Source organism: Marmota monax, unplaced genomic scaffold (genome assembly GCF_021218885.2).
Source record: "Marmota monax isolate L192 unplaced genomic scaffold, Marmota_monax_Labrador192_F-V1.1 WCK01_AAM20220418_F8-fsc00160, whole genome shotgun sequence".
Lineage (NCBI taxonomy): Eukaryota > Metazoa > Chordata > Mammalia > Rodentia > Sciuridae > Marmota > Marmota monax.
The window spans coordinates 1,633,412-1,694,359 of NW_026694183.1; the positions used below are offsets into that span (position 1 = coordinate 1,633,412).

Here is a 60,948-nt window from a genome sequence, read left to right on the forward strand (position 1 = left end):
CTCCTCCAATCTTCCCCAACGCGGCCCAAAAAATAAAGTCTCAGAGAAAAGCTATGTTCTACACGTGGCGGTCTTCCATTCAATGTCACACTCTCACGCTCGGGTCTCACACATTCATGTTCTCTCCCTGAGCCTCGATTTCTCCATCTGTAAAACAGGGTTCTTGATAAAGGGGGTTCAGGGATTCTGAGAAAAGGGCCACCCCAGGAGATCAAGAAACAAAGTTCCCTTCAGTCCTGGATCTGCTGCTGCCAACTGTCACCTGAGAAGGACCCCCTCATTCCCTGTAATCCCAGCTTCCCAGGAGGCTGAGCCAGGAGGATAGCAAGTTCAAGGCCAGCCTGTTCAAGGTGAAACTTTGTGTCAAAATAAAAAAGAGCTGGAGATATATTTCAGTGAGAGAGCACCCCTGGGTTCAATCCCCACCATTAAAAAAAAAAAAGGGTTTAGAGTTACCCTGCACTGATATCACATCAGGCCTTCATGTCTCCTCTACAGAGGAGGAAGAGGCAATCGCCACTCCCACTTAATAGGCAGCCAAGGCACCGAGAGGCCCGGAAATGTGCCCAAGGGCACACAGCACTGGGTGGCAGAGACAGGATTAACACCCAGCCCAGCTTGTTCCAGAGCCCATGTCTGAATTAGGTGTTGTGTTAACCGGTGTTTCAGACTCAGCCTGATTTTACAATTCACACACCTGTTCCATGGGTATTATCTCATCCAACCCAGGAAGGCCCCACCCCCTCTGCCCACCCCAACCTAAGACCCCCCCAAGCACCCAAGCAATAGATAGGTGATGCTTCTCACCCAAGGGGCCACCCAGGACCCTAGTCTCTTGACCCCCCAACTTTAGCAGCCTGTGTGGTCTTGAACAATTCCACCTCCAGGAGTGGACTTAGCAGACATCATGGACAGGGCAAGCTATCTCCTTGTACACATTAACGTGACTCTCCTAGAAAAGCTCTCTGGGGTGGTCCTCTGAAGATCAGGTTTATAGGGAGCCACTTCAGGGGAGGCTGTGAGCAGGGGAGGGGAGCGGTGAGCTCTGGGTATGCAAAGACCCTCTGTGGCCATGTGGTGGCTGCCACCACCAAGGGGACAGACTGCCAGATGAGGGCAAGAAGACTGCTGGGGCCTGGGGCCAGGAGCCAGGGAGAGAGAATGACTGAGCTGGAGCCGGGCCAAGGGGACAGAGAGGAGGGAAAGAGGTGTTGGCGGGGAGGCTGGGGCCGAAGGTCAAGTACTGGGGATGGATGGAGGGCAGGGAATGTGGGGAGGGGAGGGTGGACAGGTTTCTGGTGTCTGGTGATATGAATGGGTGGACGTGGAGGTGGGATGGTCCCATAGGGGGTCTGGAGATTGAAATGAGTTAGGGCCCTGCCAGTGAGAGGGCCCTGAGGGCACTGGGGAGGGGCTGCGCGGGAGCAGAGCTGCCGGAGGCTGGAGTTCGGTCTGAAGGAGGAGAGAACGCACTTGGTGGGTTAATTCCTCGAAGGAGGAGAGGGGGTCAGAAGGCTCAGGCCGCAGCTGGGCAGGTGAAGGGCATCTGCGGAGAAAGCCGAGAGCACTGCTCGGGTCTGAGCCGGCCAGAGCCGGCAGGAGGCGGGTTGCTGAAGTCGCCGGGCAGGGGAGGTCGTGCTCCAGATCTGGTGTCAAGGTTGGTCGGTGTCACGCGGACGATGTCAGTACCTGCCTGCGTGGGCTGCAAGGAAGAGCACGTGGGGCCGGCCGTGATGGAAGGCCCTCAACACAGGCCTGGCACGGGAGACCTGTGGCTCATCTGTCACCACCACCGCTTGCCAACAGCCGCAGGCGGCCAGGGGGCCGCAGGCCAGCCAGCGGTGCCTGGGGTCAGAACGCTGGATTCCTGCCCGTTGCCTCTTGTCCTCTGTATGACTTATGGCTGTGCCGCCCCTTTGTGGAGGTTGTTAAGGAGGAAGCCATCATAACCAGATGGGTAACTGAGCACAGGGGCACGGCCCAGAGCCTGCAACTGAAGCTGTGGCCGAGAGCATGAACTTGGGGGAGACAAAGGGGCGAAGGAGCTCTAGAATAGCTCTCAGCCTAGGGATCCAGAATGTCCGCAGCTCTGGAGTTCTCATGGCTGGAGACCTGAAGTTCTAGTATGCCCGAAGGTCTGGGGCTCCTGCACACTGGAAGCTCCAGAGTTTCAGGGTGTCTGGAGATCTGTGGTTTTAGAGTATTCTAAAAGCCTGGGTTCCACAGTGTCTGAGGACCTAGACTGTCTGAATGCCTTGGGGCCTAGAATCTGAAAGTCTGATATTCTAGAGATTTGGAAGGCCTTTGGTTCTGGAGGGGCCGAGTCCCAACCATACAGCAGTTTCCCATAAAGGAGATGCCTTCCCAGACAGAAGAGGGATGGTGTGTAGAACAGGTCCCAACCTTTGCTGGTTGACTTGAGGTAAGTCCCTCCTGCTCTCTGAACTTACTCATTAGTGAGACTCTAGACAATTGCTCAGAGCCCTCTGGGGTTCTGAGACACCAGAAGCCAGCCCCAAATACCTGAAGCCTTGGGTCATCTTAGTGTTGATCTCTGGCCTCCAGAATGCAAATTTCATGCTCCAGAACCCAAAATTAAGACCACAGAATCCACAATACAGACCTAGGTTCCCAGTCTCTAAATTCATACTTTACAGTCAAGATCCTAGCGATCTCAGACTTGTGGAAGCCAAGTCTGTCTCCCAGTCCAGCCTTTTACATGTGCAATGTAGATCTGGAACCCCAGACTTCATATTCCAAATCTGAGTCTGGAGCAGACTCTAGAACAAGGCATCAAAATCCAAAATCTACCATTTGTACTCTAGGCCCCAGGCTTCACACAGCATGTGTAAAGTTCTCTGACCTCAAGTCCAGATTCCTAATCTGGATTCTAGATCCAAATACCTGGGGTCTAGAATCCAAGTCTGAGACCTCAAAGAGCATTCAAAACCTTGACCCCAGGATCCAGATTCCAGACCTGAGATCACAGAACTCAGACTTGAGAATTCACACTCCAGACTTCCAGTTGTGAATGACAAATTCAGGACCCCAAAGTCTAGAACTCAAGCTCCAGATCCAGAATCCAAGCTCCAACTCCAGAATCCAAGATCCAGAATCCTGCCCCAGGAACAAGACGTATGACTCTAGAATCCAGTTTCCACACTCCACACCCCAAATTCCAAGCTCTGTATTTTGAGGTCCTCCAAATTTTCTTGCACTTGCCTTCCTGTCCCCTGCCCCTGGAGGAAAATTCCTTCTCACAGACTCAGACAATAACTTCAGCCCATAAATGCTCATTAAACCTAGTCCCCCACCCCACCAGCCACCAAGGCGTCCAGCCTGTAAACGTGGCTCTCAGACACCTCTCACCCCACCCTACACCACCCAACCCAAGACCCAGGTGGGGCTGGGACCTTATAAATTCAGGCATTCCGGTGCCTGCTTCCCTTCTGCGGCCACCCAAGCTGCCCTAGATGCTCCTGGAGATCTGGAGGGGGTGAGATCTTTAAGAAAGAACTTGGGAAGCCGGAGTGGGCGAGGGGCAACACAGACCACCCTGGGGGAATCGAGTGTCAAGGGTACTGGATAGGTCCATGTGTCCGTTACTGAGGGCCCAAGCTGAATCTGAGCCAAGACAATGTCCTGAAGCTTCTAGAAAAGCCCCTATGGGAGGAGGGGAGATAGAGTGTGCCAGAGGATGTCACTGAAAGCATCTGAGCCAGAACCCAGGAGAACAACCTTCCAGAGCTCTCTCCTGCATGCCAGGCCCCAAGCTGTCTGGGGACACAGACCCAAGCTGACCTGAGCCCCCTCTTCAGAGCCCCCAAGATGGGGGACAGGGAAAGGCCAGGCAGCATTTGTGAGTGGGTGTCTGTGCTACATGGAGGCAGGAGTCCAGAAGACAAGCGCTAGGCACTGGGCCGCCCGGAGAAGACCGGGCTGAGCCTTGAAGGACAGGTAGGGAAGGACTGTAACTCACTCCCAAAGCTTCCCCAAATCCCCCGTTGGCCAGACCCAGCAGCCGCAGAGCTGGGAATCCAGAACCAAGTCGGCCGGGGCCTGCTCTCAAGGAGTTCCCAGTCTGGTGGGGGAGGGAGACGCCACCGAGGGCCAGGGAGGTCAGAAAAGGCCTGCGGGGGTGAAGTGGACCTTGAAGAGAAGGGCATACCTGATGGGGCACAGCCTGAGCAAAGGTGTGAGGCCATGGGACTGCAGAAGGGGGAACAGCAGCACTAGAAGGACAAGGTCACGGAGACCCAGCCAGACAGGCTGGAGGGCAAGGGCGCGCTCACGTCCTCTAAGGTGGGGCTGAGGGGCTGGGACTGTATCCCGGGATCACTAAGGGGTCTGTGGGGGCTGTGAGCAGGGAGGGGCATGGACGGCCAGCTCTGGGAGTGGACGAGCCCAGGGGGACCTTGGTTTGGAGACAGGCTGGGGAAGTGCTAGACTGAAGGGGACCCCAGAGGCCACAGGGGAGGCTGGGATTGGGTCCTGAGCCAGGACCTTGGGGATGGAGAGATCAGGAGCTGTTGGCATGGTGCGGGGGCACCTGGGGTCTGTCCTGGTGCCTAGAGGAACAGTAGACCCTCCAGAGATGGGGACCCAGCAGGAAGAGCAGGTGGTGGGGGGCTAGGGGAGAAGGTGGGGAGAATGAGGTTTTAAGCAGTAGGGGGTTGGGGGGAGGAATGAGCTGGTGCCTGGAGGCATCCTGGGGGTGGGGTCCAGACACAGCCCGGTTCTGGTTCTCCTCTCCACAGACATCACTGAGCCCTGGCCTTTCTCCACAATGTGGCTTCTGCTCATCTTCTCCATCCTGGTGACATCTGCAGGTGAGGGGGCCGAGGGTGGGTCCCACTGCCTGGGAGCATGGTGCCCTCCACAGAACGCATAGGTCCCGAGACCCCAAAGCACCTACCTCACAGAGACCACCAATGACCCTGCCCCCACCCTCATCCCACCTGAGCCACCTGCCAAAGCTCCTGAGTCCTTGTGCCAGCCTAAAAGCCACTGGGACTCTGGAAACTGCTGTCTGGAACCTCTCCCTGCCCATGACAGTGTCCAAAGTTCTGGCATCTCACAAATCTGAGTTTGAGTCTTGGGCCTGCCCCTTCCTTGCTGGGTGACCTTGAGAAATGTGTTTCACCTCTCTGGACCTCAAGTACTTTCCGGATAAGACAGCAGGTACCTGTGACAATAATGGTGAGGCCTCAGCAACATAATGTGGGTAATGCATGTAATAAACATTGAACAGGGTGGAGAAGCCAAGAATTCAGACTCTGGGTTCAAATCCCACCTCTGCCACCTTCCAGTTCCCCAGTGCATGATGGAGATGGCAGTCCTCCCCACGGGTGGTGGTTGAGAATGAAACATGGGGCCCTCGAGGGCCCATATGAAGTGAGCACCACATCCCTCAACTGCCAGAGGGATGGCCACTAGGTCAAGGTCACCTGGGTGGCAGTTTAGCTCCAGCCCAAGCTCTGCCACTACCCCTGGATAAATCACATGTAACCTGATGCCTCCCTGGAGAAATTCTCAAGTAGATCTGTTCCTTAACCCCCTCCTGCCCCTCACCCCTCAGGCCTCCCCATGCTGCCAGCCTCCCTTGGGGCTTTCCCTGTGCCCCCCTCCTTGCCTCCCACCTGCCTGCTGCACCCAGCTGGGGCCTCCACCCTCCTCCAGCTCGGACTGGCCAGGTGCAGCCCGGTGCCCAGCTGTTCAGCCAGTGCCCTCACACCCTTCTCCGTAGAGGACCTCACCCTTCCTCAGTTAAGCCCCTCATGTACCACATCCGCATTCCCGGCCTCACCCTCAACTTGGTGGGAAGAGTAGGGGCATTTGGTCCAATTATGCAAATCCAGCCCCAGTGAGGGTGTCTGTGTACACGGCTGTGACCTTGGGGGTATACACCCTGCCCACATGCACACTGCCCATTGTAGGAGGCTGTGGTCCTGTGACCTGGAAATGTCCTGATGTCCTTGTGCATGCCGCCATTGTGTGTGTGTGTGTGTGCACGTGACAGAGGTAGGATTTGAACCCAGAGTTTGTGCACTTAGTTTTTCAATCCTTATTGAGTGCTTATTATATAAATTACCTACATTATGCTACCGAGACTTCACTGTTATTGTCATAGGTGTATGCCCCTGTGTGTGTGTGTGTGTGTGTGTATTGGGGGGTTTCCACATCCTGCCCATATGCATGAACCAGGTCCCTGTAGGTGAAACCTGATGAGTGACCTTGAACACCATGGATTTTGCTTGGGGGTTGATCTGGAAATGGATAAACATGACCTATCCCAGTCGTCTGATAAGTCTTTGACTTTGAATGCCTGGCCCTATGTCTGGGTGTTGCCCTGGAGTCTGATCTGGTGGGTCCACGTCTGAGTGTTGGTTCTCTAGTTTGTTGTCTGCAACTTTGATTCTACAAAATGACTTGTGGTTGAATCACGGTTTTGACCTTGGCCATGGAGGTCGATGCAGATGTCTACCTTAGTACGTCCATATGTGTGCCCACAAATAAATCTCTGGGTCCTTTGTTGAGAATAACTAGCATTTACTAAGCAGTTCCCAGTTACAATGTTGCAGGTATGATTCAACACACACACACACACACACACACACACCCTCCTATTTCATCTTTACAAACATCCCCATCTTACAGATGAGGAAAGAGAGGCACAGTGATCAAATAACTTGCTCTAAGTCTCACACCTTGTATATTTGAACCCAGGGTTAAGGACCCCACCTTCTTTGCCTAGACCTGTTATGCACATGTGCTTATCTGTGACACTGGGAGCCAAGACCACACTGGAGACTAAATTTAGGTCTGACCTGTATCCAATGTTGAGTGTGTGTGTGTGTGTGTGTGTGTGTGTACACAACCAGGTGTTAACTGTTCATATTCATACACAGTGTCTTTTCTCTGATTCTCGAAGCTCTAACCCATGCACCTGCAGTTAATTTTTAGGTTAAAATGCTCTCCCTGTCTGTGCCTGTGCTTGCAAACCTGGTGGAGTATATTTGTGTGTTCAGGACCCTATGGGGCCAATTGGTGAATGTGACTGACATATACAGACCCTGGAGCCAGGACTGTGTGTCAAACCTATTGAGTGGCTATATTCACTTGATATCATGACACTTTGGGACCCTGAATCACTAGTTCCAAGTGATCACCTGTCTGAGCCTCACCCCCAATCCCAGAGAACTCCTTGCCCTCTGATCCTTTCTCTGTCCTCCCTCTCCGGGGTTCCTTAGCAAGTGGGGCTAGACTAGAATTGCACAAAAGGCATTCGTTATAAAAGTCAGAGAGGACAGTGCTTCACAATAAACAGCAGGGACCCTTAAGAAATTGGGACCAAGTGTGGTGGTGCGTGCCTGTAATCCCAGGGACTTGGGACGCTGAGGCAGGAGGATCACAAGTTCGAGGCCAGCCTTGGCAACTTAGTGAGACCTAAGCAACTTAGTGAAACCCTGTATCAAAATAGAAAATACAAAGGGCTGGGGAAGCGGCTCAGTGGTTAAGCACCCCTGGGTTAAATCCCCAATACAAAAAAAAAAAAAAAGAAAGAAAAAAGAAAAGAAATTGACGTGGATGAAAAGGATGGAAGAAAGGCGTCGGGATGCGGAAGAGGCCAGGTCTCAAGGATCTTCTGCCCCTCCCCCACCAGCCCAGGATAGAGACAAGGCGCTGGAAGGGGAGGAGTGTGTGCCCCACTCCCAGCCATGGCAAGTGGCCCTCTTCGAGCGTGGGCGCTTCAACTGCGGGGCTTCCCTCATCTCCCCACGCTGGGTGCTCTCTGCTGCACACTGCCTCACCCGGTATGAAGGCGGGGCGTGGGGGCCTGCCGGGGCTCGGGGACAGGCGTGGGGGCTAGTTCTGGGGGAAGTACGCGCTGGTGCCTGGAGCTTTGGGTGGAACGGGGAAGAGGGTCCATATTCCTGGGTCCTGAAGGAGGAAGAAGCTGGAGGTCAGGGCTCTTAGGTCCCTGAAGGAGGAAAGAGGCTGGTAAGGCCCCATCTTTCTCTCGGGGGAAGAGTCTGGGGATCTGAGAATTCTAGATTCTGAGGAGGGAAGGTCTGAAAGCATGGAGGCTGAGTTCCAGGTGCGCCCAGGCTTTCAGACTCCCGGATCCCCGAGGGGCAGGAGCTGGAACCTTTTGGCCTCAGGCATATAGGTTCATAATGGCACCTGGAGATTCCCAAAGGGTCAGAGGATTCCAGGTTGCACACTCTTTGACCTCTCTATCTACTCCTTGCTGCACTTGCGGGTAACGACTCGCTGCACAGCTTCATGAGAGTGCGCCTGGGCGAGCACAATCTGCGCAAGCGTGATGGCCCCGAGCAACTGCGGATGGTTTCTCGCGTCATCCCCCACCCGCAGTACGAAGCACGCAGCCACCGCCATGACGTCATGTTGGTGCGGCTAGCCAGACCTGCGCGTCTGACCCCCCAGGTGCGCCCAGCGGCTCTGCCCACCCGTTGCCCCGACCCAGGAGAGGCCTGCAGGGTGTCTGGCTGGGGTCTGGTGTCCAACGAGGAGTCCGGGACCACAGGAAGCCCTGAGTCTCAAGGTGTGTGAAAGGATGGACCTATCCTCCAGGGCTCCTGGTAGAGGGGAGAGGAGCCAAAATGCACTGTATGCTCCAAGTCTGCTGTCCTCCCCAGTGAGCCTCCCAGACACGCTGCATTGTGCCAACATCAGCATCATCTCGGACGCCTCTTGTAACAAGGACTACCCTGGACGCCTGACAAGCGCCATGGTGTGTGCAGGAGTGGAGGGCGGAGGAACCGACTCCTGCGAGGTCAGAGCACAGAGGGGCTAGGAGGTGGGAGAAAGCGGGTGGGTACGGGCTGGAAAGTTGGGACATCTTGGATTTTGTGTGATTGGAGCCATGAAGATGCTAGAGTTAAGTCTAGATGTGTGATAGTAAGAGTGGTTATAATACTGGTTAGGTTGGAGTTAGAGCTAAAGATGGAAATAGGGTTAGCTTGGGATAGCATGATTGGTGTGAGGATGGGGAAGAGTTTGGTTTGATTTGGATGGGAAATATGTTGGGGGCGAAGTGGGCTGGGATGGATTTGGAGAGGAAACATTAGATGTGGAGACTGGGAGTGAGTTGTGTTAGATGTGAGGATGGGCATGGGTTTGCTTTGATGGGTTGAGTTTCTTCAGGTTTAGCTGAGCAAGTGGGGCTGGGGGTACCTGGGATGGAGTGGGTTGGATTGAGATTGCGAATGGTGATTAGGATGGGGATGGGGTGGCTCTGAATCCAGGAAGTTCCCTCTCAACTTGAGACACCCCCTTCTACCCACAGGGTGACTCCGGGGGACCCCTGATCTGTAGAGGTGCTCTTCAGGGCATTGTGTCCTGGGGTGATGTCCCTTGTGACACCACTACCAAGCCTGGTGTCTATACCAAAGTCTGCCACTACCTGGAGTGGATCAGGGAAACCATGAAGAGGAACTGACTAATTGGCCTACCTGACTGAGCGGAAGCCTCCAGTGCTGGCCAGCGGTCCCGTCCTGCCCTACTAGGCTACTATGTCCCTGTCCTCCCCTGCACCTACTATGTCCCTGTCTAAATCCCAGATGGTAGCCAAGGACTTGTCATGCCTGAAGCCAAAGCTGGTGTTCAAGGTCACCTGTTTAACACCAAGATTAGAGGTTGATTCACATTTATCTGTAGGAGTTTCTGTCACTTTCTTCTGGAGATGAAGGGAAATGGGAGCCAGAAGCTGGGGGGTGGGGGACTCATAGAACACGGTTCCATCTCCAACCTGTCCCTCCAGTAGGTGAGAGGACATGGCTTCGAGCAGGGCTGTGTCCACTCAGCACTTGTGAGCAGGTGCATGCTGTTGAACAGGGTCTCAACCTCACTCACCCTGGTCCTCCCATCTGTAAAATTCTGATCCTGATATCACTTGCCTCCTGGGGTGGTCATGAGGATAAATTGAGGTCCTACTTATGAACTGATTAGAATAGTGTCTGGCATTGAGTAAATACTCTGTATCACTGAATCCCAGAGAGGGACCCCCACACACTAGGTCACCCAAAATGACTTCTTTATCTTAAAGATTTAGTTCAAGGTTTCCTGATGGTCTTGACAAAAAAAGGCAAACACCTCCTTTCCTTAATCAGATTCCTAGGGAGCAGAGGCTGGGACCCTGTGAGCTGTTTTGATTTTACCAAAGAGTCAAGATAACACTTTGGAAGCCTGTGGGTTTACCATTGAGGCCTCAGGAATCTCGTTCCTGGTTCTCTTCAGAGATCTCAAAATGTGATTTTTCAAGATCACGGGATGTGGAAGCACATGAACCTGGTTCTTGAGATCTAACTATTCTATTGGTGGAATGGGAGTGGAAGTTGGAATTTGTGGTGATAATCATGACCCAGGAGGGTGGGTGGTTAATCCACATCTCTGGGGCTTCAGAGGACATGACCTTCAGGAGTGAAAGGGTCATTGTGATCCCAACACTGGGGATACACTGAACTTGGGAATGCTAGAGATCTTGCCCTGGGAGACCCTGGAAACTGTCCCTGTAACATGTACAAGTCCCCCTAATTTTTATTAAGGACCAAGTCTCAGGTCTAGGAGTGCAAGCCTCAGGGCAGTGTGAATGCCAAGACTTATATTTAAGGGAGAGCTAGCAGCTGAGAAGCTGCTCTCTGGGCTCTGAGTAGTGCCCTGTACCCCTGAGCAAGTCGCCCCCCCCCCCCTGAGCTCCAGGGCCTGCCCCTCCTGGCCTCAGCCTGGGACTGCATCCAGTGTGATCCAGGACACACAGGAGAACAGGTGCAGGTTCTCCCTCCCCTTCCACAGGGGTGGGAAAGGGTAGCCCAGCCCGCCGCCAGGGGCAGGGCCTTGGCCAGCATCTGGGTGCCAGCAGGGCAGGGGCGGGGCTCTGGGGGCATTAGGGCTTTTAAAGGCTCCCCAAGGAGGTTCTTCGGCTCCTGCCTGCCTCTGGACACCTCTGTCATCATGTGGTTCCTGGTTCTGAGCCTCGCCCTATCTCTGGGGGGGACTGGTGAGACAGTGGGGGGCTGTGGAGGGGACCAGGGCCCTGACTCTCATGCTTCCCTCACCACTGTAAGTCCTTCCTCTCCTGCCCAGCACCCCAGCCTTGACCCTGCAGGCCACAGTCACCCTACACCAGGGATCAGGCGCTTCCTTTCTCTCCCACTCCTCCACACTGTCACCTCCCTCACAGTTCCCTTCCCTCGAGGGGGAGGTCCCTGCTCCTTGCCACTTCCCCAGATCTTTCTCCTCTTCCCAAGTCCACAGCACATCTCTCTCTCTCTCTTTGGGGTTCTCCAACTCTTCCAGGGGATCTCTAGTCCCATACAGACCCTGGGACCCTGATTATCCCCTCTGACCCTCTCTCTCTCTCTCTCTCTCTCTCTGCAGTCCGATGGTCTGACTCCTGAATCCCCAGATCCCACCTCACCCAGTGACCCTCCCACCCAGCTGTCAGCAATCCATCTTGTCCTCCAGACCCTGACATCCCATCTCCTTTCCTCCCAAGTCTCCCAGATCCCACCAGACAACCTCGCTTCCCCAGAACCCCACACAACAGCCCAGTCTTCCCTCCCAGCATGGAAATCCAAGCCCTCCACCAGGGGCTCCTTTCCCTAAGAATTCCCATCGCTCCCCAAGCTCCAGCCTTTCCCCCCCAGGAGCAAAGCTCTGCTTCCTGGGACTCCACCCCCAGCTCCACACTACCTCCCTAGTCCCGCCATCCTGCCCTGACCTCCCCAAAGGACCACAATAACCACGATCCGTGATTCTGAAACCCTACACTGGCCGAGTCCTCCATCTCCACTTCACAGCCGTGTGGCCTTCTCCATGCCTGTCCCGGATGCCTCCAGATCCCCCAGCACCCTCAGCCCAGGAGAAGCAGAGCCCACCTCTCACCTCATCCCAGAACAACTGTCACCACTCCCTCCAGGGTCCCCATCCCAGTCCTGATGCAGCCTGTTCTCAGGACCATCAGAGGCCATTCTGCAACACAGGAAGGACCCTGAAACCTCACAGGAGCCTCCTCCAGCTTTAACCCTGCCCCTTCTTTTATCCTTCAACTTGGAAACCCCAAATTCTAACTCTTCAGCCCAGCTGGCCCCTTCCAGCCTGAGCTGGTTCCCCATATCAGCCCCAGATTCCCCTGCCCAGATACACTGTCCTCTCAGACCTGGTTCCCTAACGCCTTCTCCTCTCCTGAACCTCAAAAGCCCAACGCAGGCCCTGCTTCCCCAGCCTAGGAGCCCCTAAACACCTCAAGTTCTTCTTCCAGCTTCTGATTCTCCTGGGACTCCTTTATGGAATCCCTCCCCTGGACACTCTCCTCCCACCCCTCAGCCCAAGACCCCAAGTGGCCTGACCTCCAGACCCACGCCTGCCTCTTGTCTTGCTGCCTTCTCCTTCACTCCTGGGGCCAGCTCTGCTCTCAGAGAATGAGGACTAGCCATCCACTCACAAGCTCAGGGGTGACTCTTGAATTTGGGTCCTTTCCCCAAAGCACTTGGCTGCGTCCCCAGGTCCCCAGTCCTGACCCTCTACCCCCATGTCCCTTCCAACCTTCAGCACAGTTCCCTCTAAGCCTCGTCCCCCAATCCTTCCAACAGGCGCTGCGCCCCCCGTGCAGTCTCGGATCATCGGTGGCTGGAAGTGTGAGAAGCATTCCCAGCCCTGGCAGGTGGCCGTGTACCACTACAGCAGCTTCCAGTGCGGGGGCGTCCTGGTGCACCCCCAGTGGGTGCTCACAGCTGCCCACTGCATCAGCAAGTGGGTACCAGCAGGGGCTGGGGAAAAGGAGTCTCGCCCCCCAGAACTGGGCAGCCAGGGCCATTCCCAGGGTGACCTCAGGCAAAGTTGGGCCAGGAGAGTGCTGGCTTTGCAAGGAGGAGCAGAGCTGGGCCTGAAGACCCTGTCCCCTCTGTGGCTCTCTCAGTACTTGGCTCTGTGTGTGTCTCTTTCTCTCCGTGTGGGGCTGGGGTCTGGCCTCTGTCTTCCTTTCTTCTCTGTCTCTGAGTCTCTGCCACCTTCTCAGGCACTGCATGTCTCCATCCCTCTCTCTTTCTCTGGGTCTCTGGCTCACTCCTCTCCCCCATCACTACTGGCCCCATTCCCAGGGGGACCCTGAGAAAAAGCAGGCATGCACCCCAACCTGTGTGCCTGGGAGGGGGCTTCCCGCTCTGCCCTGCCTCTCCTGTGTGATCGTCAGTCCCCTCTGGGGGAGACACAGGGAAGGGCTGAACTGGAGCTGGGGGGGGGCAACTGAGGGAGGAGGAAGAGCGGGGAGGGCGGGGACAGGGGTGACCTTGGGCTCTGTGCCCAGCTGCCTGCCCTGCTGGGGACCCTGGCCAGCTGCTGCAGCTGAGCCGCTCCCAGGCCTCCCCCCTCTCTCTCAGCTCACCCACTTCCTCTCTGCTCCCTGTTTCTCTTTAACCCTGCACCCGTCTCCCACCTTCTCAATTCGCTCTCCTTCCTCTTCCCTTTGGCTGCCCCTGTCCCCGGCTTTTCTCCTCACTTTCTCTCTTTGGGAACCCTCCCCGTGCTCCCGCCCCTCCTCTCCTCACTCCCTCCATCCTTTCCCCCAGCAATTACCAGCTGTGGTTGGGTCGCCCCAACCTGTTTGACGATGAAGACTTGGCTCAGTATGCCCAAGTCAGTGACAGCTTCCCACACCCGCAATTCAACCTGAGCCTCCTGAAGAACCACACCCGCCTCCCTGATGAGGATTACAGCCACGACCTGATGCTGCTCCGCCTGTCGGAGCCCGTGCAGATCACCGATGCTGTGAAGGTCCTGGAGCTGCCCACCCAGGAGCCAGAAGTGGGGAGCACCTGCCTTGCCTCGGGCTGGGGCAGCATAGAACCAGACAAGTGTGCGTTTGGCTAGACGGTGCAGCCCGGAGCTGGACGCCTGTGGGAGGGAGAGGGTGAGGAGCCAGCTGGGATCCGGCCACAGCCCTTTCTCTCCTTGGCCTGCAGATGTGTACCCAGATGATCTCCAGTGCGTGGACCTTGAAATCCTGTCTAATGAAGAGTGTGACAAAGCCCATTCCCAGAAGGTGACAGACACCATGCTGTGCGCTGGGCACTTGAAAGGTGGCAAAGACACCTGTGTGGTGAGCCAGCCCCTCCCCCGGGGTGTGGGAGGGCTGGGGTCTGAGCTCTTCCCATTCTGAACTGGGGTCTGATAGCTAAGTGTGCATCGCTCCTCTGCTGCCCAGCTGCAGCCCCTGCTCCAGAGCCTCAGCCTCCCCCACACCCGCTGCAGGCCCCGCCCTCACCTTGCCCTCCGCACGGAGTCCACCCTGGTCCTCTGCAGGTGTGGATGTCTAGTTAGAAAGTTCCCTGGAGAGCGAGCTCCAGGACACACACCCCCAGTGTCTCCTAGCTGCACCTACTGCTTCCTTGCCGCCAGGTCTGCAGGCACTGTCCTCCTGGACCATGCGCATGCCCCCCCCCACCCCTGTGCAGGAGACAGACTCTATGTCCCCTTGGCCAGCAGTCTGTCCCTCTGTTGGAGCCCCTGCCCGCCTTCTTCCACGAGTAGGCTCTGGAATCCCCAGGTCTGAGAGCTGGCTTGTAGCTGGAACCCAGGCCCTGGAGACCCTTCTCACCCCCTCTCCCTCTCATATTCCCAGGGTGACTCGGGAGGCCCACTGGTCTGCAATGGTGAGCTCCAGGGTGTCACGTCATGGGGCCATGTCCCATGTGGCAGTCCCAATATGCCTGGTATCTACACCAAAATATTTTCGCATATGACTTGGATAAATGACACCATAGAGAACAACCCTTGAATGTCCCACGTTGTGTCCTAGTCTCAGTAAAACTGAATATGCATCAAATGAGCATAAAGTTCTGGCATGATTTGGCCTTCCAGATGTTGGGTGGGCACCTCCACGCTCAGGAGCCATAGAGCAAAAGTTAGAACTTCCCCATGGGTCCCAGTCTTTCAAGCAGTCATGAGCAGGCAGGGGACAGAAAGGGGCCCTGACCAAGGTACACCAACAGGCAGGGGAAGGCTCAGACCCCAAAGGGCAAATCAGGAGCACAGCCATTAGTTAGTTCATGCTGGGCCTGACCCTAACCTGGGAGGGCAGGTGCGGCCACGGAGAGTCAGACAGGGAGAGGCTGGAGAGCCTCAGATTTTATTGTGGCAAGAATCCAGGAGGGGCAGTGGGATGCGCTCCTAGGGAGGGACCTGTTGCGCAGAAGGGTGAGGCTATACCAAATGCAGGGCAGTGGGTGTCCCTGGGAGCAAGAGCGGACATCCACATATCAGGTGGAGCTGGACCTCTGGGAGGGGAGTTCCGATGTGTACTGCCAGGGCTGGGAGGATGGCCAGAGCAGGCTGGGCACCAGGGGCGGGGCTACTCAAATGGCCACACTTCTGGGGCTTGGCAGGACAAGGTGGACCAATCAGAGCGGCAAAACCCCAGGACTTCCACGGCGGGGGGCCTTAAGAAGACCCAGCGGGTGGAGACAGAGCCGCAAAGGGTGGACCCTAGAACAGGGGGCAGGGCTTGCCCTTGTCTTCGGAGGGCAGGTGGCCTGCGGTCATCGAGCGAGGCCTCCTGGGAGGTCTCATCTCTGGAAAGTGGCCACGCTGCACAGGCCGGCCTGGCACCCAACAGCCGTTACCAGTGACCTGAGAAGCTTGGGTGTTACTCCTTGGAGGAACGTAGGCAACTGTCCTTGCTGGCGCTTAGGCGGGGCAGGTCCAGGACCTGGCACGAGCGCCTCAGCGGACACTGCTGCGAGGCCCACCGGCGACTGCTGACCGGCCGCTCCAAGGAGGACGTGTAGCTGCTCCATACGCCCACTTGGTTTAAGTAGGACAAGATTCCTGGGAGAGGGGGCTGGGTGGGTGCTGGACTCTGGGCTCCATCCTAGGCCCGCCACCTCCCTCGAGGCCAGCTGCCTCTGGTTCTCCCTGGGCTCCACCCTCTGCCCTGCCAACGCCCTGCACTTCTTTCAGAGCCTTGCGCTTACCTGCCCACAGCATCAGGGCGCTGGCACACCAGCACAGGTAGAAGGTCACCATGTAGGATACCTGTGGCCTTGGGCGCAATATCTGGCAGTTGACTACAAAAAGCGTCAGGCTGAGGAAAATCAGGAGCCCTGCACTGGGGTGGGGCCAGAGATGGCAGGAGGCTGGACAGTGACCCCCAGGAATCACGGTGGGAGAAGAGAGAGGGACTTCCTCTCCCACCCTCTAGGACAAGCAAAGAAACGGGCATGCTTGCACACAGGACAGACTGACGCCTGGAGGGAGGGGAAGGGAGGAAAAGAGAAAGACAGTGGCAAAGAAGGAATTCACACACGCGGCTGACAGAAAGAACAGGCTGAAATACATACAAGGTTTGGGCCCAAGAGACACCCCAAGGCCAGCAGACAGCGAGCCTCGTCAAGGCAGGAGGCTGGGGGGCACCCTCTACCCTGCCACTCACCAATGCTGATGCTGAGGGAGCTGAAGACCAAGTCCAGCTTGCTCAGGCGGCGGAAGAGCGGTCGGAAGGAGAGGCTCATGGAGAGGAGGAGGAGGAGGCACAGGGCCATGGCCAGCATCATGAGGCCCTTACTCATGTGAATGAGAACTAGAGAAGTGGTGACAAGTACCCACAGTCACCCCCAGACACTCAGGCCACCTTCCAAAGCATCACACTGACACCCATAAGCAGCCCAATAGGCACCCTAGGTCTGATCACAGATAGCCTCAAAATCACCCCTAGAAACTCCAGAATAACTCCACTCTCAAAATTCACCTTCAGAGAATCTCCAGAGACACCCCCAATCCTAAGATCCTCCCCCAGAAACTCCCGGGAGACCTCCACCCTCAGTCACTTCCAGGATACATCTGGAGGCCCTGTAGCCCATGCAGGGTAACTGACCGGTGACCTGGCCCATGTCAGGACACTTGTGCCTCCTGCAGTTGGTCCAGAAGCCCAGGTAACCAGTGTAGGAGCCCTGCAAGTAGGCCATCTGCCCATCCACCACGCTGAACACCATCAGGGCAGAGAGAACGATGAAGACGAGAGACCAGCCCCGCAGGATGAACTTGCGGTCCTCCTCCCAGGAGAGCTGGGCTGCTGGGGCAGAAGAGAGTTCTGGGGGCTGGATCTTCTCCATCACTTTCTTGTATCCTAGTCTCCATTCCCAACCCAAACCAAGCTCACCTTTCATCCCAGTCTGAATCCCCTCCCGTCCCCCCGACCCACAACCACCCCCGCCACTTAACCCATACCACAACCACAGCCTCATCGCCGACTGTTCCTGTCCCATCCCCATCTCTACACTACCAGCAGCCTATCCCACTCACATTATCCTCCCCTTCCTAACCCCTAGCGTAGCCCCATCCCCACCTCCAGTTCCAGACACATCCCCATCGCTAACTCTGATGCCAATCCCATAACCCCATCCTAAGCTCCAGCCTGCTTGTGTCCAACCCCATTCTCAGGTCCCTGTTCCCCAAACTCCAGCTCCGACTCTGCTCTCAATCGCATCCACTTATCTCCATCCCTCCCCCAAACCCCAGGCCAGGGCACTATGATACCAGTTTCAAGGTGTGTTCCTGAGGGCAAGAACCATGGGGTCCAAAAGGGACCCAGATGCTGTACTGCTCCTGCCCCAGATGCTTTTGATCCTACCAACCTTCCCTTTGCCATTCAAGTCCCACCTCCCATGAGTGGGCAGTCCTGGTGAGAAGCTGGTGGGAGGCAGGGTGGGCTTGGCACTACTAGGCTGAGATGGGAGCACTAGCAGTGCCGCTTCTATGATTCCACTTCAGAATCACAAACTGGGGCAGAGAGCAGAGAAATAACAGCTGTAATGGAAGCAGACTGCTGTTGACCTTCACAGATCCACACCCAAAGACCTGGAATTGTCAGGGGCAAAACTGCCTGACTGGACTTTCCACTAGCTGAGGTCTCACAGCAGTGTGCCTAAGGAAAGGAAGACAGATCACCGTGTGTGTGTGTGTGTGTGTGTGTGTGTGTGTGTGTGTGTGAGAGAGAGAGAGAGAGAGAGAGAGAGGTTAAATAATGGTTGTATGGATGGAGACACAGATATAAAGACAGAGATATATCTGCAGATTTTTTCTTCTTATCTCCCCTTGTATAAATTGTATTTTGCCTTTTCTAAATGAAATCAATTCTTACTTTCCCTTTTGTACGAAGAAAAAGTCTATACTAGAATTATGAAAATACTGCTGGCAGTATTTTCTGAAAATAAACATCAATATCCTTTTTAAAAAGTCATTTCTACTTAGTTCAGAATTTCTAATAAATTACCAAATGAATATTATAAAAAAGAACTAGAAACAAACAAACATAAAAGTCACTGCAACGTGATGTTTGGCCTAGGCAAAATAATCATACTAATAGTTTATTCTCTCAACAAACACTTATTGAACAACGCCATGTGTTAAAACTTGTGCCAAATGCTAGAAATAGAACTGAAAGTCAGACAGTTTAACCCCAGCCCTTAGGGAGCTCACGAGGAATCAGAAAGGCAGGCATTACACCAAAAATCACACAAGTATATCAAGACCAAATGTGATAAATGCTGACAGCTGAACTAATCTAAATGTCCAACAGCAGGGGATTGGTTGAGAACACAACAGTCCAGCAGTGGGCAGCAAAGTCTGATGGTCCTCTACTTATGCTCTGGAACAAAAGCTGGATAGAGCAGAAGGTGAACCCTAACTGAGCAAGAGCAGGCCTAGAGTGAAGGCTTTATTACCAGGTTCCCTCACTTCTCAGTGGCCATATGACTGAGTGCTGACGAATGGGGTATGAATGCAAGTGTTTCAAGCTCTAAAAGGGAAGGTCTTATAATTTCCCTTCTCTCTTTCCCTGGATGGAATGTGAACAGGATAAAGGGTTAAGCAGACATATGGAGGGTAAAGTAAAAAACACAGAAGGAACCCTGCACCAGGACCCACAGGGGAAAGAAAGAATTCTTCATAATATAAACCACTGTTACTTCATTTGAGACCCTGTTCCAGATGCCAAACAAATCTCTCAACAATCCACAACAGAAGACCACATTTCACTGATTGCAAAATGCACATTTTTTTGACATTTTTTAACCCTCCTGAAATTGGAATGCATCATATATCATCAATAGTATCTCAAAATCACCTTTGGTTATTTTTTTATTACAATATCGAATAATGCCACCTAGATGCTCTGTGAAACACAATGTTATATAGTCATCAAAATCTACTAACAGGCCGGGCGTGGTGGTGCACGCCTGTAATCCCAGTGGCTCAGGAGGCTGAGGCAGGAGGATTGCAAGTTCAAAGCCAGCCTCAGCAACTTAGCAAGGCTGTAAGCAACTCAATGAGACACCATCTCTAAATAAAATATAAAAAAGAGCTGTGGTGTGGCTCAGTGGTTAAGAGCCCCTGGGTTCAATCCCTGGTTAAAAAAAAAGAAAAAAGAAAAAGAAAAGAAAGAAAGAAAAGAAAAAGAAAAAAAAATCTACTATCTAATAACAGGGGGCTGGAGAGGTGGCTCAGTGGGAGAGCACTTGCCTTGCATGCATGATTCCCTGGATTCCATCCTCAGCACCTCAAAGAGGGGGAAAAAATCTAATGACATGGATATTCATGTAAATAAAGACATTTAAAAGTTTGTGGTTCTTTTTTTTTTTTTTTCTTTTCCTCAGAAGATTATCACAAAGCCAAAGAAAAGAATGGAGGACAGGGATTGGAAAAGTCCCCACCCCTCACCAGTAGGAGAGGTCACACATACAGCTTGGGGCACCTGTACCCCTAGTGACCCTCTTGATCCCCAAGCCTTGGCTGAGTCTTCCTCCTCTCCCCAACCCTAAATTGCAGGTCTTTGAGAGCAAGCAGCGGGCCTTCTCTGCAAGCTCAGGGAGGGTGCAGTGGGCAGAGACAGAAGGAGCAAGAGAGGAGAGCTATGGGCAGTGGAGAAGGCCACCAAGGGAGGCTGACGCAGAAGCCCTGGGAGGGGTGAGGAAAGAGGCTGGACCAAGAGGGATTACAGAGGCAGGTCTCAGGCCCTCTAGAAATTGTCAGAATTCATGGGCTCTGACCAGCCCCGACGCCAGCCTCCGCCATCCCTGCCGCCTCCACCCCGACCCCACCCTCTCACTGACCCAGCCTACCCCTTCCTGATCCAATCGCGACTCCACTCAGACCCCATACTGAGCCCAATCTGACCCAGCCCAGCCTCCAAGTCACTCAGAAAGGGTGGGGTAAAGTCTGAGGCCTTGGCCAACGACCTAACCTCCTGGAACCCCTCCAACTGTCATAGAACCTACCCCCAACACAATCTGTCCCCAGCTGTGGGCCAGACTGAATCCCTGAGCCCTACCTGCGGGAGAGCAGGAGAGACCAGGAAACAGACAAAAAGACAGAGATGCAAATGCCAAAGGGCCGCTCTTGAACCCCAGGGAGAAACCAACCGGCTTCCGGGGGCCATGGAGGTGCCCAGAAGGAGGGGCTGAGGCAGTTCGGGCAGCTGAATGCACTGGGACTGGCCTGATGCGGCGCCTCCACGTGTCCCAGAAGCCTCCACCCGACCAGCAGAGCACTCAGCCAGCAGCTCCCAATAGCACCCACGATGAAACCCAAAGCTCTTTGTCAATTGCCCTTGATCCCCAAGTCCATACTCAAGAGTCTCCGCTCGCCGTCAGCACTCTAAGGGTCAGAAGCCAAGAGCCTTCTCACACCACTGGCATTCTCAAGGTCCACCACCAAGAGCCTTCGTCCACCCCCAGCGGTCGCCGGGTCAGCATCCAAGAGCCTCCGCCTTCCCTCAGTGTGCGCCGGGTCAGCATCCAAGAACCCCTGTCAATTTTGCAGAGTCACCGGATCAGTAGCCACGAGTCTTACCCAGATCGCAGCCATCGCCGGTTTAGTATCCAAGACAAACCATCCATTACCTACAATGGCTGGGTTGGTGCCCGAGATGGTCAACCAAATCAGCACTTGAGCACCTCCCTGACTGAAATCCAATCAGTTAGCAACTATAGTCAAACCGATTTTGAAAATTTCCAGACAGTAGAGAGAACCGGCCAAACATTCAAACAAAACCGGCTCAGTGTTGATGTCCCCCCATCCATTACCCACAGCCCTGAGGCCAGTATCAAAAGTATTGAATCAATTGTCTGGGGTTCCCAGGAGAGTTTCAAACAATATGTGCACAGCCCCCAACTCAGCCAAATCACTCTGGACAACATTCACAACTATATGCCCCGGTACTCCACCGGAATTGGTTCCTCCAGGTGAGAGGCAGGGACCCCAGCAGACCAGTCTGGGCTAGAATTTTGAGGGGCAGGCAGCAGTCAAAGGTCAGGGACCAGCAGCATAGCTGGTGCATTAGAAATTGGAGGGTGTGACAGACCTTGGAAGTCTTACCTCCAGGCTGGTCCTGAATGGGACTCTGCATCCAGTGAGATCTGGAATGGACACATGATAGAGAGGGTCTGAAGGCTGGGTCTGGGATGCCTGGGCAGGGTGGCTGGACTCAGTGCTGACGATGATGGTGTATGATCTGATTCAGGTTTCAGGACAAATGGAGCCGCCAATCACTGCTGCCCTTAGGCTGGCGACTGCTGCACGAGGCCAGGAAGATCAGCCGCCAGCTGAGCCTGGTGCTGAGCCTGGCTGGCATGGTGATCATTGGTCTCATTTCTCTGGGCCAACCCTGGATGCACTTCCAGGTGCCACTGAAGCCACCAGGGGACCCCGATGGCCCGCAGACCATCCCCGTCAACACCATCTTCTTTATGCAGTGCCCCGACGTTGTCTGCATGTATGAGTACGACCAGAATGCTTGTAAGGCCCGCCCCTCCTCACCACCCTAGGACTCATCTCTCCCAGGAACCCATTCTCCTGTCCTAAAATGTTTTTTCCCTTCCCTGGGATGGTCCTCACTGCCCACCCTACTTCCTACTACCCAATAACCTGTCCTTTCTGACTCAGAGGTGGATACTGAATGCTGGAGGTACCAGCCTCAACACTAGTCCTCTAGAGCCCAATTTCAATTTTCCTAACATGAGAAAACTCCCACTCCCTCTCCCCTGTGCTCAGAGGCGAAAAGACAGTCTTGGTGTTCCTGGTTCTCTTCCTTCCCCAGACTTGCTGGACCTTTCCTGGGCCTTCCTCGTTATCTCCAGTATCACCGGCTTCTGCCTCTGTGTGGCTCTAATAAGCACCCTCTTCTTTACCAGCTCCAACCTGCCCATGCTGGACTTCTTCCTCTTCATCAGCAGCATCATGACAGGCACAGCACCTAAGATCCTTCCCTCAGGAACCAAGGCGAGGAGTATCTTGCCCAGTACTGACCATGGAACCCAACCCCATCTCCACCATACTCCTCACCTTTATCCCCAACCCTAATCCTATATCCTTACAAATCTCCAACTTATCCCAATAAAAATATCAACCTTCAACCCAACTCTACATTCAGACCCAACATCAAGCTCAACTTTAACGCTTGCCTCCATTGCCAACAAATCTCAAACTCATCCACATCCTCCACTGTAGATCCATTCCCATCCCCACCCCATCCCAACTCTTCTTTTCAAACCAATCCCATAAGTATCCCCAATCTCTTTATAAATCTCAGCACCCAACTTATTCCCATTCCTGATTGTGCTCAACATTTGTTTCAAATTCAACCCAATCCTATCAGCTGTGAACTTCAACTTCAGTCCATCTCCACCCCCCCACCTCTACCACCTATGAACCTCACCCTCAAACCCAACCCAACCAATTCCCAACTCCATCCTTTTATCCATATCCAATGTATCCTCTTCCCAACCACAACCCATCACCATCCTCAACCACAATCCCATCCCTACACAACCTCAGCTCCAGCCTCTCCCTGATATCCAATCCCATCCCAAATCCTGTCCCACCACCACTGCTCTCTGATTTTGGTAAAGCTGCTTCCTCTTTATGAGCCACTTTTCTCATCTGTGGGTTGAGGATAAAATTTCCTACCATATGGAGATGTAGTGAGGACTGTATTGGATGTCAGTATTGGACATGAAGGTGATCTGGTTGCCACGTCTGTCACCCCATTGATTGGTCAGGGTGGGATTGGCTGGTCTGAAAGACTAGGTGTGTGTCCACTTCCTCGTCACTTCATGTGTGTTCCTCCAAAGCTGCATGCTCAGTAGAAGAGGATGACCCCCTTTAATGGAAAAGGGCTGCTTTCTGGTCAAGGGAATATGAACACTGTGCTTCCCTGCTAGGCCCCCAAAACAAACTCTCAGGGCCCATCTATAGTCAAGTCCCCAAGACTTCAGACATATCCAGATGAGGTTCTTCATGTAGCAATCTGCCTTTCAAAAGCAAGGAAAAAATTGTCAATACTTGATGCCAGCTATTTAACTTTGCACAAATCCTTACCAAGAGAATCCTCTCACCTGATCCAAATAACACAAAATTGATATACTGATTTAAATGTTTAGTTTCCATTTGCATGCCACAGTTGCAAAAAGTGTGTGGGGGGGAGGATTTTGCTCTAGAATGAGGAATGTTGTCTTCCTGTCAGTTGTAGTAATTGACCACAACTTTCAGTTGCTTTGGGAAAATATTTTTGGACACTGATGGTATAGCCAAGAATAGAGACCTCTCAACTTCCTGTTTCCTTATTAGAAACTGGTATCCACTTTGTCTACTAGCTTATCCTAACTATTTAAATATAAAGTACAAATAGCAGAAGCCACCTTAATTTAAAACATCTAAAAGAGGACATTCTTCTAAAAGAAAATCATTTCTGTCTATTCCCTCTTTGGGGGGACAGATGGGGGACACTGAGGGTTTAACCCAGGGGCAATTTACCACTGAGCTATATCCCCAGCCCATTTTTTAAAAAATTTTGAAACAAGGTCTCATTAAGTTATTTAGGGCCTCACTAAGTTGCCAAGGCTGACCTTGAACTTGCAATCCTCCTGTCTCAGCTTCCTGAGCAGCTGGGATTGCACCCATGTACCACTGTGCCCAGCTTCCCTCTTTTAACTAAATAGAGAACATCTCCTATATTATTTTTCTATAACACAAATTAGCCAGTACTCCACAATCTGAAAAAGTCTTTCCTTTTTATAAATTACCTTTAATTCATAACATTTCAAATTATCCAGAAAGATTGAGATCTTTGTTGCTTCAAAAGACCAAAATTAAGGACTTAACATAATGATAATCCATCTTTGAGGAATTACTATGCGCCAGGAAATGTGCTGATCACAATATCTCCTCATGTTAACCTTACAGGATGGGTACTATGATATGCCCACTCTTCGGATTAGAGGCTCAGAGAGATGGAGTGGTTGCCCTAAAATGAGGTGCTGAGGCAGGATAAGAGACCTGGTCTGTTAGTACAAAAGCCTATGGGTTTCCTCAATATTGTTGCTTAGTTTTTAAAGACCAAGACTTGACTTCCGATACCCTCTAACATGATATTGTCAGGAGCCAGTTCTCTCCTTGTAAGCAGAGATATAAAGGTTGGGGAGGTCAAAAAAAGAGGGGGAAATAATGAATCAGCTCAACTCTGAGCAGGGGTTCTCACACACCTGATTCCTGGTCTACTAACATCTGTGTCCATGCAGGGGCCAGTATCATATTGGGCGTCCTGTTCTACCTGATGCAGGCCCACAAGTTCCTGCAGGAAGGCATGACCTACAAGCTGGGCATCAGCTTCTATCTGGCATGGACTGCCGTCTTCTTATTCCTGATGAATGGTCTGAGTTGGGATGGGTTGGGTTCAGGCATGGCTTCAGGGATGCAAATATGTATTGTGTGGGATAGTTTGGGATGGCAGTGGGGTTGCAGACAGCGCTAGGTAGGGTGGTTTTGAGGTGTAAAAATGGGGTTTAGGACACACATGGGGCTGGATGTGGGATTGGGTTTGAGTTTAAAAGTTGGTTGGGGACAGTGTAGGAGATAAAGCCAAGTTTGGATTTAGGGATGGGTTTGGAGATAAGGAATGAGGAAGGGTTTGGAGATAAATTAAGGAATGAGGATGGGTTTGAGGATGGGATTGGATGCAGTGTAGGATTAATCTAGTGAACTCTGTATCTCACGCCCTCTGTCATCTTCCTCTCCCAGGTTTATTCTCCTATCTGAATTATATGAATTTCTGGTCCATCCTGGCGATCCAGGCCATCTGGGCTTAGCACATGGGAATGAGCCCACAAATGGCCTGCTCTCATGGCTACTTGTCAAGCACCTGACAACCCTGCTGTCTAGCCCCCACCCCCACCAAGAATCTTGTATTTTTTTCAGTCTCCTCTGACCTCCCCCCAAACTCAAATTAATAACCTATATTTTGAAATAACCTGTATTTTCTTTTTTTTTAAGAGAGAGAAAATTTTAATATTTATTTTTAGTTTTCGGCAGACACAACATCTTTGTTTGTATGTGGTGCTGAGGATCGAACCCGAGCCGCACGCATGCCAGGCGAGTGCGCTACCGCTTGAACCACATCCCCAGACCCTAACCTGTATTTTCTGCCCGGAATATTCTTTATTTAGTTCTGTTCCTTGAAAGCATTTTGTGGAACTGCTATCTTTCTGATGCAGCCATTCTTGGGTTCTCTGGGTTTGGAGGGACAGGGAAGGAAAGGGACTCAGAGGTAAGGGACCAAGGCGCAAGATCAGCAGGGACTGGACAATGATCCCTGGCATACAGATGATGTCCAATCAATGTTTATGTTAAGAGCTGATTCTCTCCCATGCCCTTTGTCTTCAACTTTGACTTCTGCAATCCCCAATAATTTACCCTTTTTGAGGTAATTCTCTCTCCACCTTTAATTCATCTCTCTCCCTTAGTAGCAGTCTGACACTCACCCTGTCTTTCTTTTTCCCCAAGTCCCTTGACACAAGGCTCTTCTATGTAGCAGTTTTTTGAAGAAAGTTTGGGGCTACCACTTGTTGAACAACGCAGGGTTGAACACACAAATACAAAATTATATCATTGCCCAGGTCCCCCCACAGGACCTCACCCTCGAGCTCCCCTTTATCTCCTCACAGAGTGGTCAAGCTGCCAGGCTTTTGGTCTGGGCTTTGCCACTTAGTAGCTCTGTGACTGTAGCAAGTTGTTGAACCCATTTGGGTCTAGGTTTCCTCATCTATAAAATGGGGGTAATGATAGTACATGAATCTAGGTAGAATTTGACAAAATGCCACCAGAAAATGTGCTCCTTCCATGTGTTTATGATAACCTTCCCTTATCTCCTGCTATAGTTCCCCAAATCCATTCTTTTTAAAATAGATGGAGCCACAACTATGTGCCAGACACTGGATCTATAGGAGTGATCAAACTAGACACAAATCCTTATCATTGTGGAATTGACATTTTAGCAGAGAGGCCAAAAAAAAAATTAACCATAAACAAATAGGAAATAATATGTTAGGGAATAAGTGCTATAATAAAATAAAGGAGGATAAGGAATATGGGGCTAGGAAGGAGGGGGCCTGACTGGAGTGGAGGCAAGGCAGGGGGACTCTATGCTAAGCTGACCTGAGCACAGACATGACTGAGGGATGAGAGAGCCATGTAGACTGGCAGAGTTCTAGGCCCATTAAGACAGAAGTGCAAAGGTCCTGAGTTGAAATGTACTTGGCAGGTCCCAGGAACACCAGAGAGGCCAAGAAGGGAGAGAGGAAGAAGATAAGTGCAGAGAGGGAACAGAGAGGTGAGATCACTCAGAGCCTTGTGGGTCACAGTGAGAACTCTGCTTTTGCTCTGGAGTGAGGAGTGATGGAAACATCTCATTTCCGAAAGGCAGAAACCTAGTCTTTTCCTTTCACTTCAGACCACTAGGTCCATGCAAGGAATCTCCTCATCAGAAGGAAGAAAGCAATCCAGATGACCAGGGAGACCAGCTAAAGAAAGTATGTACTATTCACACAAAAGATCAAAGTATTTCCATCTCCTTATGTTGTGGGGACAAAAGAGGCAAGGCACCGAAGGTAGCAGGAAACAGTTTTATTTGGCTGCAGACAGGTTCAGAGGGTACAGTCTTTGCTGTAATCAATCAATCTTCTGAACCCCGAATACAGGTAATTTCAGAGTTTTATACCCAGCATGTAAGGGGGGCTCAGAAGTTCCACAGTCTGCAGAAGTTCACACAAAAGCAGCTTTTTCCTTCACTGTTTTGGGCAAGTTAATACTTCAAGGACAACACCTGAGAAGGGAGAGCTTCTTCTCCCCTTTCTTTCTTCCCCTGCCAGCTGTTACCATGGAGCCCAATTGGTATCTTCTCTTATCTTAAAAAATGTAGACATCTCTGTGAAGCCCAGCTCAAGGCCAGAAGCCTCCTTAGCACATTTCTACAAACTACTGGATACATTTGTGAAAAATTATTAAGGGGGTGCCCAGCACCTGGAGTGCTGGTATCTTCCTGGCCGGTGGCCAAGCAAAACAGGGCAACAGGAAAATAGGAAATTTATCCATATTGAACTTTTTCTCAAGAGACTCTTTGGCTGACAGTCCCAAAATCAGCCATGGTGAGAATTCCTGGAGAAGCCCAATTAAGACATTTTCTGTGGAGAGAGGGGGTGCCACTTCACTTACACGGGAAGAGTGTTTGTGGGGCAAACTGGAACGGAAAAAAGCATCTGTGTGTGTGTGTGTGTGTGTGCGCGCGCGCGCGCTCGTGCCCAAGTACAAAATCCACACCCAAAAGGTGATGGTGGCAACCTCTGGTGAGTAGGTCTGGAGTGGAAAAGTTTCATTTACTTTCAAAATAAACATCTTTAGAATCACGTTCATTGAAAGACACTCCCTGAATCTCCAACCCCTCAAAGAATCCAGGACCCCAGGCCTAGAACCACCTAAACGGTGGGGAGCTCCAAGTCCAGTTCTTCAGATTCTAAACCAAACAAAGGTTTCGGGCCCTGCCCTCCTCACCGAGACCCCGGAGTCCCACCTCCCCGCGCCGCGTCCTGGCTACGGCCCCGCCTCTCACCGCGCGGGTTGCGCCTCTAACTCGGCGCCACGCGGCGCTTTCCCAGCACGGTCCTCTGTCAATCTCTGCACTGGCTCCGCCTCCCACTATGCGGCTGAGACCCACTTTGGGCCCGCCTTTCAGCGCCGGCCCCGCCTCTGCATCCGCAGCTCCACTACTGCCGCGCTGGCAATTCCCGTTGCTTCCCTTTTTGGCTCCACCCGTCCTCGGGGGCCTTTCTCTTGGCGGCCCTCGTTTGGAGCTGTCCCCAGAATTGCCTGACGCGCGAGACAAGACTTTCGTAATAGGTATTCCCTTGAACCTGTTTTTTCCCGCCTCTAGAGACAACATCTTCCCGCTTGCTCTGGAATATTCTAGGGACGACCGCCGTTTTTCCTTTCCTCAACTCCAAGGCCGAGTTCCCGACACAGGCGCGTACCTTGGGTGCCCCAGGGCGGAAACCAGACTGACGTCGGGGGCCGAGCCTTGAGAGCGGCGCGTACTATAAAGCGGGACTCGCTGCGGCGCGCGCACGTTTTGCGGAGTGGGAGAAGCAGGTGAGGTGGTGCTTTTCGCTCCGCGCGCCTCTCGGTCTGTGCGGCCGGGCTCTGGGACGCACGTGTCGCGAGGTGTCCTGGGCTGCGGCGAGAGTGCCGTGTCGCGTGGACGGGGTCTCGGACTCTTTCGGGCCACATCGAGGGCGCTGCGGGTTGAGCCTGGAGGTCTAGTGCGGGGAGGGTGGAGGCGCTTAGGCGGCGATTCCTTCCACCAGGTGGGTCGGGCGCGGGGCGCCGGGGCGGGCCTTCCTTTGTCTGCAGCGCGGATGGGCTGCGCCATTTCTGTGCCCACGTCGCGGGTCTCCGCCATCTTGTCGGTTTTGCGGGCAGCTGAGAAGGGGGTGTGTGACTTGAGGGACGGAAGAGAAGAGGGTGTTGGGGTTTCTGTAAGGGCAGAGACGACATGCCGATTTATCAAGGAAGAAGTGGGTCTCCAAGTGAACTAACTGGGCTATTGCAAAGAACCAGGTAGAGCAGAAAGGAGACAAGGCCTTTGCTCACCTTCAAGAATTCTGACGGGTGGTGCAAATATCAGAGGGTTTTGTTAACTTGAATTCTGGGCTTGAGTCCTTAAGGTCTTCTGTAACTTAGTTTTCAAGACCCTGCCTTGGAGCCCCAGCCTGGAGTGGGCTACCTGATTTTAATCTTAATGTATTTGCAAATAAAGTTTGTAATTAACCCCAAATACCTCAACATTTGTTTCCTAAGGCTGACATGCTGTGTGTTAATGAAGCCCATTTCTTCATATGGTTATTTGCGATTTTCTTAGTGTTCAGTATTCCTAAGTCATCTTAAATGACTCGCAGCAGATTTGTTCAAACCTGACACAGTCAAGGGGTCTGTGACCATTGTTTATGTTGTTTAGCTTTATTTTCTCCCAGAACATTTCCTTTCCTCGTGCCTCCTACTAAAGGATTTGCATCTTAGCAATGCTCATGGTTCAGGGTCATTAGTAGGTATAGCTAGTTCAGGAAAGATTGGGGTCCTCTTCGTGTTAATGAGTTTGAAGGTCCATCTCAGGACCACTACTGTGTGGAAGTATGACAGTGAGAAGTTGGGGGTCAGTTGAGTTTTGTGTTTTCCTGTCTTTGAAGGTAATGGCCTTGAGACGTGATTGCACAGGGGCCACGGTTCCCATGATGCCTAGCACTGGGCTCTGATCATTCCTGAGGACACAGTGCTCTCCAGGACCTTTGACACCTGGGGGTCTGAGGAACCCTGGTTTTGATGGTCTGGACATATGAACTATTTCTTCCACACCCTCATCAAGTCCTTCCTATGTTACAGGTCTGTCTTCTAGCTGAGGGGTTACCCACCATCATCCCATCTTGGTAAGAAGCCTTGCTCCAATGCCCTGATCCATCCAGGTCTAAAATACAAGATGTCTTACATATGTGCCAGCAGTCTTACTCAGTATTACATATTAAAACCATTTTATATCCATGGGAACCCAGTCAACTACTCATACATCCAGACCCTAGTTCTGCTGTTCCTTGGCTTATAGAGGTCAGAGCAATCCCTCTTCTAAGCTTCAGTTGCTGTATTCATAAGGTGGGTGTATCTTCAGGAGCAGATGGTCTGAATCCTTTGCACAGTTGGGTGGTGCTGGTGGCATTTCCTGCTTTCCAAAGGCAAAGGGTTGAATAAGATGGGGAAGAAGAAGAGTATTTGGGTTTTAGGGAGAAGGAGTAATCAAAAAATTTTCAGACTGAACAGAGGATATGGAACATTGACTCAGCATTATCATTGCCTCTCATATTGCAGGTTTTGTGGACTGGGTACAGTGTACCTTTAAGCAAGTAGCTTACAGTCAAACATTTGGATGTGATTTGATAATTGAAGGAACCCTAAATTTACATAATAGCCATTGTAAAAATATCAGGATTTATTTTGAATGTTTTGTGTTTAAAAGAGCTACATCATAAGATAGGCATATATTTGTTATTGGGAAAAAAAAAAACAAGTGTTCTCAGTTCCAGGATTTTCTATTGCTCTTGGGGTATCAAGAGTAGGGAGGACAATGGCTGCAATGAAATAGACCTGAAAGTGTATCTCTGTGCTCTTGGAGGCTTAAGACCTTCCATAATCCAGGTTGTCCCCTGCAGAGCACTGAACAGGTGTGGATGTGGGGAAGTCCTGGAGAAAGGGAGTCAGCATGGTGCTATTTGGGCAGGGATGTTAGGTGAGCAGAGGAAAGAAACACCTTGAGAAACATGAACTCTGAGCTCTACCAGAGTCCCAGTGGAAGGTTGAGGCCCTGTTCTGGTTTTTACAGAAAAGTCCTGGTGAGGTCACTTTCCAAGTTAGAGTAACTGTTGGTGCCAGGTAAGCTGCAAGACTTGGTTAGGGAAAAAGCAGACCTGGGCTTTGGATCTGCCACTTGCCTGTAGGCTGCCCATAAGTACCTCCAGTCCAACCCTCCATGTGGAGGAGTGGCCTCAGGGTGGCTTAGGTTACTTGACTGCAGATCATCATAACAGAAGAAATATGTAGGGTTAAGCTGGACAGTGAGAGGTGGGCTAGGGGAACTAGGGGCTGTCATTTTCTTGCCCAGATCTCTGAAATTAATAAGCAGTGTCCTCTCAGGACTGCAGTGACCCTAGGATCTGAATAAGGGGGTAACACCAGGACCCCTGTGATGTCTAGCACTGGGCTCTGACCATTCTTTGAGGATAGTGTGCCCCCCGGGACCTTTGACACCTGGGGGTCTGAGGGGTCCTGGCTCCTGGTAGGGGATGGATTGGGATAACAATGATTTACCTGTACCCCACGGACCTTTTTTCCCTCCCCTTCTCCTGTCTGCAGGTGGCTTCTCCAGCTGTCCTGCTGCCCAGCTTTCCCTCCTGGTAAGGGCGGAGGAGCTGCCTGTTGGTAGGGAGCACAGCTCAGCGTCCTGTGCTTGTGAAGCAGTGGCTTCCTTAATCTCCATGGTAACCCTGTGCTGGGAGGGAAGGGAGGGCTGTGCTGGGCCTGGGTTGCTATCCTATCAGGGTTGAGCTTGGGGACCCCATGATATTCAGCCCTGGGCTCTGACTGCCCCTGAAGATACAGTGCCACCCAGGACCTTAGACACCTGGGGATCTGAGGGCCCCCACTCCAGGGAGGTGCTGGGTGGGGGTGTGGCCCTTTCTACTTCACACAGCTTCTGCAGCAGTGCCCTTCCTGACCCTCTTGCTCTTCCCTGCCTTGGGGCAGCTGTGGCCATGGCTGAGAGAGTGCTGGCACCCACCCAGATGGGCCGGGGAGACCGCTACTATACATATACTGAGCTCCTGGCCATTTCTCGGCGCTTCAAGCAGAACCCCAACGAGCTTATGATCACCTGGATCCTGCGGGTGTATGACCAGGGGGGCCCAGCTCTGTCCTTGAATTCCGGGGAGCTGGCACTGCTGGGTGACCTAACCCATGATGCCATCTTCAACTACCACTGCAAGACGCTGCGGGGTGGCTGTAAGACGCTGCTCACCTGGCTACTACAGGCCTGGCGCCAGCGCTGGGAATCCTTCCTGCACTTTGAGGCCACTGAACTGCCTTTCCGTCCCTGGACCACTATGGAGGAGGGCATCCAGCTGGTGCGTGAGCTGGGCATGCTCGACTGGATCTACCGCGAGCTGCCTTCGCCACTCTCACCTCCTGAGCCCGAATATGCAGCACCAGAGGACGTGCCTTTCACTCAGGGCCTGCAGAGACGCCTGCTTACAGCTGCGCCCTCAGAACTGCGGCTCTCACTGGTCAGCCTGCTGGTCAAGGGCATGACCGTGCTGGAGGCCGTGATGGAGATCCAGACAATTGCTGATGTAGGTTTGCTGTGGCGCCAGAGCCAGCCAGGCCGTGCCAAGCTCATGCTGGGGCCTAACCCCACACGCAAGGACCTCACTGGCTGGCTACTCAGCCATGGGGTGCCCAGGGAGAGAGTGGATAAGCAGCCCACCAAGGTCCTCCTGGAGCTGTACATCAAAGAGGCCAAGCGCAGCCGCAGCCAGCCAGTCTATGGGCTAGGAGAGGAGCAGCCGCCTCCACCTCCCTACTCTGACCAGGCCTGTGGGGAGGAGCCGCCCATACGCCATGACTAGCCCCTTCCAGTAAGTGGGGTGAGAGGCCAAACTCCAGAAGAGCTGCTTTCAGCCCAGAGTTCAGGGAGGACCTTTGCCTACACCTTTCCCATGTAACTCAAGCAGTTGTAGGTCATGTTCAGAGACCCTTAAAAAGAAAGGGGTGTCTTGTCCCTGGCTACTCCAGTTGCAGAGATGTTAAGGGAGTAGCTACAAAAACAGCCACTTGCCCAATTGGGCCTTGGAGTGGGTTGTGCCAACTTATCTTGGCCTGGCTGCAGGGTGATTGGGCACAGTAGTGGACTCACCCTCTGCCATTTGAGCCCAAAAGCACTAGGGGCCAATTGAATACCCCATAGCCTATAATACCTGGCATCTTGTTTTTACTTTTTTTAGGTTTTAGAGGCAATATTTTTACTTAATATGTTAAGCATGTATGACATTTTGGTTTTAGTGAAGGTCATTGCCTTTTCTAACTATTGTAATGCTTCCATTTTAAGGTGTGCTTTGCTGAGTGCCTCCCAGGGAGGGGCAGCCATCCCTCCAGGTGGGTCTGGTTTCTCAAATTTGTACATCTGGCCTTGGGCCGGTGTCTGAGGTAGGTTTAGGGGGATCTGAACCAGGATCACAGGTTTGGGGACAGCTGGTGGTGCTGTTTTCACAGGTACCCAATAAATGGTACGCATATCACCCTTTGTGAGCTGTGGTATTTGCTGTCCTGACATGGGCTGGGTCTGAAGTAGGGGAGATACATATGGGCTTGTCCACCTTCAGGGCCATCTCCATTGCAGTGATCTGATGGAAGTGTGAGCCTGATGTGACCAGGTGGGAACTGATCCTAGCAATAGGGATGGTCCCCCACCCCATGGGGTCTGTGAACCTGTCTGTGAACAGCCTCCCAGGGCCAGAAAGTACAAATGGGTCACAGCTGTTGCCTTCATTATTGGAGGCCCTGTGACTACTGGGCACCTTTGGTAACGACAAGCAGGTTGGCTGACCAGGGTGCTCCAGTGTGGTGGTGGTGTAACCACTGGTTCTCAACTGGTGGGAGAGGGGAGCTTCCCTCCTGGGGCCAAAGATGGCTTCCCACCTCCATTAGCATCAGAAAATAACACTTTAGGAACAGGAATGCTGACCAACCTGTAGGCAGTCGCGGACCTAACTTTTCCTGTGTGGTCCTTGCCTACCTTGCTGGCCACCCCCATCCTGGAGTGACCAGCCTTACCTTGCTCTCCAGGGGCTGCTGCCCTGAGGTGTGTGGAGCAAGGGGGCCGTGCTGGAGATGGACAGACACCTGCATGTTTGTCCACATGGGAGTACAGAAGCAGCCACGCGGCATGCATGTGTGTGCCACCTGCACACTGGCTTCCATGACAGGGAGCCCACCCAGCCCTTTTCCACGCACACAGACACAGTGACAAGCCAGAGCAGCGGGGAGAACACATGTTGGGATCCAGTCAGCTGAGGGGAGGTGCTACCCCAAGTTCCCAGCTCACACGGCCCCCCCTAAGGCCCGCAAGCAGCCAGGTCTCCAGGCCAACAAGCCGAGCCCCAGGCTGAGCACAGCCAGCAGGGCCACAGCTCCGGCCAGCAGGGGCACTGTGGTGGCTGCAGGAAGAACTTGGGGGTTGTGAATCTCAGGTCTGGGGGACCCCCAACTACTACCCCAGGGTAGAGAGCGGTCGCCTGGGGGAGTGGTAGTCTCATAGTCATGGCAGGGGGCCCCATGCACTGGCGGTCGGGCTGAAGCAGTCAGCTGGTGGAAGTGCCCTAGTGGGCAGGGGGCTGGGCACCCAGGGAGGCTCAGGGACAAGGGTAGTCTGGCAGAGTCATTGCGGTAGAAGAGGGAGATGGTGATGTTCCTGGAGGGAGAGAGGAGAGGGTGACACCTACCACTGACCCTGGCTGAAGGAAGAGCCCAGATCAGGGGAGAGCTGCTGAATGGAGAAATGCTCCTGACTCAAACCTGTCAATCTCATCCAACTGTCCCTTCCAGGCAGGTTCTTTAGCAGTGCCCTCTGCCTGTCCATCACCCCTCCAGCCCATTCCCCTGTCCAATGTCCAGTTCCTCACCCTCCATCTTCTGGGTCCCTGAGACGTTTCCGGAACTCAAAACCAAGGCAGGCAGCATAGGGTGGGGTGTGCCCGTCATAGAGGCCTAGAGCCCCTAGGAGGGCCAGCAAGGTGCTGTCGTGCTGCAGGGAGATCCAAGTTCTGAGACAGGGTTTCCCCCTGGATGGCTCTTTCCCAAACTCTAGTCTTGGGCATCTAGCTGCCTCCCAGATATTCCCCAGCCACTTAGAACCAGTCCACCAAGCCTGCTCCTGCCTCCTCACTGGGGGGAACAGGTAGCCACTAAATATGATCAAGTAATGGCAATATATGGTTGGACACTGGTGAAAGAGCCTGTCCTTCCACAGTGTACCTCTAGTCTGAGAGTTAAGATTCGGGGATGGTGGTATCCAAGGCAGTGGGCTGAGATTGCATTAGGACCACCAGCTTTTCCTCACCCAAACTGATGTGACCTTCATCCCTGTGCCCATGAGGCACTGCCTTCCCTTCCCAAGAACTCACAGCTGAGTACATGACCATCTTGAGGGGCAGTCCCAGGCGCTGAACCCGGGAGAAGTTGGAAAGAATGGCATCCAGCAAAATCCCTGAAGGGGCAGGAACAGTGCTTAGAACCCACCCCGAGAGGAAGGAACCTCAACCCCCCACCTTCCCTACCTCCCAGCCCCACACCTCACCCCCTGTCAGCTGGGCCTTCTCTGCTGCCCGGGGTGGGCCCACATGGGCCCCAATATCCAAAGCAGAGATCTGAGCCAGAGTTCTCAAGACGTCAGGGGAGGCCCAGGAAGGTAGGGGAAGTCCGTGAGCTCGCTGGAGAGACAGGGAGGGAAGACAGAGGGCACATCCAGAGTTGCCCCTAGTGCTCCTGGGCCCTCTGGTGCCCTACCCCATTAACTGCTGGTTCCTTCCTGCCCTTGTGGGCTGGGGGAGGGGGGAGTCATAGTGTGGGCAATAGTGATTTTTTTTTTTTTTGGTACTGGGAATTGAACCTTGGGGTACTCTGCCTCTGAGCTACATCCTCAGCCCCCCCCCTTTTTTTTTTAATTTCAAGACAGTCTCACTAAATTGCCACGCTGGCCTGAACTGACAACCCTCCTGCCTCAGCCTCCTAAGTCTGAAGTCTGAGGTTACAGGCATGGTCCAGCGCCCAGCAGCAGTTGTCTCATTCTACAGTTCAGCAGCTCTTATCTGACACCTTTCGGCAGAGGCGTTTGGGGATCTAGACATTAAGGAGGGCATGGGCAGTCCTTGTAACCCCACACACGCTTCCCTCTGTGCATGGCACCGCGTCAGGGCCACTCCTGCTGCCCAAGTTTTGGTTTATGGAGCTTTTCTGATTACAGGATAGCAGAGAAAGTATTGCCAAAACAGCCTCCACCTCTGTGTGGCCCAGTGTGCCAGCTGCTCCCATAAGCCTGTTACATGGATTAGTCACTTTAATCTTTGTGGCAACCACAGAGGAGATGGGCAGCCATTCCTGGTATGCAGATGGGGAAACCCAGTAGCATGGGGCAAAGTTACGATTTGAACCACTTGGTCCAGAGGGACAGGGCAGGGGGCTTACCTGGCATATGAGTGTGTCCAGAACCTTCCATGCCCTGTGCAGTGGCTCCCCAACCAGCGTCAGCCCCGTGAAGTTGCTCAGGCGAGTCAGAAAGTCCTGGGTGCACAGGCTGGGTGAGTCTAGAACCTGGCACCCTGCCCCGCCAGCCCATCACCCTGCTCACCGTCCAGCCCTCCAGGGCCTCCTGGTACTCGGCGGCCTCTGTGGACTCCCGCAGCAGCTCATGGTATCGAGGACAGCTGCGCATGGGGAATCTCAGCAACTGAAGGAAACTGAGGCTCAGGACAGCAGTGGGCCCGGGGTCTCAGGCCCTGTCTCCCTCTCAGTCTCTCCCCAATCCAGATGAGTCTCATGGGAGGGGTGACTTGCCCATGGACAGCTCAGCCCAGAGACAGGTTTACTGCTTTGAGCCATATGAGGCTTCTGGAAGCTGACCAACCCTCAGGCCTTGAGCCACCTCCATCCCTCTCCAGCTCAATTTCTTTATTCTCTCCCACCCCCATTCAGCCCCAGACCTTGTCCTCAGCAACAGGCACCGTGTGCACAGGAATTGGCCTCCAGTCCGCCTCAGGGCTCCCCGGGGCTGCCTCGGGGAACAGCCCAGCCAGGTTGGCCTGAGCGCTCTCCAGGGTCCGGTCGAAGTCTGTGCTCCGGATGTACACCTGGGGGGGGTGTGCAACAGGAAGGGGCACAGGGTCAGATGTGGTGGCAAATCAATGGCTTTAGATTCAGTTTGGTGTTGCTTGAAGGTCATGAAAACATTAAAGATTAGGCATTTAAGGTGGGTTCAAATGTCTGGCCTTTAAATGTGTCAGAGGTCAATGTTAGGAGCCCTCAGGTTGGAGGGCAGGTGTTGGGTAGACGAGGGTTGAAGGAGTCAGCTGGGTAGATGACGGTCAAGATCATCAGAGTCAGGGGAATGGAGGCAAGAGGTCAAACTGAGGATGGGGGGCAGGGACATTGCCATAGTTAGGTATATTGTCCTCAGAGGGATCAGGGTCAGAAGTCAGGAGGCCTGATCCTAAATATCAGAAAAGGAAGGTTAGAATGGATGAAGGACTGAAGGCTAGAGATCAAATGCTGGAGGTCAGGAGGACAAGTTGAAAAGAATTGAGTTTAGGAGTCAGAGGTCTAGTTGGAGTCAGTGGGAGTGAAGACAAAGGTGGAGGTCAGAAAGTAAGGTCAGAGGTCAGGGGGTCAGAATGAGGTGAGATTAGAAGTCAATGTGGGTTTATTGGTGACTCTGAGGTCCATAGAATGCAGGGCAAATTGATGGAGGGCAAAGGCCAGAGGTGGCACCCAAAGGGAGCACTGGAGTCAAACGTGGGAGGTCAGGGAGCCAGGTACAGGTAAACGTGCCAGTACCTCCTCCCGCCGGTACTGGGGACTCAGAAAGGACTTGTAGCGCCTCCGCAGGAAGTGGCCCAGCTCCAGCTGCTGGCGGACTCCCTCCTGGGGACAGAGCAAGGCCTCAGCACACCCTCCTCACCCAGCCACGCACCTCGCCCCCACACTTCTCACCCTGGTCAGCTGGCCCAGGCCTCGAGGCCACAGGGCAGAAACGGCTTCCTTGTGTGGGTCTGTGGGATAGGAGGCCAGCGGAGCCCGGTCGCCATGGCGGAACACCTGGGGACAAATAGGGTCAGGGCTGGCCTGGGACAGAGGAGGGGCCAGGTGGGTGGGGGCAGCTCACCAGAGCCACGAACGCCAGGGGTCCTTCTGGCAGGGCCTGGTGCAGCAGCAGCAGCAGCAGGAGGGGCAGTCCAGCAGCATGGCCCTGCAACCCCAGTCCGGCCATCTCCACGCAGCCCAGACGCTGAGCTCAGCCGCCGCCGACTGCGCCGGGGCCTCGCCTGCTCATTACCCTGTGCCGCAGCCCCTGGAGCAGGCCCCGGCGCAGGCCCCGGCACGCCCCCGCAGCAGCTCCCGGTGCCTCGCCGGCCCACGCTGGATTAACCCGTGTACTCTCCACCGTTACCACCACCCATCACACAGATAGGAAACCAAGGCATGGGCAGAGTCATTGCCTGAGGGAGTCGCCCTCTCCTCTCCTCTCCTCCCTCTCCTTCCCCTACTCTGAATCTGTTCTTCCCTTCCTTGCTCCTAAATGTTGGGACTCAAGAAGCCTTCCTGGGCTTCTTGGAGATTAACTTCTTCCACCTGCAGCTGATCAAAACCAACAGGGCCCAGTAGTTGGACCCACAGGTCCAATAATTGGACAGATTGGGTTCAAATCCTGGCTTCACCATTTATATATAAACTGTGTGAGTTTGGGCAAGTCATCCCACCTCTCTCTGTGCCGTAATTTCACAAATTGGATCAGATGAGTTCAAATATATTCAGCACTTAGAGAAAGGGGTTTTCAAAGAGTATCTCCTAGGCAGTTTGTTGGTTGGTTTGAGTTACTGCGGGTTGATTCCGGGGTGGTTAGGCAAGCACTCAACGACTGAGCTACACCCTCAGCCCTTTTTATTTTATTTTGAGGCAGGGTCTGGGTAGTGGCCAATGCTGGCCTTGAACTTTCCATCCTTCTGCCTCCGCCTCCCCATAGCTGGGAGACAGGCATGTCCATGCCTAGCTGTCTCCTCTTCCTATGACAAGAGTGCTTTCTTCTTATGTGATCCCCACTCTCTATCCAAATGTCCCCCAATTTCTCTCCAAATCCTTACAGTTGTTTTGTCCAGTCCAGAGCCCTGTCTGGGATCATCCTAACCTAGTCATAGGTCTTGTTAAATTTTTTAAAATATAGAAAATCTGTGAAAAAAGATCCATCACTTCATTAATAAAATATGTATAAATAAAGTAAATAATAATAAAATAAATATTTCCTCTAATATATACACAAATGCTCCTCAATTTACAGTGAGCACCCATCCCAACATCGTAAGTCAGAAATGCCTTCAACACCCCTGACTCACTGAGTCCCACAGCCTGGCAGCCCCTCACAGGGTGGTGGCTGCCCAGGGTGGTGGGAGAGGATCTCCCCACCCCCTCCTGGCCCAGGAAAAGAGCAAAACTCGGGAGTTCAAGTACAGTTTTTACCCAGTGCACACGGCTTCGGCATCATCGTAAAGTTGAAAACTCACAAGTCAAACCAGGAACTGTCTGTCTATACTTTTTTTTTTTTTGTACCAGGGACTGAACTCAGGGTCATTCAACCACTGAGCCACATGCCCAGTCCTATTTTGTATTTTATTTAGAGACAGGGTCTCACTGAGTTGCTTAGCACCTGACTAAATTGCTGAGGCTGGCTTTGAACTCACAATCCTCCTACCTCAGCCTCCCAAACTGCTGGGATTACAGGCGTGCGCCACTGTGCCCAGCATTGTCTATACATTTTCCAGAAGCAAATCATTGTATTTACTGATGCCACACTCCCAGGTACCCAGCACAACTACTGCAGATAATGAGAGCAATCCTGCCATAAATAATGAGGAAGACGCCCTGAATAACGAGACCACGTAGTCTGGCTTTTGTGGTAGATGTAGATAGGTACAGACACACACTGCATGCATATTAGAATCCTCAGTCCTCCAAACAACCTGGTAGAGCCTATTTTTTATATATTAAAAGCACACAAAAAGACTGTCTTAAGTGACACCCCCCCTCCCGGCACTGCCCCACGAAGGAGCCAGAGTGCACACTTCCACTCAGCCGTCGCTTCCTGCCCGCTGTCCCTGTCAGGGGCATCACTGCTGGGAGTGGGGATCAGAGGGGCCTGGTTTCTGCCCACCTGCACCATGTCCCTGGCCTCTGAGACCCAATAAACATACAGCATTAGCAGACCCTGCTCCTGCTCCCCCACAGCAGGGCCAGCCTGCCTGCTAGTGGAAATCCCCCACCCCCACTTGGACAGCACATCGTGCACCTCAAACTGGTGTCCTTTTCTAGACACTCGGATAAGCAGCCCAAGGCACCTGAGCGGAGGTCAGTGTGGGCACAGGGGCATCTCAGGAGGGAGTGCACAGCCTGCAGCCTCCACAGGAGGGTCCACGGCTTGTTCGTTGCTCCCTGTTTCTGGCAGCGTGGGCGAAGGGACAGAAATCGTGGCGGGGCCTACAGCGTGAGTGGGAGGCTGGCCCAGTGGCTCAGGCTGTCACAGCCAAGGTACATCATTGTTCCTAAGGTTCAGAGGCAGGAAGCTGCTGCCACTGTCACTGCCACAGTCCACCTGACAACTTCTAATCCCACCCCAAACTGGTGACCAACCCAACCACCATTGCATTGCTGTCCCTTGTGTGTGGTGGACGCTGGAGGAGTGAGTTTCACCTGGGCCACCTTACCTGTTCTCCCACGCGTGTGCGTTCTGGGCTCTCGGATCTTATTCATCTCAATGCCAAATTCAGAGACTCCCCTGACAGCTCACACCTGTGTCCCACTCTCCCACAATCCCCTGTAGAAATGTCCCCTCTACTCAGAATGCACTTCCCTGGTCACCATGGCCACCATTCTGGTCTCCCCGACGACCCCCTCTTGGTTCCAGAGGTTTCTCCCCTCTTTGGCTCAGAGGCCAGGGAAAGGGAGAGAGGTGCAGCTAACTGCGGCCAAGGTCCCATGACCATGAACTTTCAGGAAGTGAGGACGCATGGGGGAGGAAGGTCAGGGGTGGGGCCAGGGCAGTGAGGGGAAAGGTCCTGACCTCTGACCTCCTTCCCTAGAATGTGACCCTGGCTATGGCTGTGTTCACCATCCTCACCTCCATCTACTTCTTCAACAAGGTGAGCAGAAAGAGGATGCAGGTGGGGGCCCAGGCTGTCTCTGCTCCCGTTTGATCATCTCGGTCTCTTTCTCTCCATGTCTCTGTCTCTGCATCTCTTCCTCCCTCAGGCTCAACAGTGAGAAGACACAGGCTCCCCAGTCCAGGGGCCTGGTTTCTGCCCACCTGCACCATGTCCCTGGCCTCTGAGACCCAATAAACATACAGCATTAGCAGACCCTGCTCCTGCTCCCCCACAGCGGGGCCAGCCTGCCTGCTAGTGGAAATCCAGCCCTCTGGGTCTGAGGGAGGAGGCTGGGCCTGGACCCCTGAGTCTGAGGGAGGAGGCTGGGCCTGGACCCTGGTCTGAGGGAGGAGGCTGGGCCTGGACCCCTGGGTCTGAGGGAGGAGGCTGGGCCTGGACCCCTGGGTCTGAGGGAGGAGGCTGGGCCTGGACCCCTGGGTCTGAGGGAGGAGGCTGGGCCTGGACCCCTGGGTCTGAGGGAGGAGGCTGGGCCTGGACCCCTGGGTCTGAGGGAGTAGGCTGGTCCTGGGCTTCCCCGGGTAGGATGGAGGAGGGCTGGGTCTGGACCCCCCAAGTCTGAGGGAGGAGGGCTGGGCCTGGACCCTGGTCTGAGGGAGGAGGCTGGGCCTGGACCCCTGGGTCTGATGGAGGGGCACTGGGCCTGGACCCCAGGTCTGAGGGAGCGGGGAATGAAACCCCAGGTTCTCAGATGCCTAATTTTTGAGCTGGGTTGGGGAATGAGTTGCAGGCCCGGGTGCACTCGGAGAGGGGGAAGGACATTCCCACTCTAGGCCCAAAGGCACAGAGGGGAGAAAACATGGCAAGTTTACTACCCAGCACTAAAACAGCCTGCATTGTACCTCAGACTCTTCAAACCTCATCTTCCCCTTTCTGTCAGACAAAGATAGAAATCTTAGTCTGATGGGTCCTGGAAGGTCACAGCAAGGATGAACTGACATCAAAGTTGTAAATGGACGTTCTGAACAACAAAGGGTCTGTAATTAACTACCATATTATTCACCATTATTTTATGTGTGAACACACCCTCTGTTTTCTTAACAAACTCCTATTCAACCTTGGACACCCCTATCCATGCCCCTTTTTATAAAAGTGTCCAAAACCCCAGGTAGGCAACCTGTTAGCAGCCACCTGGATTGCTGTCCACTCCATGCCTCCAACCTCAGTGAGTGCTTTGGGAGCCACCAGCCTTTGCTTGAAGTTTATTTACATCTCATCTAGTTAGAAACAATTTCAATTCAGTATCTGAAAAGTTAACTTCTGAATAGCGATTGTAAATCACTTCCCAGGGAAAGGACTAGGAAATCCCAATTACGAGCATATTCACAGTCATGGTATGATTTTAGCTCAGATCAATGTTTTATTGGATTACAAATACTTTAGACCAATTATTTCAGAATAATTGGGAATAGAGCCCTCTGTAATTCTCCAAAGCATCCTAATTTGATGAGTCCTTGGTTGCAAAACGACGAAGAACCAGAAGGTGGCGGTGTTGGACTATTTTCTCCCGCAGAATTTAGCTCCAGGGTCGCGCTCCGCAAAGGAACTTTGATTTCCGCAAAACCACAATTCTCTGACCTGGGAGGTCCTTGCCGTTCCTCTCGGTTTGGGCTTGGGCTCTCTCTCCCCGGACCTGCCCCAGCCTCCCGTCTCCTCCAGTCCTCCGTGGGGCCGTCCTCAGCGCTGACCTTGCCCTCCCTGCTCACAGCCCCCTTGGGGTTCCTCCTCCTCCAGCCCCTGGCCTGGCACTGAGGCTGGGGCTACCGGGCTCGCTCTGGTTTCTTTTTAAAACTCCCACCCGTCCCCGGTGGCCCCTCCGCTCTACATAGAACTCACATATGCTCACACAGAACTCAAAGATGGTTTAAAATGCCACACGCCCATGCCTTTGCCCTGGCTGTCCCCCCTGCCTGCTGTACCCTTCCCACTTCAATTTAGTGTCCCCGCCTCCAAAGGCTTCCCCCAGGGCTCCCCACGCAGAGGGAAGGGAGCCCGTCCTGCGCACGCGCCCTCCCCGCCCCACTCTCCTCCGCGCGCTCGCAGGGCGGGCTGTGGTTTCAAACTCACGCCAACGGAGCCTCTTCTCCCTCTTCCCACTCCTCACCCCCACTTCAGGGTTCGACCACTTAAGATTTCTCAGTGTTCTGGGAGCTGTCAAGGCTGCATTTGGGCAACCACAGACACGTGGAGATTGATGGCCCTGCGCATCCCCGGGGAGCTTCTGAAATTCCCCGAGCCCAGCTTCACCTTGGACCGCTTAAACCACCACGCCTGGGGGTGGGCCCGGCATCGGTTTTATTTTAAAAGCTTCCCTTGGAGATACCAAGGTGCAGCCAGGGTCAAGAGGCATACCCGGATGCATTAAAAAAAAAAAGAAAAAAAAAACACAGCCGTTCTCCCTTGGAGTTGAGCACACGTCAAAGTTGTGTGGCTGCATGGAAGACTCGGAATGTGGCGCAAAAATTAACTGAGTTTGGAAACATTTGGAAATTTGAAAACAAAGGTAGTTTCCCGGGGCCGGCAGAGAAAGCTTGCTAAGAGTGGACTTGAAGATTTGCGAGACAATGGGGTCCACAACCCACAGGCGCAGTGTGGTCTTATTCTGTTCCACCTGGAATAACCAGGGTGGGTGTCACCCTCCATCACCTGCCCAGTTCCAGGTGGCGCCTGTGTTTCTTTTCATCCAGACTCAGGCCTCTTCCTGTCTCAGAGCCGTCTCTCAGTCTCTGTCTCCCTGTCATCTGTCTGTCTGCCCCTCTCTCTTCCCACACTTCTCATTGGATACCAGCCCTATCTCTGCCTCCACCCAGCAGCCTGACCCGTCTGTCACCTCCTCCCTGCCCCAGCTCCCATCTGCTACCTGTGCCTGTGTGATTCCTCCCCAGGTGCCTGTTCCTCCCCCTGGCCTACCTTATCCACCTGCTGCTGCTCTCCCTGGGTCTCTGTGTCCCTCCCTTTCTGGCCCCTCTCTCTCTGGGTCTCTGTCCCTCTCTGTCTCTGTCCCTCTCCTCCCCTTCTGCTCACCACGTGGGACAGCCTCTCAGCTCAGCCCCGCCTTCTTCCCTGGAGGTGGAGGAGATGGGAATCTGCCCTCTCCCCTACTCACCAGCTGTCCCTAATGCCCCAGGAATTGCCTCTCAGGTCGCTGCAGGAGGGCTCAGCCCACCAGTCTCCTCCCCAGATGCTCCCCTGGGGCAGGACCAGAGGGACTGACACAGCTGTCGCCCGAGGGCCTGGGCCACACACACATAGAGCAAGGGGTTGAGGCAGCCACTGGCCACCACCAGGGTGAACCCCAAGGGTCTGAGAAGCACCCAGACGTCCCCCAGGTCCAGTCCAGCCTCCTGCATCCCCAGGAGCCTCAGGAGAAGCAGCAGGTGGAAGGGGAACCAACAGAGAAACAGCATGGCCCTGGTGGCCCAGGGCATGCCCAGCAGTGGGGGCCGCCCCGTGAGCCTCGCCAACCACAGCCTGGCCCGCAGGAGGCTGTGGAAGGTGCTCAGCACCCCCAGGGGCACCCCAAGCCCAAACACCAGCTGGTCCAGCACGTGGCCCCAGGATCTGGAGCCCTGGCCTTGGCTGGGGAGCTGCCCTGCAGGTGTCCTGTTGTAGGGGTCAGCGGGGCTTGCCTGGTCCCTCAGGGCTCGCAGGGCTGACCCACCGAGGCCCAGCAGGAGGAGCCAGAACCCAGCGGCCCAGAAAACCACCTGGCGAGCCGTGTGGTGAGCCAGCGCCCAGGCGGGCTGCAGCAGGACAGCCTGGCAGTCAGCAGCCGCGCGGGTCAGCAGGCGGCCACTGGCGTAGAAGGTCAGGAAGGCCAGGCTGGGGTCCAGACGGCAGAAGGCAGCACCCAGGGGCCAGCAGGAGCGTGTCCAGGTGAGGGTCAGCGGCAGAAGGACTGTGAAGATGGCATCGGTGGTGGCCTGGTGGCCAAACCAGGCAGCCGACAAAGGGGAAGGCAGGAGGGGGCCCGCAGCCTTGATCAGCAGGCCGTGGCTGGTCACCTCCAGCAAGTAGGAGGTGAGTGCCACCAGGGAGTAGAGGAGGATGAGGGAGGCCCAGGGCAGGCACAGCGCCTCATGGGGAGCCAACCGCGGAGTCTCTGCAGGGTCCTCCATGGGCTGGATGATGCTGTGGGGACCCACAGGCCACCACATTAGTGTGACCTGCCGCCGTCCCCAGAACCGCCCAGGTCCTGCAGTCAGCCCCACTGTCCACCCAGAGGCCCGGGCATCATCCTCTCCTGTTCATCTCCCATCCTGGCTCTGCCCACGGCGCCCACCCCGTTCAGAACTCATTTTCCTCCCCAGCCTCCCTGTCTCCAGCCTCCTGCTCCAGCCCATCTTGGAATACTCCAGAGCTGACCTGTCCCTCCCCTGATGGCAGCCCTTCCGGTGCTCCCCAGCACCCCTGGACAAGGTCCCAGCCCCTCAGCCCAGGGTGGAAATCCTGGGAGGCTGTCCCTGTTCCCCACTGCCTCCTCTTCTGGCCTCCCCCCGCATCAGGCCTACAGGCTTCCGGAGCCAGCTCCTGCCCTTCAACCCTTCTGTCCTCTGACCTCCTGGACTCTGCATCTCCAAATCTCAGAGCCCTACCTGCCAGGTGGCTTCTCTGAGCAGCCCCTCCTCCAGGTGGAGAAACCAAAGCCCAGAAAGAGGGACTCAAAATCCCACTGCAAAGCCAACACCGTGGGACCCTGAGGCCTGGGTGTCGCCTTGGGGGATCTGTCTGCAAGGCCAGCTCTGTCTGCAGGCCTCACTGTATCCCCTCTGTTCCGTGGTGTCCTCCTCTGGCAGGTGGAGGGTAGGTGTCTTCCGGGTGTCTGAGCAGGAGCTAGTAACGTGGTCTCCCCAGAGGATTGGAAGTGGAACCTGTGGGCAGCTCACAGCGGAGGGAAGAGGAAGTGGGAGCCGGGGCCTGGCTGGGAATCAGAGAGGCCACTGAGTGGGGCTGAGCCTGGGCCTCGGTTTCCCCTCTGTGTATCCCCAGGGTGGTTTTGGCCCCTCCCCCGGCCTGCAGCCCTGCCCACCGTCTGCCTCCCAGCTCCCCACTTCCCTCTGCTCTGCAGTTCCTAGAATAAGCCACACCCCTCACACACACAGGCACAAACAGCACTGTCCCTGCTGTTACTCATCCCTTTGCTGAAGAAGCAAACTCCTATGCATCCTTCAAAACCCAATTGGGTGCCACTTTCCCTGGAAACCCTTCTCTGGCCACCACTCACCCCATCAGACTGGGTCAGGTACCACTGTCCTTGTATGCATCATGTCTCAGAGTGGGTTGGTGCTATGCCAAGGGCAAGGACTAAGTGTCCACTGAGAACAGACAGTGTGCGATGTCCTTTACATCATTTTAATTTCTTCCAAGATCCCCGTGAGGACATTACTATTGCTGCCTGCATCTTACCAGGGGGAGACTGAGGCACAGAGCGAGCACAGGAACTGAGCCGGCCAGGAAGTCAAAGGATTGAGGAAGGGATCTAGGGCCACCGACTGTGGCTGCATCATGTCATCCTGATGAAACCCGATAACTCCTTGAGCCACCAAACCCCACGAGGCCACAGGGCATGTTGGGAAAGGATGAGTAAAGGAACAGTCCTGTGTCCACCCTGCAGACTCCCACTCACCTAACAATGCCCCATTCACATGTCCCCCTCCAGGAAGAAGCAGAGTCCTGCCTGGAACCTCCTTCCCTCCCTCTCACTCCCTTGACCCCCCTCCACTGGAACCGTCTCAGTGTGTTTCCTGAACAACCCAGGAGCCCCCGAAGGCTGAGTCACATCCCCAGAATCATCCTGTCAGGGGTCTGAATGGCAGGCGGCTTGGGCACAAATTTACATGGACAGCTGATGGTCTGGAGATGGCCTGGAGGAGGGGGGGCTAAAACCAGGGGGGAAACAGCAAAACCTCGGGCCAGTTCTCCAGGGAAGAGCTTCGGGCTGCAGGCCCAGAGCACCGACCTCCCACCTGCTGACCCTCGCTCTGGCCTCTGGTGCGACCCCAGCCCCATGCACACTCCTTGGCTGGAGAACCAGGGGTCCGTCAATGTGTGATGAATGATGACCATACTGGATCCACCCCACTGTCCTTATTTGCACCGGGCACCTCCAGGCCTGGACCCTGCAGTGCCAGCTGCCTGCGGCACCCTTCCTCCCGCAGCCTCCTGGATGCCTCCGGTGGGGTCTTCAGGTCTGCTCAGCATGTCCTGGTCCCCAAAAAGTCCCCAGGCCATGGGAGGGGGCAGTAGCCTCTCTCCCTTGCTCTCCCCTAATCCCTCTTCCTATTGCTCATGACCAGCTATTGTCTTTAACTTGGGCCTCCTGCCAATCATTTGTGTCCCCCACCCCATGCTCTCACTTTGAAACACCATCAGAGCAGGGACAGCAGGGGTTCCTTCCACTCTGTACCTGAGAGCGCTTGATGCTTCATAAAGACTGTTGAATGAGGTGAGCCGGGATCCCTGTGCCCACTGAGGTGGCAGATGGATGGCCCCCAGGAGGTCCCTGTTCTAACCCCTGGGACCCGGGGAATGTGTACCATGACTCAGCCAAGGGAAGCCAAGGCCACAGTGGCACTAAGGCTGCTGCTCTCGTCCTCTGACAACAGGGAGACCGTCTCACGTGGTCCAGGTGGGCCTGATGTGGCCACAGAGGTCCTTGTGGGGAAGAGGAAGGTGAAAGAGTGGGAGCCAGGGACAGATGTAAAGAGGCCGTGGGGAACGTGGGCCCCTCGCCAGGCTGGGAAAGGCAGCTGACTCTCCTCAAGAGCCCAGAGAACTTTTTAGGACCTGTAAAATAATTTGTGTTGCTTGAAGCCCCCAAATTTGGATACTTTGTTACAGCAGCAAGAAGAAACCAATACACCCATTTTATAGACCAGCAAATGGAGACACTCGGAAGGTCACACAGTCACTTCATTGTTGAGTTTGCCTTTGGAAGGAGAAGGGGGTGGGGAGTTGGGGGCAGACTGCAGAGAAAGGGGGTCTACACCCAAGATGGCTAAAGGGGGGACCTGGAGGGAGTGGCTAGGCAGTGGTGGCAGTGGGTAGGACAGGTACTGGGAAAGAGGAAGGAGCACCAAGAAGAGGGGAAGGAGTGGCTCCGGTGGACCTCAAACTGCCCGAGATGTGGAGGAGGAGGTGAAGCCAGGCAGGAGGAGGAGTGTCCTGGATCTGTACCCACTGCCAGGTTTCCCCCAGCAGGGCCCCCTGCCCTCCCGCAGTGTCTGCCCCATCACCTTCTCCAGCTCAGTGCCCTCCACGCTCAGGCCACCTCCTCTACCCCTGGACCCTGGACGCAGCCTCCTCCTGGCCTCTGTCCACCCCCACCAGGGATCTTTCTACCCGCTGCCCTCCCTGCTTACAGACCTGTCATGGCTCCCAGCACCCCTGGCAAATCCCCCAGTCCCTCAGCCTGGGATCCAGCTCCCCCCTCGAGCCCCACCCCCGGCGCGGAGGTGGCAAGCCCTCTGCTACAGCCTGAGCACCTCTCTGGTGGTTGGTGCCCATCTCCACAGACTCAGTAGGCAAATTCAGTTAGAAGGTGGTCACATCGTCTCCTCATTGTGTTCCACACGAACAAGAGTGGGCACCCGGAGCCCACGGGGCATCTGGCAGTGCTGCGGAAGCGGGTGGACGCCGGACTCCCACGGTCTTGAGTTCGAATCCCGGCCCTGGCAGCGCGTCCTGGGGAGCGGGGGGCACCGTGCACGAATTAGGCTCATACCTCGCAGCTGCTCTGCGAGGAGTAGAAGGCCCGGGGCGCTCAGACCGACGGTGTACGAGCGGGGAGGGCTCCTGCGCGGGGCTGGGGACGTGTCGAGGTGAGGAGTCTCATGACAGCTATTTTCCGACATTTGATGACAGACTGTCTCCTAAGGCTGGGAACATCTCAAACCAGGCCAGATTGGGGGCGACGCCTCCCCTCCCGCGTTGCCTGCGAGAAACAGAGGTAGTGATTAAGATCGCATAATTACCTCCTCCTGCCTGGGAGGCGAACCTCTCTCCTGCCTGGGATCTTGGGGTTAGGACTGCCTTCCCCTAGCTGCGCGCTCCGCCAGCGTAGAGGCTTCACGCTGCAGTCTCCACCCGTGGGAGGGACTTGCACCTACTATGTGCGGGGCCACCACGTGCGAGATCAGGGCTCCCCAGCAGGTGAAGGCTGCAGGCTCCCCAGAATGGAAAGTACCCCCGGCTGGAATGTCGACCCCGCCCCCAAGCTAACATTCAGGCCCCCCCTCTGGGATATGAGCCCTCCCACTTGGACATCAGCCCCTCCTCCTGGAGTGTTAGCTCCGCCCCCTGGACTCCAGCCCCTTCCCCAGGATGTCAGCCTCTCCCCCTGGAATGTCAGTTCTTCAATTCAAGATCTTTGCCTCCTGCGCCATTTACCCTCCGGGTACTCTATGAGCGAAACTGAATGGGTTGATGCAGTCAGCCCCGTCAAGTGCTGTGCGACCTTCCGTGAGTGACTTTACCTCGCTGAGCCTAGAGTTTCCTCAGTTTCCTCGTCTGTATGAAGGACATCAAGGCAGTGCTGTCCCCATGGGTTGAGAGGCTGATGTCGGGGGCTCACAGGTTTATAAATCCCTGGACAGGATCTGGCACTCAGGAGGTCGTGATGGATGGAGGAGCGACTCGCCTCCTGTTGTCACAGCAGTCTGATGCGGTGAGGAGTTTCAGTCCCCACCGGGCGGAGGAGAAACCCGGGCTCCGGGAGGCGGTCCAGGGAAATGCCAGCCCTGGCGGGACCTTGCCCAGGAGCGCTCCCGAGCGCAGCCCCGCCTGGCCACGCCGCCAGCTCCCCCGCCACCAGAGACCACCGCCCCCGCAAGGAGAGTCCCGCAGCGGGCCCTGAAAGCCACCGTCTACTTGAGAGAACGCGTCGCCGCACTCATTAGAAAATCAATGCAAATTAAAAACCTCCCCGGGATCCACTTTCCCTGGAGAAGGCGAGGAGCAGAGAGTCTGACTCGCGGTTGCGTTGGCGAAGCCAGCCGTGGAAACAGCTTTGCGGAGCGGCGCTGTGTGGCGGTGTCTGGCGACACGGAACACGCCCTCTGACCCTGCAGTTCCCCGCCGAGGAGCTCGTTCTAACAGGTGTCACCGCTGATCGTCGCAGACTCGTCGCGCCTCCTCGGTGCCGGCAGCCACCTGGGCGCCTCACCCACACTAACAGGAGAACTCCTCGCTGCGACCCTTTGCCTGAGGCCCCATCAGTGTCCCCATTTTACACGGGTGGAAACCAAGGCGTGGAGGGCGGGAGCGGCTTGCCTGGTGTCCCCAACAATAAATGACCATGTCTTCGTGTGGACTAAGACTTTTTTGGGACTCAAAAAAGTACATAAATGTTAAGGGATATTATTGCTAGGAGTGTGTGTGTGTGTGTGTGTGTGTGTGTGTGTGTGTGAGAGAGAGAGAGAGAGAGAGAGAGAAATTTGAAGATAAATGAAAAAGAATAACAATTTCCCTCCAAGAACCATCTTCTTATCCTTGGCCACACCTTTTCCTTAATTTCCTCATTAACCTCTATTAAGGTTGATGTTTCCTTTCAACTTTTGGTGCATTCATTTTATTGTTCTTTTTCTACTTTCTGGAATGGTTTGCTTTACTAATTTCCTTTTGGACTTTTGTTTTTCCCCTATTAAAATTTAGAGCTACAGATTGTCCTCTAGGCACTGCCTTGGTACTGCCTTGGTCCTCCCTCGGCCAGTTTGGGTGGGCAGTGTTTCTAAATCAGGCAAACTTGAGTTTTGATTATGGTTGAACACAGGAGGTACTGATAAAGGTGTTTTGCAGCTATGTCCAAGGCAATAGGAGTGGGAATTTTGGATCCTTCCTCATATTGGATTTTTAATTTCCAATGTGGCCTGTGTTACTTCTACTATGCGGGATCATTCTAGGCTGTGCTTATGACCTAAATCAACCAGTTTGGGGTGGGGAAAGAATACCATTGTAGAATCTTGATTTTTTTTAATGCTCTAAAGCTCATAATTGGGACAGTTAGGAAATTTGAATATGGACTTTTGTTAGATCATATCATGTTAAAGTTCTTAAGGAGAAGAATGAAGTTATGGTTGTGCAGGGAAAATGCCCTTGTTCTTAGTGGCACAGGCTGAAGAATTTATAAGTGACACCTAATGTCCTATTTGCACCTACTTTCAAAAGTTTCAAAATTTTCTGGAGCTGCCTGTAAACACGGCCCCTTAAGGACAGCACCTTGTCAGGGTTCCCTTCCCTGTGTCTCTGTCTTGGCCTGCTACATGGTGGAGGTGTGATAATGTACACATGCAGGTGTGTGGAAAGGAAGTGGGAAGAGAGAGGGAACATGGGAACATCTGTGGGGTGGAAAATATTAACACCTGGGAACTTTATAGGAACCAGGTAACTGAATGGTAACCAGTATTAGACTGATAATCATACCTTAGAAGTTTTTCAAATGAAATCTTTTGTTTTTTAAAAAAAAATTTTTTCAGTTGTAGTTGGACACAATACCTTTATTTATTTATTTTTATGTGGTGCTGAGGATTGAACCCAGCACCTTGCACATGCTAGGCGAGCACTCTACTGCAACCTCAGCCCATAAAAGACAAGTGTTTACAACAAAGTTTGGAACAGAGGTCACCTTTAGAGTTGGAGGAGTGATTGGGAGGAGGAGGAAGAGGAGGAGGAGGAGGGGGAGGAGGAGGAGGAGGAGGAGGAGGAAGAGAACCCTGGAGTAGTGTTTTATTCTGTGACCTGGCTAAGTCGGGCTCGAATGGTTTTTCACTTGGTGATCAATCAATTAATTCTCCCAGTTCTTTTTTTTTTTTTTTTTTTAATGTTCTCCAGAATGTGTGTTAGATGGAATAATTTTCGAACTTTCAAAGATACATTGCAGCAAGCTCAAAGCAATCTAGACACCCATCAGTAGGGGTTGGGTGAAATACCTTTAGGCACAATATATCTACATAAGAGAACACTTGGCCCCACCACTGAGAAACCATGTGACAGCCTCACAGACATTTATAAGCAGCCGTCTCTTAGACCCACTCTTTGTTTGTTTGTTTGTTTGCAGCCAAGGGATTGGAATCAGGGTTTCCTGCATGTCAGGCAAGCACTCTACCACTGAGCCACATCCCTAGTCCCTAGACTCTTAATAGAACACACATGGTGTGGGATAATGTACTTGGCATGTTCTGTTTGTGTTAAAAATAATTGTGCATGGGTAGGCTATCTGGAAGGATATGCAAGAAGGTGATGTCATCTCCAGGGAGGAAAAGTAGGCATGGAGGATGAGGAGTAGGAGTGAGAGTTTCTTTTTTGCCATGTGCCTACACCGCTTTAAAGTTTTGGTTTGTTTTTAATAAGCCACTTCCTGCAGTTAGTGTTTTTCAAGGTGCCTCCATCCTTCCCGTCACCGGGGTACCGGGTCATTTAGTCCTATCCTCACCCATGAATACGGAAGCATTTGGTCCCATTTTACAGAGTTGGTCAACTAAGGCTCTGAGTGGCAGAGTTTCAGAACACGTCAGAGCTGGGCCAGAGATGCCACTAAGAATTGGGACAAGTAGTGTGATGGTGTCTGGTTTGGATGGTTTTTTGTTTGTTTGTTTTTCCTCTCCCTAGAACTAAGGGAATGGTGCCCCACGACTAGGAACCACTAGCATCTCTATCCCTGGAGAGAAGCATTTATGGCATGTATCAGCAAGGGCCGCTCTGGGTTTCCAATAAGAGCAAGTCTGACTCTAAGTGGCTTTGGCAATACGAAAACTGATTACCTCCCTTCATCCAGTTCCAGAGGTTGGTGGCCCAACAGGTACAGGTCCATTCAGCTGCTGCAGCACAGACACCAGGTGACAGTGGCTCCAGGGAACTGGAATTTGAGCTCTCTCTTCATAGCCCGGGTGTGAACATCCCAGGGCTGGCATGGGCTCTCCTTGGGGACACATAGCTTCCCATGTGGCTTGCCACAGTGGTTGCTGTGCAGATTGTAAAAAAAAAAAATGGCCCCAGTTCTGCATGCCGCTCAGAATCCATGGCCTTTTGCAATGTCGCTTTGCGGATTTTCCGATTGAGAGGTGGAACCTCTCACCTGGTCTAGGCTGGCGTGTGACTTGTTTTGACCAGTAGGAATGATGGTCACCTGTGCAAAGTTCCAAGCTTTATCTCCTGCTTTTCTCACTCTTAAAACCCTCCTCGTGGGCTGGGGATGTGGCTCAGTGGTAGAGCACTTGCCTAGCAGCACAGGACCCTGGGTCTAATCCCCAGTACCCCCTAAAAATCAAACAAAACAAAACCTCTCCATATAAATGCCACATTAAAAAAAAAGTCACTCTGCAGGACAATAGGAACTATATGGCTTGGCCAATCCCATTATCCCAGTTGACCAGCCACCCCTCCCAGAATCATTTAGCAGGTCCACAGGTGCATGAGGGGGTCCAACTAAGACAAGAAAACTGCTCAACTGAGCCCAGTCTAAATTTCTTAACCACAGAAATCATAAAAGCTTCTCGATTTGGGGAGTGTTTGTTCCACAGTAAAAGCTAACTGATCCATTCACTGTCTAGTCACATGGAGAAAGGAAGGGGCAAGCCCCATTCATTTAAAGGCACTTCAAGGAAGTCACACTGATGATATCCACTCCATCCTACTGGCCAGAAAGGAGTCCCATGGATGCCTCTACTTGCTACAGTTACTGGAAAATGTAGTCTTTTCTTTCTTTCTTTTTTTTATTTGTCTGTCTGTATTTCCTCCTTCTTTCTTTCTTTCTTTTCAACCACATGTCCAGCTTAAAGCAGATAAAACTGTTGTAAAGAAAGGGAATGAGGGCTGAGGTCGTAGCTCAGTGGTAGAGTGCTTGTCCTGCATGTGTGAGGCCCTGGGTTCGATCCCCAGCACCACACAAAAATAAACAAATAAAGATAAAGATCTTGTGTCCATCTACATCTAAAAAAATAAAATAAAAATTAAAGGAATGGTGGGGAATACCTAGCTGTCCCTTAGGTGAGGGACTGCTGGGGAGACTTCCTAAAGAAGAGGCAGATCCTTGGAAGCCGGCCAAGTTAGGGTTTGCAAGCTATGGAGGGAGATTTCCAGCTGCTACTCGGAGGTTCCCATTGTCCTCTGGAGACTTCATCTCTGGGACAGGATGACTGATGAATCCCTCATCGCCAAACGCTCTGGCCAGGGCAGAAGGCAAAGACTGAAAAAATTTTTCTTGGAAATCTCTGCCAATAAAGACATAAAGAAAGGGGTTGAGGCAGCTGTTGAGGCAGCCCAGGGAGAAGGCAGCCCACGGGACGAGCATCATCTTAGGCCAGTGGGATTGCTTTTGCATCATCAGTAGCCCTGACTGGACCAGGAGCGCCATGTTGAATGGGAACCAGAAGAGGAAGAAGGCATTCACTAGCACCAGCAGCATTCTCTTCGGCCTGCTGCTATGGACCCAGCCTACCTGCCGGAGCTTGGCCTGGATGAGGTGGGCACAGGTGCCAATGATCACCAAGGGCACCAAGAAGCCCGGCAGGAAGTGAGTGATGGCCACGGCCATCTGTCCCTTCCAAGACATTGGCTCCCCATCCCGGGTGACCTCGTTCTGTAAGTTGAACTTGAAGTAGCAGTAGTCACATCCATTCACTTTTCCAGTGGCCCGGAATTTCAGGTAGGGAGAGCACGCCGTGGCAGCCAGGAGCCACACACTGAGGGCCAGCCAACTGGCCCGTCGTGCGGTGCGGTGGTTTCGGGCCCAGACAGGGTAGAGAACAGAGAGGCATCGGTCCACAGAGATAAGGACCAGGAAGTAGATGCTGGCGAAGAGGTTCAGGGCCAGAAAGGCCATGTAGAGCTTGCAGACCAGATTGTCCAGGGGCCACTGGCCGAAGGCAACATTGTGGATGGCGATGGGCAGGAACAGCAAGCCCGAGAAATCAGCAAGGGCCAGGTTGAAGAACCAGATGGTGGTGACGGTCCGGGCCATTCGGAAGACGGTCATCCACAGCACCAGCCCGTTGCCCAGAACACCTATGGCGAAGGACACGGACAGCACTGCTATGGTCAGCTGGCGGAGGTACCCCATCTGCTCAGGCTGGCACTCGGAAGCACTCATCTTTCTAGAAGAGGATCATCGCATGTCAGAGCCAGAGGCTGCTTTTCACTAGAGCCCACAGTCCCCTGGAAGACCCCAGTTGTCCATTCCTCCATTCAGTAACTTTTTATTGGCTAGGAGTGGGGGCACACGCCTGTAATCCCAGTGGCTCAGAAGGCTGAGGCAGGAGGATCACGAGTTCAAAGCCCACCTCAGCAAGGCCCTAAGCAACTCAGGGAGACCCTGTCTCTAAATAAAGCACAAAAAAAGGGCTGGGATGTGGTTCAGGGGTTGAGTGCCTCTGGGTTCAATGCCTGGTGCCAAAATAATAATAATTTTTTTATCGAGTGCTGTTTATATCACAATGATATTCTTCTAGGTACGGGAGATGAGTAATGTAGCAAGGCAAGCCTTCACAAAACTTGTAGCCTAGGAAAGTATGTCAGACGTAACACCTAAAATAAGTAAATCCGTGATGAACCACTTTAGAAGATGACATGTTATGGGGGAAAGTCAAAAGGAGCGGTTCTGATTTTTGGTAATATTAGCGCAGCTTTTTCAAAGAGTCCTAGAGTCAAAAAAATTACAAACACTAGACAACAATATCAAAGATCAATCTACTGATCGAAAACACTGGAGAGTAATCAAAATTAGGCATAAACTAGAGGAGAATCTCCCCAGTGGAGGTTTTTAGTTTGCATCTTTTGTGTGTGCTCACTCTGCTGACCCTACAGCTCCCAGATGCAGTGGTGCACGCCTGTAATCCCAGCAGTCTGGGAGGATGAGACAGGAGGATCCCGAGTTCAAAGCCAGCCTCAGCACAAGTGAGGTGCTGAGCAACTCAGTGAGACCCTGTCTCTAAATAAAATAGGGCTGGGGGTGTGGCTCAATGGTTTAGTATCCTTGAATTCAATCCCCAGTACCAGAAAAGAAGAAAAATTCTACCTGCCCAGCTGATTTGTGTTATGCGAAGACAGAGATAAGAGCAAGGAAATTGGCCATAAAGATAGTAGGAGGAAGAGAACTGGGGAAGGAAGCCACCCATTAGGTAAACACCAAAATCTGCATTCAAAGCCCATCCAAACCTTTTCCTGACTAAATTATGCATGTCTGGGGGAGACACCAAGATGCCTGGTGGAAAAGGAACAGTTGAAATTAGAAATTCCAGAGCACAGATTTCAACCATCGACCACAGAGGTGACCCAGACTTTGGGGTTTCAGTCCAGCCAACTTAATTGTCTGCCAAAACAAAAGTCACTTTTCAAAGGAACATAACACAATGCAGATTCTCAATGTCACTCATGATCTCCAGTCTGTGTGTGAAAACCTCTAGACATGTGAAGTAACAGAGATGTACAGGCCACGCTCAAGAAAAAAGCAGCAATACAAAAACCCTGGGGTGACATGGATAGTGTAACACACAAGGATGTTAAATCACCTGATACAAATGTGTTCGAAGACTTCAAGGAAAAGGTATTCGTAATAAACAAACTGGAGGCCCACCGCCTGCTTAGAGGTCACTCTGGACGTCTTGACCAGAAAAACTGCTGACCTTCGGAATCAGAATATCCTGAAATTAGGATGTTCTCTCCAAGGCTGACTGAGAGACAAGGAAGCACAGATCGCTCCCCTCAGCTGTTTGCAAAATGCTGTGCTCATTCCCTTTTAATTCTATCTAGAGTTCCAGCTTGCTGGCACAGAGAACTGCTTGCTAAAATAATAAAATCGAGCAGCTCAGCACTCACGGCAGCTTTTAATCACATCTCTGGTTCTATGCTCCTGAGAACATGCCTGCTTGTTCATTTATCTCTAGTTCTGGGTTCCTTAGAACACCGTACCATTGTTCATTCCTCCTATTAAAAAAATAAAATGCTGCTCAGCCTGGGACTTTCCTTCATCCTGAGTGAAGTCACCTGATCCCCGGCTTTAAAACAACTTTGTCTCTGTGTCATTGTTCACTCGATGTGTCCAGGGTTCAGCTGGTCTGGCCTGGCAAATAAATAGTGTGGGTATTCTAGTAGAAAAGAGGAACTATAAAAAGAGAAGTAACCAACAATTCTAGATATGAACAGTTGAGATTTCATCAAATGGAAATATGGGCTTCAGAGGTGGGAAATGACCTCGGTGAACTTGAAGATAGATCAGTAGAAATGTCCCAACCGGAAAGATGAAGGAAAAAAAAAATTAAAGAAAAATGACTAGGCCACCCGGGACGCTGTGGAACAATACAAGTCAGTCCACCCTAGAAGTAGTGGGATTTCAGGGCAGAAAAAGCAAATGAGACAGAGAAGTCTTTGCAAAATAAATAAATAAATGAATAAATAAATAAATGACCCTAAATATACCAAAGTTAGCAAAAGACATTGTCTTACAGATCCAAGAATTTCAACGAAGTCCAAGCAGAATAAATACAAGAAAATCACTCCCAAGGCACAGTGCAGGAAGAAGAATGAACTCCAAAGATAAAGAGGCAATTTTGAAAAAAAAAAGCTCCATAAAAATGACACTTTACATAAAGCAAAACGTTGATATGAATATGAGCTGACCAATCACAGTGGGGGGGGGCATGAATGGAATGGTGACTCGTATTTCTAAGGTGCTAAAAGAAAAAGGGGAAAAAAGTCCATTTGGGATTTTACGACCTGTGAAGATATCCTTCAACAATGAAGGACATTTTCAAGTAAAACAAGTTGAGATGATTGACGGTGAGCCGACCACAAGGAAGGCTAGAGGAAGCTCTGGGGGCTGGAAGGAAATGATAGCAAATGGTAACACGTTTCTCAGGAAGAATGAAGAGGGTGGAATGCTTTCTTAGAAAATCCAGGTAAAGGAGGGGCATTGGGAATATGGAGGCTGGGGCGGAAGAGGAAAGGCTCAGGACACACCCTGAAAGATTGATTGATTGATTGATTGATTTGGCTACAACCCCCAAATCTGTCTCACTCAGGCCCGGAGCAATGAAGTGAGCCTTCTATGGACTGAGACCTCTGAAACCATGAGCCCCAAACGAACTTCTCCTCTTCTACAATTGTTGTTGCCAGGTCTTTTGGTCACAGCGGTGACACAGCTGAGAAGGGACGGACACCCAGAATACATCTAAGAATACAACCCAGCAGCAAAAAATAATCTGGTTCCCTCAATGGACAAACGTTGGGAGCAGATATTTGTCAAAGGAAGGTCTACAAATTGCCAGCAAGTGCGTGAGAAAATGCTCAGTCCTTGATCATCAGCGAAATGCAAATGGAAACTGCAATGGGACACCACCTCACCCTAGTTAGAAGAGCTGCCATCAAAAAGAAAAAGGAACAACGCTGGAGAGTTCAGAGAAGGGGAGCCGCACACACAGCTGGTGGGGATGTAAGAAACAGAGCCGCCTCCTGGTCTGGTGGGCCGCTACTGGTGCAGACCCAAAGGAAACCAGGCAATACGTCGAGGAGTCGCCTGCACCCGCGTGTTTATTGAGATGCCGACAAGAAATCAAGTTAGGTGTCCATAAGCAGTGGAATCTTATTCAGCCATGCGAAGAGCAGTGAGAGTGACGGCAGAGAGGGAAGAGGCCTGACCATGCAGGACACTGTGGGTCCTGGTGAGGACTCCCACAGCTTTCCCCCCCGGGAGCCACCAGAGCCTTTTGTTTGTCTGTTTAATTTGTTTTCATTCCTCTCCAGAGCCTGCCGGTACCCCACCTCCCTTTACTTACCACATCCCAGCTTCCCTGCTCCGTGTCCATTGCTGAGACTCACCTTGTCCTCTCTTGCCTCAGGGCCTTGGCACATGCTCCGCCCTCTGTCCTGACACCCTTCTTTCCCCTGCCTTTTGTTTTCAAACTCCTTCTTGATTTCTCAGTGTAGATCTCACTTTGTCCCCCAAGCCTTCCCTGGTCACCTTAACTAAAGCCAGGCTCTCCCCTGGGAACTTTTTAGAAATGAAGGGATGGCTATGGGCAGCCATGTCTACATGATTCACATCCTTCCTCTCGGGTCCCCAGTGATCTCTGAGTTCTGTCAAAATGAGGCCCGTGTGGGGCTGGATCACCAGCTCCCAGTGCACAGTAGGCGGTCAATCAGTAATTGGAGGGTGGGTTAAAGGCAATCTCCTGCTGGGTGCGGTGGCCCTTGCAACCCAGGAGGCTGAGGCAGGAGATTCACAAGTTTGAGGCCAGTCAACTTAGCTAGATCCTGTCTCAAAAAAAAATAAATTTTTTTTTAAAGGGGCTGGGGGGTGTGGCTCAGTGGTTAAGTGCCCCTGGGTTCAGACTCTGGTACCAAAAAAAAAAGCAATCTTTGCCATTGGAAGGTGGATTCTCACCCATTTCACCTAGAAACACACCGTGAGCGGGTGCTGGGTGCCAGACACCACCCCACTCGCTGGGCCCAGCGGTGGGCCTCAGGATTCCAGGATTCCACACCCACCTCAGGTGCCAGACACCGCCCCATGCCCTGGGCCTCAGTGGGCTGACCTGAGAGGCAGGAGAAAGCTCTTCCCGGGAGGTGACCCAGAAGGGCAGCCTCCCTGTCACCTCCCTCTGTGCACACCGCACCTATGCCTGAGACCCCTCCCAACAAACCCCGGTCCCTTGTCACCCACCGTGTCCGAGGGTGGGAATGGGGTCCAGGGCTCCGCCTGCCTCCGATGTCTGCCCCCACAGCTGCCAGCCAGGAGCCCAGGTTGGGAACAGGAAGCAGCTAGTGAATTTGCAGGGACAGATAAGGGTTCAGGAGAGTCTTGAGCAAGAGCTCTGGTGGCCCCAGAGATCAATATCAGAGTGTGTGAAGGGCCTGTCCCTAGATGTGGGTCCCAATAGGCTCAGGGCCTGGGGGCGAGCAGGAGTCCCTCCAGCTCCCTGCTCTGCCCTTCCTGGCGTCCTGAGGTGAGTTCAGATATGCAAAGCACTGGGAGTGCCCCTGGCACAGAGCCCATGCCCAAGCTTGGCCAGCTGTCATCCCTGAGAGGACTTCCCTTCTAGAGAGGGTTCCGGCGGCTGCACTTCACGGGACGCTTGAGAGACACCAAATAAAAGACAACATGGAAAAGGCTGCACGCTCTCTTTTCCCTTGGAATTTCTACTTCCGGTTCCTGGAAGACCTCTTAGAAATGGATTGCCCAGAGGGACACACAGGTGGAGCGTCCTTTGTCTGAAATAGTTGGGACCAGAAGTGTTTCTGATGTTGACCCCCTCCCCCATGGATTTAGGAATGTCTGCTCATACAGACTGCCGTGTCTTGGGGTGGACCTACGGCTCACCTGAGATGCACAGTGTCTGTGCCTGTGGGGTTTAGCTTTGTTTTGTTTGGGGCACCAGGGATTGAACCCAGGGGCACTTGACCACTGAGCCACACCCACAGTCCTTTTTATATTTTATTTAGAGACAGGGTCTCACTGAGTTGCTGAGGGCCTTGCTAAATTGCTGAGGCTGACTCTGAACTTGTGATCCTCCTGCCTCTGCCTCCCAAGCCGCTGGGCTTACAGGCGTGCGCCACTGTGCCTGGCTATGCCTGATGGTTTTGGCTATCACCCAACCCTTGAGGTCAGGTGAAGAATGCTCCACCCATGGTGTATGCCAGTGCTCAAAATGTTTTGGATTTTGGAGCATTTCCGATTAGGGATGCTTAACTTGTACAACTAAAATGAAGTATTCCCCAAATTGAAATCTTTTTTTTTTGTCTAAAAAAATTCAAAAACAATAAAACAAAACAAAACTGCATTTTAGAAAATGCCTCAACAGAGGCAGGAACAGTCACCAGAGTGTGGAGACCTTCTTTGGATCATGTGTGACTTCCGTGCCTTGTTCTGTCGACATCTTTATCCCCCACCCCCACAAGCAGTTGATTTGGGGAGATACTGGGAGATTGAACCTGGGGTGTTTTACCTCTGAACACAGGACTGCTCTACTCTGGGGATTGAACCTGGGGTGCTTTACCATGTCCCCAGCCCTTTCTATCTTGAGACAGAGTTTTGCTAAGTTCAGGAACT

At 53.1% G+C, this 60,948-nt stretch overlaps 7 protein-coding genes and 3 non-coding genes across 16 annotated transcripts; 7 read left to right on the forward strand and 3 right to left on the reverse strand.

Annotated features, from left to right (window-relative positions):
* The first annotated feature begins 4,181 nt into the window (after positions 1-4,181).
* Positions 4,182-9,674, forward strand: Klk15 (kallikrein related peptidase 15). Of its 2 annotated transcripts, none has more exons than XM_046466169.1 (6): positions 4,182-4,302; positions 4,758-4,829; positions 7,664-7,814; positions 8,283-8,566; positions 8,661-8,797; positions 9,311-9,674. In XM_046466169.1, exons 2-6 carry the CDS (start codon positions 4,787-4,789, stop codon positions 9,461-9,463), a joined length of 768 nt encoding a protein of 255 aa, XP_046322125.1. In that variant the 5' UTR covers positions 4,182-4,302; positions 4,758-4,786; the 3' UTR covers positions 9,464-9,674. The 2 variants fall into 2 exon arrangements, with proteins under 2 accessions (XP_046322125.1, XP_046322126.1); XM_046466170.2 differs by lacking the exon at positions 4,182-4,302 and adding an exon at positions 4,454-4,537.
* A 1,195-nt stretch (positions 9,675-10,869) lies between these two features.
* Positions 10,870-14,845, forward strand: LOC124107891 (kallikrein-1). The gene is made up of 5 exons (XM_046466168.2): positions 10,870-11,020; positions 12,615-12,774; positions 13,590-13,876; positions 13,983-14,119; positions 14,642-14,845. The coding sequence occupies exons 1-5, from the start codon at positions 10,975-10,977 to the stop codon at positions 14,795-14,797; spliced, it is 786 nt and encodes a 261-aa protein (XP_046322124.1). The 5' UTR covers positions 10,870-10,974; the 3' UTR covers positions 14,798-14,845.
* A 5,669-nt stretch (positions 14,846-20,514) lies between these two features.
* On the forward strand, positions 20,515-25,157 carry LOC124107802 (uncharacterized). The gene is made up of 5 exons (XM_046465997.1): positions 20,515-21,257; positions 21,536-21,810; positions 22,112-22,258; positions 24,591-24,722; positions 25,090-25,157. Exons 1-5 carry the CDS (start codon positions 20,515-20,517, stop codon positions 25,155-25,157), a joined length of 1,365 nt encoding a protein of 454 aa, XP_046321953.1.
* Positions 25,158-28,427: 3,270 nt separating this feature from the next.
* LOC124107893 (Friend virus susceptibility protein 1) lies at positions 28,428-33,230 on the forward strand. Of its 6 annotated transcripts, none has more exons than XM_046466176.2 (4): positions 28,428-28,488; positions 29,776-29,819; positions 31,294-31,418; positions 31,684-33,230. In XM_046466176.2, the coding sequence occupies exon 4, from the start codon at positions 31,692-31,694 to the stop codon at positions 32,559-32,561; it is 870 nt and encodes a 289-aa protein (XP_046322132.1). In that variant the 5' UTR covers positions 28,428-28,488; positions 29,776-29,819; positions 31,294-31,418; positions 31,684-31,691; the 3' UTR covers positions 32,562-33,230. The 6 variants fall into 6 exon arrangements, with proteins under 6 accessions (XP_046322132.1, XP_046322130.1, XP_046322133.1 ...); XM_046466174.2 differs by having other exon boundaries at positions 28,439-28,488; positions 31,294-31,334; XM_046466177.2 differs by lacking the exon at positions 28,428-28,488 and adding an exon at positions 28,524-28,703.
* On the forward strand, positions 29,617-29,707 carry LOC124108003 (small nucleolar RNA SNORD88). The gene has a single exon (XR_006856581.1). It is a non-coding gene; the product is annotated as a small nucleolar RNA SNORD88 (small nucleolar RNA).
* On the forward strand, positions 31,116-31,207 carry LOC124108002 (small nucleolar RNA SNORD88). Its single transcript, XR_006856580.1, has one exon. It is a non-coding gene; the product is annotated as a small nucleolar RNA SNORD88 (small nucleolar RNA).
* LOC124108004 (small nucleolar RNA SNORD88) lies at positions 31,490-31,580 on the forward strand. Its single transcript, XR_006856582.1, has one exon. It is a non-coding gene; the product is annotated as a small nucleolar RNA SNORD88 (small nucleolar RNA).
* A 746-nt stretch (positions 33,231-33,976) lies between the features above and the next one.
* Acp4 (acid phosphatase 4) lies at positions 33,977-40,721 on the reverse strand. The gene is made up of 10 exons (XM_046466178.2): positions 37,868-40,721; positions 37,696-37,800; positions 37,540-37,626; positions 36,690-36,836; positions 36,338-36,436; positions 36,175-36,270; positions 35,288-35,420; positions 35,115-35,197; positions 34,614-34,735; positions 33,977-34,402 (listed from the first exon to the last, which is right to left on the reverse strand). Exons 1-10 carry the CDS (start codon positions 37,970-37,972, stop codon positions 34,033-34,035), a joined length of 1,347 nt encoding a protein of 448 aa, XP_046322134.1. The 5' UTR covers positions 37,973-40,721; the 3' UTR covers positions 33,977-34,032.
* A 3,329-nt stretch (positions 40,722-44,050) lies between these two features.
* On the reverse strand, positions 44,051-45,031 carry LOC124107803 (chemerin-like receptor 1). The gene has a single exon (XM_046465999.1). It carries the CDS (start codon positions 45,029-45,031, stop codon positions 44,051-44,053), a length of 981 nt encoding a protein of 326 aa, XP_046321955.1.
* A 6,685-nt stretch (positions 45,032-51,716) lies between these two features.
* On the reverse strand, positions 51,717-55,091 carry Gpr32 (G protein-coupled receptor 32). Its single transcript, XM_046466000.2, is given in 2 exon segments — positions 51,717-55,013; positions 55,016-55,091. Coding segments are annotated over 2 exon segments (1,122 nt in total). The 3' UTR covers positions 51,717-53,967.
* Between the last annotated feature and the right edge of the window lie 5,857 nt (positions 55,092-60,948).

Coding starts and splice junctions, on each gene's coding strand:
- LOC124107802 (XM_046465997.1), top strand. CDS start 20,515: ATGCGGCGCCTCCACGTGTCCCAGAAGCCTCCACCCGACCAGCAGAGC. Junction 21,258..21,535: donor ACCGGAATTGGTTCCTCCAG/GTGAGAGGCAGG, acceptor GATCTGATTCAG/GTTTCAGGACAAATGGAGCC. Junction 21,811..22,111: donor TGAGTACGACCAGAATGCTT/GTAAGGCCCGCC, acceptor TTCCTTCCCCAG/ACTTGCTGGACCTTTCCTGG.
- Acp4 (XM_046466178.2), bottom strand. CDS start 37,972: ATGGCCGGACTGGGGTTGCAGGGCCATGCTGCTGGACTGCCCCTCCTG. Junction 37,801..37,867: donor CCCTGGCGTTCGTGGCTCTG/GTGAGCTGCCCC, acceptor ATTTGTCCCCAG/GTGTTCCGCCATGGCGACCG. Junction 36,837..37,539: donor CCCAGTACCGGCGGGAGGAG/GTACTGGCACGT, acceptor CACCCCCCCCAG/GTGTACATCCGGAGCACAGA.
- LOC124107893 (XM_046466176.2), top strand. CDS start 31,692: ATGGCTGAGAGAGTGCTGGCACCCACCCAGATGGGCCGGGGAGACCGC.
- LOC124107803 (XM_046465999.1), bottom strand. CDS start 45,031: ATGGAGGACCCTGCAGAGACTCCGCGGTTGGCTCCCCATGAGGCGCTG.
- LOC124107891 (XM_046466168.2), top strand. CDS start 10,975: ATGTGGTTCCTGGTTCTGAGCCTCGCCCTATCTCTGGGGGGGACTG. Junction 12,775..13,589: donor GCTGCCCACTGCATCAGCAA/GTGGGTACCAGC, acceptor CCTTTCCCCCAG/CAATTACCAGCTGTGGTTGG. Junction 13,877..13,982: donor CAGCATAGAACCAGACAAGT/GTGCGTTTGGCT, acceptor CTTGGCCTGCAG/ATGTGTACCCAGATGATCTC.
- Klk15 (XM_046466169.1), top strand. CDS start 4,787: ATGTGGCTTCTGCTCATCTTCTCCATCCTGGTGACATCTGCAG. Junction 7,815..8,282: donor GCTGCACACTGCCTCACCCG/GTATGAAGGCGG, acceptor CTCGCTGCACAG/CTTCATGAGAGTGCGCCTGG. Junction 8,798..9,310: donor GAGGAACCGACTCCTGCGAG/GTCAGAGCACAG, acceptor TTCTACCCACAG/GGTGACTCCGGGGGACCCCT.